Genomic DNA, 66,762 nt, shown 5'->3' with positions numbered 1-66,762 from the left:
GGAAAATGTGGGCGAGTCTTTGCTCATTTTCTAACGCAACGGGTCAGTCTACACACATACACAGACGAGCGCGTGAGCGCACTCTCGCCGTGTCTCCGCGTCTCCGCGCGCTCTTGTGCGCTTTTGCATGTAGGATTCAGTTCTACTAATTCTATCTTTTTTTAATATAAAGGTTCACAGACAACTATAACCTAAATCATAAAAGAAAATGTATTTGGGAAAAAATGTGCCATTTCCACATTGGAAAAAATTGTACAATATAGCCTATGCCATAGAATTTGTGGGGGGTGGGGGGGGGGGCACTAAATGCATTCACTAAACATAAACTGGAATTGTAAAATACCTAGAACCTTCTGTATGTCTTTCAAAGACAAGTCTGAACAGTGGTCAGCCAAGCAAGCCTAGGGAAGAGGATACCTGCAATCAGGGGCGTAGCACCAAATTTTGGGCCCTGGGTACAAACCATCTTGCTGGGCCACCGTACCAAATACCAAAGTGATACCAATGGGTGGGATATTTTGAAGAAAGTCGGTAACCAAACGACTGATGGACCCCATTGACTTCCATAGTAGGAAAAAAAATACTATGGAAGTAAATGAGGACCAGCAACTGTTTAATTGCTAACCTTCTTTAAATTATCTTCTTTTGTGTTTAGCAGGAGAAAGGAAATCATACAGGTTTGGAACAACTTGAGGGAGAGTAAATGATGACAGAATTTTCATTTTTGGGTGAACTGCCCCTTTAAAGTTTAAATGTGTACAATAACAATGTACCCATTTTGCTTATTTCCTCTTAACACTTAATTACTAAGTGTTAAAACAGGCAATTCCGCTAAAAGCTCACCTTGTCTCACTGTCACAGCTTTCACCTGGCCATGATGAGGGGCCTGCTGCTGCAGGGTCTGAAACTGAAATATATGGCTTCAAATGGTTGCTAAAATATCCTTTATTGTCATAATACCTTTTTTAAAGTGTAGCCTAAGTACAAATTAATTGCTGATTATTTGTCTGTTTAAAATAAATGCAGACTATAGAATCACAGGATACACTAACCACCAAACTAGACATTCAGTCTTTACGTTTTAAAATAAGTAATTTTCAATCATTAAGATGTGCATTAAACGGATAACAATCCTGAGTGTGCGCGAGCTAATTTGCATAACAATGCGGTAAAATAGGCGCTAACGATCTGTGTTTTCGCGGGTGTTAGATTTTGACAATGGAGGGAAATATACAGTGTTTTTATGTAAACTTCTGACTCTGGGGAGAACTCCTCCAAGAGTAGATATTTATGTTAAAACAATTTCAATGCTCGATTATGCATTTGGAGCTCACCTTTCTTTTCAAAAAACTGAGTGAGCAACTGCTTGCCCTCATTTGCCTTTCTCTCTTTAATCTTCGTTTCTTTTCGTTTTTGAGCCCCTGTTTTTCCTTTCTTAAGGAAAGACATGACTCTTCCCCTGTCTTCCTAGTTTATATCACGGCTAACTCCAGCTCCTGTCTTATTTTCCTGTCTATGCTCCTGTCTCATTAACTGATTCACAGCTGGTCCGCGGTTGAAGCGCCTGAACTGCGGGTCGTACCATTTACATTGATTCGAGAGGGGTGGTGGGGCCCTGCACAGAATGAAAATGACTTTGTTATACCAAACCAGTGCCTAACTACAAGTTTAGTTTTGCACAGGAACTTTTTTATTTGTACATAAATGCTATACAAATGTCAGTGCATGTATATGTATGTATAGAAAACTGACTTTTAAGGCCCCCCCCTCTGCCTCGGGCCCTGGGTACTCGGTACCCTTTACCCCCCCAGTCCGACGCCCCTGCCTGCAATTGAACATTAAAATCAGCTAGAATTCCTTCTGACATTCCCATGACATATCTAAGTCTAAGGGCCCTATTTTAACGATCTGAAACGCAAGTGTCAAAGCGCGAAGCGCAAGTAACTTTGTGGGCGGGTCTCGGCGCTGTTGCTATTTGCAGTGAAAGACAGAGAAGTTGTGTTTTATGGGGACGGGAGAATAATTAGCCTGAATAATTTGTAAGCTAGATTTATGCCTATTTTTTTCACATCTTCGTGGCACACCACAATGATTTCCGTCATCTCATTTGTTAATATTTTTTAGTGTAACAATTTATGATTTGCAAAAATAACTGTTGCATCTGTGTAGATTACATGAGCAAAGTGTATGCGCGTTGTGCACGCTATACATTATGGTCAAGCATGCGCCCTTAAAATAGCATAGCCTAATGAACAACGCGCCACTGACTTTAGACTAGGTTTTTTCTGGTCAGTGGCGCAATTGTTTAATGGAACAGCAAAATAGCACCAGGGATTGTTTGCGCCGGAACACGCCTCCTTTTTTGCGCTGAACCGCCCAGGGAACGCAAGTGCATTCACTAGTTTAGCGACGTGCTTCTGTGGAGGGAAAAGCGCGCTTTGCGCGGGTGCAAAATAGGAACGACACATGCGTCGGTGTACAAAGTCAATTGCGCTGGGTGCAAGATAGGGCCCTAAGTCTCTGTAATCCCCGCACACATGTAGCACTTCAAAACATATTTGATTCAATGCAAATCAGGCACCTTATTTCCCAAAACATATATTTGCATGTTAAAATGAACTCAAAATGCTTAGGTAACTCTTACCTTCAGACATAATTAATAATTTTGCATCACTTCCTATAGAAGCACAGTTGTGTCACCTAAGTCTCCTTTTTAATGGTGAATCCCTATTAATGTAACATACAAACAACCATAATGCAGTTTACAATTACAATGTTTTTTTTTAAATGTTCCATCTTATGATGGTCTCTCAGACAGTGCTATCAGTTATTCACCATTCAGCAGACGTTTGTCACCCAGAGGGATGTAGAGTACACTAATTGCAGAGTCAGTCTCCCTGGAGTAACAGCGGGTTAAGTGCACTGCTCAAGGGCAATGCCCCCGTTTGAACACACTATGATGTCCTTTTTGCTTCACTACTATTGATGTCCAAGTGCAAATTATCTTATTCCTCAAGTCTTATGCCTAGTCAAGGTCACGCTTTCAAAAATGTAAAATATAATAAACTCAAAAACAAAATACATCTGAATAGTGAAAGCAAAACAAACAGAGGGCTCTCTCTGTGTCTGATTATGGGTGAGAAAATGATTTATTAATTTATTCAAAATTTTTGGCACGACCCTACTAAATGTATACTTTCTTTACTGAAATAAACAGAGGTATAAACCAGTCTACTATAGACTGCTACAAATGCTTGTTAAAATGGACACATAAAAATGGACAGTTATTGCCCTCTAGTGGTTACACTCTCAGCTCTCAGCAAGATGACATCATAAAATATGTTAATGAAACAAAGTGCATGTGGCATTTGAAAGATTACCTCATAATCTGATAATATGTCAAATGCCATTTTACGTAAATAATTTTCTTAAACTGTTTAAACTCCAAGACTCTCATCAGTATTCAGCTTTCTTAACTAATATGGTTTCAGCTTTCAAAAAACATTCCCTTAAATCACCTTGTTTTAATAATGTTTACATCTTTCCTGATTTTTATTCTCATGTGATATCATATAACATATGATAACACTGAAGAAAATGATAAGTCTTTATTTTCCTCATCACTCTCATTTAAAACCCTCCATCACATGCTCTCGCCTATTTATCTGCCATCGTGTTCTGAAGAGAAGAATTACTTTGATTTATCTCTCTGTCTTCACACAGCATCCCTCTTTCTTGCTTTCTCTTTTTTATATCTCCCTCGATTTCTCTTTCTGTCTTGAGTGAGTGCCATGGTGTGCTCTGTTAGATTAGAGCTCAGTGGAGATGAATATGTGTAACATGGTATAAAAGCAGGGTTTTGCATTTTAATGTCAGTGATTTGACCTGCTAATTTTAACTTTAGATTCACTACTTACTTTTACATTTTTATTTATTTTTACATTTTTTCATCTAGGGTCTGTGGTACAGTATGTGCATACAAAATGATGATGTTTTCATTGCTAAATGCAACTTCACTGAACTGATATTAAAACTTTTTTAATGTATATTTTGTTATGTCATATTTTGTTTCTTAACAACAACTCTAAGAGTATTTATACATGTATATTTATGCTTTTGGCAGACAATTGTATCCAGAGAAACTGACACTGCATTGAAGCTGTGCATTTTTATCAGCTCATGCTCAGTCAGCTGGTAATTTGAGCCTATATGAATTTGATACTGCAAACAATGTTTGATCTTCAGAAAAAATGCAAACAACTTCTTTTTAAAATGTACTTTTTTTCAGGAATAAAAAAATATTTACAAAACTGTAAATAATATTCACACTAAAAAAAAAATCATATGTTCTCATGATTACTTTGTATTGTGTGAGAAGCTTTTGTTTTTTGTGTGTGGTAAATTTAGTAAGGGTAAAGACCCCAATAAGGGTCAGTTTGACACTGAGCATAACTGGGTTGCACATCTAGATATTGAACCTAATAAAACTGCTAACAGAAAGTATATTTGAATAATAAACTATGGACTTAATTGTGTGTATAAATCTGAGTAATGTGTTCTGTGTTTGTGTGTGTGTGTGTGTGTGTGTGTGTTTGTTTGTTCCCGTGTACAGTCCTGTACTAAAGGGTGCACTGGGATTGCGGTAAGCAGGCACTTCTGTACTAAAACTGAGTCATAGTCAGCACTTTCTTAGGTGCTTCATTGACTTTAACCCCCAGCCAAACACATACACAAGTGTAACACTGCAACAGGCATTCCATCATCCCATCTGTAATGAAGAGAATGTCTTGTTAATTGCCCCTTGTTGTTTATAATACAAAAGGGCTGTATAAAACACTCAGTTGTTTCTTTCAAAGCAGCTCGATGCAATTTTCTGTTAACTCTCGTTAATATCTTATAATGCATTTTATGAGGCAGTTGAACGTCTTGGAAAATGATCTAGCCAAAGATGATGTCTTGCTTGGGGTGGGTGGTGCTTGCGGGTTGCATGCGCTACTGGCACTGTATCCAAGATACCCACACAGTTTCCTTGGTAACCGGAGAGAGCACATGGATAAAGTGTGCGCATTAGTTAATGAAGCTTACGACACTTCTTCCCTTTTTCATCCAAAACATTGGTGTAATTTTTAAGATTACAGTAGTGTGTATGCTGGGGTTTAAAAGACAAGCGTCACACATATGTACTGTAACGTCACGGACCTTGCGATTGTCTTTAGTAAGAGTTTGCGCCGACGTCATAGCGAACCGTAAACAGTGAACGTATTCCGCTGATGTCAGCTGAAACGGACGCATTAGATCAGCAAGACGCTGCTGCAGCACGCAGACCACCGAGAGTGTCACCCACCTACAGGCTTATCGACGTACTGAGAGAGAAAAAAAAAAAAACAATAGCTACAGTCTGTTACAAATACAGCACTTTTATAAATGCAGTTACACATTTTCATTTTCCGGCAGTAAAGTTCCGTTTACATAGTTTCAAGGCTTTTTGCACTACAATATTTTTTTAATCAGATATGCTTAACTGTAAAAATTAAGTAAATATGCCAAATAATTGATAAACTGAATAGAAGCCTACATTTAAAATTACTTTTTAATTAGTTATCTTTAGTGATAGTTTAGGCTTTTTCTATTTAATTGTGATATTTAACTTTTAGAGCATTCCCAGAATTCCATGTGGGAACCACAGAATCTTATATATATATATATATATATATATATATATATATATATATATATATATATATATATATATATATTATGTGTGTCTTATGATATTTCGCTCATGTTTATAGTATGCATTTACGTTGCTATGCTTCAAACTAGAAATAAATGAATAAACAAACAAACAAAAATAAATAAATAAAAAATAAAATTGCAGTGCATAAACCCTTTTGCCTTTAACTGGCCAAAGGTTAAAAAAATAAAATAAACTCAAGTAAAAGTTTTATAACCCTGTGACCAAGAATAAAAATGCACAATTAGTGTTTGCTGTTTAACACTTCGTCCATTAATTTTCTTTGCACTTGTTGAAACTAAACGAACATTCAGATATTAGCACCAAAATGTCACCAAAATAAATAAATTTTAATACTCGCATTGTGTCTTTGATCAGAACGTTCGCATGCGTAATGAGAGGCACGCAGTCTTATTCATTATCAATTCAAATACATCTTGATTGAAGTATTTGGGTGAGGAGTCACGGCGCGTTCATGTATTCCCAGTCTCGCTCAGCGCTGTCCAATCACCTCCATCCATAGGCGGTCCGATCCGTCCCTGTTTCACACAGCGTTCCCTCCCCGTCCCTGCCTCCTCCTCCTCTCCTCCCCTCCGCTTGGCTGCCTTATCATCGCTTCCTTATTGCCAAACTGCAAAGACAGGGCTGTACTGAATGCAGCGTAATTTTGACCCATGTTCCATTAGCTGAGCGGCCCTGAGGGCACGAGCTTCCGCGCGGGGCTGTAATGCTACACTGTCCTCCCTCTCCGGCCAGTTCATCCTCAGCAGCCAGAGCTATGGACCTCAAACCGTAGTGCTCTTCCAACACGGCGTATCTGCAGTCACCTGCAACTCCAATAGGCAATCAATATTGATAGAGTATTTTTAAGGATTACAGCCATAAGGCAATACGTCGCGGGGGGAAGGCTGGAATTATGAAGGTATGTCACAGACCGCCGCATTATCGCTTGGCTGACCATCCTATACTACTGCCATATGCTTTTGTCCATTCATTTCTGTAGGTGTACCGCGCGAATTCTATTATGTCCTTGCGTGGCGACTGGTGCCAAGGGAGCCACTTTGCCTTTGCAGCATTTAACGCCGTGCGCGCTCCCCTTGTCAGCTGCTTTGTTTGTTTCAAATATATCCATCACATCTTCAACCGCGATTCGTTTCAAGTCGGCATGTGCTACTCGTTCCTGTCTTTAATAAAATATGTTCGCGTGAAAGCGCCTCTCAGACAACAATAGCAGTACATTAGCGCTAACGCGTTAGTGAACTGTTGGTCCACGTAGTAAAAAGAACGGCCTCACGCACTCCTGTTTGGAGACAACGTAACCCTGTCAGGATTAAATGAATATGGGTGTTTTTCTCTAAGTGTGTGAGAGACACAGAAAGTGTTGAGTGTGTAAAGCGAGAGTGAGCAGGTGCTGAGAAAATGTGTCAGACCAGTTGCGACTCGCCGTGCTGTGGGTTTGCAGTGATGTGAGATGAGATGTGGGATTCATAGTCCACTCTGCTGGTAAATAATGACCATTGCAGTCATTGGCTACAGCATGCAGCCCCTCTCGGCACCATCATAACCCTCCACAGCGTTTATGGCCACACTCATAGGCATATCAGTGTGTTTTATTAGGGTTGTGAGATCTCAAGGCATTTTATGAGAAGGAATGGAAGTTCCTTGTGTTTGTCCGCTGAGCATCTGTGAGGGAATTTGGCAGGGCATGTGTCATTCAGTAAACAATCCAATGTTAAACAGAATTAGGAGGAGATTTATTGCAAAGTATGTTTGCACACACTCACGCATAATGGTCTCGAAGCTTCCGATACATAGAAAAAAATAAAATAAAAATGAGTCAAATAACTTATGTAGACAATGTATTATTAGCTAGCAAATAATACATTGAGATACAATTATGCAAGGGAATGTGAATAAGGAAGGAACAGAATGTAAATATTTACAAAAAATGTACATCAATGTCTTGGATAATGATTAACGTAAAACTAAAAAAAACCTTTGTTACTTGAAATAAAATAAACATTAACTGAAATAAAATAAAAAATAGTAATACTTTCTTATTATATACAAAATATTTGATGTACTAAAATAACTCAAAATAAAAACAAAAATTATATAGAGATACGTAAAAAAACTAATAAATGACAAACACACAAAACAAAAATGACAATGAAAATAACAAAAATATTTAAAAACTACTGTGTAACTATAATAGTAACTATATGATAGTAAATGTTGCATAAAATAACATTGGTCCATAGATCAGTAGACTGCAGTCATCACATGCTTACTCAAATGTTTACACTGATAAAAGTATTAGTACATATATTCACATTATCACACGCATTAAGCACATTTTCATCATTTTGAATATGATAAAGTATGTTACAATGACAATCACTGACCATTTTGCCATGCTACTGCTGCAGAACTGCCTCCCTCTGTCACTCTTCTGTATCTCACTCTATCTTTCCCCCAGGCTACACCGTTTCATACCTCTCCTCTCCTGTCCTCTGCTATCCCCGTTACATTTACTTGTTACTATCATAAAGCTGCTAGCATGAAGGTTATGGACTTAAATCAACAGCCAATAGTGTCATTATGCAAATGAGCCTGTGCAGGTGTGGATTCTGGGATTTTATATGTATGAGCATGTGTTCATTTCTAGAATACATATTTGACTTGCATGTAACATTTCAATTTGGAGTGAAAAGACACTTTCAGTGGTTTAAAAGTGACGAGTAGCTGGAATTGTTCCATTTGATCTTGGGATTTGTAGTCCCAAACTAATGTGACTTGAATCATGTTGGAATTACGTCTAGTGTGACCTCTTTTAACTGAAGAGGTTGGTTCTGGGTTCCAGATTGTTTGTTTTTATTGAGGAGAAACCTTGACTGCTGATGTGGAGAAATGACAAACCCCATGGCTCTTCATCACCCATGATGCTTTAATGATTCAGCACATAACAGCAGACTGATGTACCTGGGGCTCTTTACACAGGAGCAAGATACCGCAGAGAGATTTTAAACATGTCTCTGAGTGATTCGATATTAGTTGGGTCTGATTTGTGGAAGTTAGAGTTTTATTTGGCTGTACTTCTTCCATCTAAAAGAACTTCTGTAGACATTTTCATCCTAGGTCAAGCCGGTCTTTCTAAAGGAATCCTGCTAAAACTGATTTGCTGGTTTTAGCTTAAGATGGCCAGACCAGATGTAAAGTGCTGCAAACCCATCTGAAACCAGGCAACAGACCAACCTGGAAGACTAAATAAGATGAGCAAACCAAGTGAGGCTTTATTCCAGAGCAGAAGTGGGTGATGATGTGTAGTCTTGTGTTTCTCTAATTTGGGAGCTCACGTTAATGTTCATTTCTACAGTACAATGAGATCAAGACATACCATAATGATTTGCTTCAGAGAGGGAACACGGGGGAGAAATCAAATTTCATTCTTCTCTGATCTTAAGCCTTGTTCCACAGCATGAACAGTAATTGACATTAAGAGTTGCTGCATTAGATGTCGACAAAATCTCAAACAGCAGTGGATCTGAGCTCCATCCACAAAACTTTGATTTACATCTCTCTTCTTGGCCCAGTGACATCTGGACCTTTAGTTTTCAATTAAACCTGTTCTCGATTTGAGCATGTTCATCAACTCACCTGAAGACCCAGCAGGAATGATCTTCTCTCTGCACTTCATCTTTGGAGGCACAGACTTCCTCAGAGTTAATGAGAAGATCCAATGTGTTTCAGGCAGGGTGAGAGCCCTAACCTTAGGTTTGAAGTCACATTTTGAAAACTGTAAGTGAGAAGTTTTCTATATTCCACTTTTGCTCTTGTGTATTAATCCAGCATTTACTTAAAACTTGCCATTATGTACTAGACATACTGTTGTTCATTTACACTACTAAACAAAAGTTTGGAATAATTAAAAATGCTTATGTTTCCTAAAGAAGTCTCTAATCCTCACCAAGGCTGCATTTATTTTTAACAAATTAGTAAAACTTCTCTTTTCAAATATATTTCATTCCTGTAATGGAAAATCAGAATTTTCAGCAGCCAGGCTTCATTGTCACTTGATCACTCAGAAAGCTTTTTAATATGATGATTTAGTGCTCAAAAACATTTCTTATTGTTAAAAATGTTGAAAAATGCTTATGCTGCAATACTTTTGTTTCTGACACATCTTTTGATCTAATAAATGCAGCCTCTCTGAATGTAAAATACTTTTTATTGCCAGTTAAGTTGCTTTGGATAAAAATATCTGCTAAATTAATAAATATAAGATAGTCATGTTGCATAATTGCTATATCAAATATTTCCTGATACTGTTCATGCAAATGTAGCTGGCTGGGACTTTGAAATGCATCCGTTGCATTAGAAGCATTATTTCTATGCAAGTCTGTCTTAAATGCTCTTGACTGGTATGAAAAATACAAACAGTTCTTTTGTTTGGGGTTATGAGTTTTTATTCATAAGTAGGATGGGGTGGCAGTTTTGGGCACCTTTCCAAAGTACTTAATCAATTATTCTCAACATCTCAGCAGCCCATGAAGACCCAGCATGCATATGTAATGCGGAGGATGCAAGCGGGATTTAATCAGAGAGGGAAAGGGCTTTAGATCTTGATAAAATACACAGATGTCACACAACTTGAAGAAACTTGCCTCGTATGGCAGTGTATGTCTGTGCCACATAAAACATCATCCCAGATGGATGCCAGAAACATAGCGAACAAAGTGGTAGACAAGATCCAGATGCATATTTAAAGCTAAGTTATATATTAATCCTGTATCCTAAGTGCGGAGTCTTATTTTACCTGCTTGAGAGGTTTTCAGACAAACTGTGCACTCTCTCATATCACATTCACACAGTACTGTGTGTGTGTGTGCTCAAGTGAGGTGCGAACACACTGCGGCAGGTTGGATGGACTTTGATACCGGGCATTTGAAGTGCTCACGCCACTGTTTGCTTTAAGTTTTTAAGGTGACTCGCTCTGCTATTTCTCCACAGCTCCAGGCAGAGTCTGTAAAACCTGGAGTTATAACTTTCTTTCTCTTTGTGAGGTAATGGAAAAGACCTGCAGCACCGGAATGCACGGTCTCCTCTCCTCCCCTCCTCGAGTTTACTGCAATGGTGTTGCTGTAACTATGTAACTCTGTTAGTATTGTCCATTTAAAGACTCAGTACCCCCACCCTCGCTGATGCATATCAGATGATGCATTAACTAATGTGTGATCTTTGCACTGCAGGCTTGTAATCAGAAACTCTGAAGTGTGTTATATAATTTTTAGATGATTTGTGTTTTATTTTTGCTTGTATTTTTGTGTCTTTAGCTTCTGATTCATGTCTATAGAGACTATATGAGTCGCTATATGGCTAAGCAACAGGGAGACACATGCGGAGAAAGAGAGAGAGGGCCTTCTGCAGCCAACCCTGATGCGTATTTGGCAGATCCTCTGAGATACTGATTCGTTATATATTTTTTCTACTTTACCATCTTTAGTGGAAAGCTTCAGATGATGTTGCTGGTAAAAATGTGTAAATTTGCAGTAGTAGAATCATTGACACCTGAAATAGATCGATGCATTTTTAATGAGCCCGTGTAAATTGTGTTTGTGGATGGAATCACCCCCCACTGCGTTTTGACCATCTGTTTGCTTGTTTTGTTTCAATTTGGAGACTCGTTTCATGTGTTTAGCTTGTGGAATACCACTGGGACTCGCATAAATGTGTTTGTGAAGGCCCCTGCCTCTCATTTTGTGCCTGTTAGAAGAGTTATGGGACATATATTCTCATTCTGTATGTTACTGACTCTGTGCTGTGTTTTATCTTTTTTGTTTTGGTTAAAGTGGAATATGTCTTCAAATCTACATGCAAGAAGACATATTCAGTTGTGTTTTGTTTACTTAATATACAGTTCGCTACCGCTCAAATGTTTGGGATTGGTTTGATTTTTAAAAGAAGTCTCTTGCTCATCAAGTCTGCATTTATTTATTACAGTAAAAACAAAAATATTGTAAATTATTATTACAATATTTAAATATTTAACTTTTCAATATATTTAAAAATGTTACTTTTTATTACTGTGATAGCAAAGCTGAATTTTCAGGAGTCATTACTTTCGTCTTCAGTGTCACCTGATCCTTTAGAAAATCATGAAAACTTTTTTTTTCCATTCTTGAATGAATTGAAAGTTCAAAAGAACAGTAGGGATGCACGATAATTATCAGCCGATATTTAATTTGCATCTTGTCAGTAATGCCAAACCGTGATCCTATTTCGTGCAGCTTGTCAGTGAACAACAGCTCTGTGTAGTAAATGCTGCTCCATGTTAAAAACACACGGCATTAATGACAAGATGCACATTAAATATCAGTCATGAAAATGAAACTTACATTTTAATATGGACCGTCAGGGAATTTGTCAAAGTTAGCATAAATTAATCAAATCAAATCTCTAAATATGGGCCAGTATCTGTAAATGTTTAGCTGCAGAAGTTGGTTGAAATATGAATCCTGCATGACAAGACTAATTGATACATTTACTGTCAGTAAGGTAGTTTAAATGCATATTTTAATATGATTTTCTGTCACTATAACCAATAAACCAATATCATTACATTCATTATATGACACACATTATATGAAAATTATCTGACATTATTCATGTTCAATTAACCTATTTTGAAAACCAAAATAGGTTGGTTACCCTGAATATTTTTTAAACAATATTTTTGTGTGAAGACTCTGATCTGTAGGCAACCCTATAGAAAAAAAACCCTAGTTTAAGGTGGTCTTCTGACCTGTCCAAACTTGTCTTCAGTTGGTTTAGTTGAGTGGTCAGCTGAAAAGTGCTTCAAATCAATCAATGCTGGGAAATCAGCTAAGCCCAACAAACCATCTAAGGCTTGTTTAATGTTTATTTTATTTTATTTTTTATTTTTAGCAGAGAAATCTCCTTTTAATTTTTGCAGACACAAATTGAACATGTTTTCCTCTTTCTTTTTCTTTCAGCGCGGTCAACATGTCTAAGGCCACTGTAAAGAAGCTGCACTGGCGCTCAAAAGTGCAGGAGAGCTTCGTCCCACTGGGCGGAGCCTCGGGAGAGCTTGGTGTGGCCATCGGAGGTGGTGCAGATTATGGAGAGTTCCCATTTGTCACAGCAGCACCTGGGGGTGGAGCCACTGTTGGTGACATCATCCTAGAAATCGGCGGTACACCTGTCCTGGGATTGACCTTGGGAGATGTGAGAGGGGTCCTAAACTCATGTCCACATCCAATTCGGATCAAAACCGTATCACCAGGTACTCTGTTTATCAATTAGAATAAATTGACTGGTGTATGATTAGGCACTATAAGTTATAAGTTATAAGAGAATAACAGCCTTGTGCACTGATCCAGCTCCTACTTTGCATGAGATAAGATAAGGTCCATGCAAAGAGAAGAATTCCTGAATAATCTTTTGAACAAGATCATCATTTCCTCACCATCATGTCATTTTAAACCTCAATGACTATCTTTTATGGAAAAGAAAAAAATTCTGAATGAATATTCTGACATTTTTTCTTTAATATAATAAAACTGAAAGGGGACTAAGGCTGTCAAACTACAAATTAAGAGAGAAAGATTCCAAAAAAATACTATAAAATTGGTCATTAACTTTGTGCGCTATATTCCTGCATGCGTGAGTCCAGTTCCTAAACAAATTCTAAACTGATTCAAAGGAAATGTCTGAAAAAAAAAAAAAAAAAATCATCAATCGAACATTGGTATTTTTCTCATGATCAAGGAGAGCTAGAACTGGTGTCAAGGTATCAGTCCATATTGACTTTAATTTCTATCTTAAAGCTTTTTTATTGGTCCAGAAAACTTGGAATGTAGTACAAAAGTGGTATGGACTACTTTTATGCTATTTTTAATGGTGAATTTTGTCATTTTGGACAACAATTGTGCTCTCAGTCTCTTTTTTTTCTTTTCATTATACTGGAAAGTGAGGTCAGGATATTCTTTAGAAGTTCACTTTTTGTTATCCACGGAAGAAAGAAAACTAAGTCTGAGCGTGAGTAAATGTTGACAGAATGTTCTTTTTAGGTGAACTATGCTATCTCATTGGAGGTCCTCTGACCCACTGTGAGCTCTCTGAAGATATCAGTAATTTTCTGGTTCATGGGTCACCTCCGCCTGGGGTTAAACCTGTGACCCTTATGGTTCTAGCCCAGGCCTTTCCTGCCAAAGCTGCTACACACCATATCATGTTATTTTGGGAGGTTTTGTCTGCATTTTGTGGCACTTCTTAAATTAATACTTGGGTTGTGTGAGAGCTTTATATCTGCTGACAACATATGGCCCTGAGTAGGTCACAGTGTTGACATGTCACCCGCTAGTGTCATTCTGCCTGAGGATTGTATTATCCTAATCTAACCTGCCTGAATACGTCACTTCAAGATGCTCCATGGGGATTTGATTTCCTATATTCATATCTATCTTCTACACAAGAAAGTGTTAAGAATTCTAAGTTGCTCTTGACACCATAAATTAATGCTTAATTAAGGCATTTCAGTCTCTCAGATTTGTCAGCACAATGTTGCGAACAACTGTAACAGGAATGTCAAATAATGCTTTCTTATGTGAGGAAAAAAGCTTAAAGCATCTAAAAGCTTTTGTATGAATTAAATTACACAACAAAACTATCACTGATGGTTTTTAAGGATTGCATGGTTGAGCATAGCAACTTAGCTGTTTGGTTTAGTAACTAGAATTTTTGGAAGTAGAATAGGCCTAGTTATTTATGGAAATAACAAAAGTAGAAACTGGCTGAAATAGAATACTACTTTAAAAATGTTTTTGTAAAATACATCTGCTGAATTAATGATACACTACCTTTCAAAGGTTTAGGGTCAGTAAGAATTTAAGAATTAAGTTACACAGGATTTCTAATAAATGTTCTTTTGAGTATTTATATTAATCTAAATCTTTAATTTTTATTAATAATAAGACATATTAGACATTATTGTAAGGGATCATGTCACACTGAAGACCAGAGTAATGGCTGCTTACTCATCTTTGCCATCAAATAAAAAGTTAAATTTTAACATTTTAATATACATTAAAACAGTTATTGTAATAACTCACAATATTACTGTTTTTGATCAAATAATTGAAGCCTGCATAGAGTACAGTATAGAGACCTTCAAAAGCATTAAAATGTTTTAATGACCCCAAGTTTTGAATATTTTTGCACATTTACACCATGTTTGTACACACATTTACAAATTACAACCAGGTGCAAGGCAACAATTTCCAACTAAGTGATTATTTATTTATTTATTTTGACTCTGTCCACCACCACTTAGAAGTGGAAATGCTGTGTGATGTTACATATCTCAGCCAATCAGAAAAGTTGATGAATAAGAAGCATAAAACGCATACCACATAATGTAGCTTTATAATATCTGTTTTGTTCCTTCAGTTGGCATCATTTTTATCTTTCCTCATTGAACTTCAGGGGTCTATCCAATGTTTCGGAACCTGTATAATGTTTACCTCATTGGCTCTTGGTCCAGTGAGTTTCTGATGACATAAAAATTACTGACAAAATGTAGTATTGCTTGTTGCTGTTGTGATTAGTTCAGACAGAAACTCATATTATTCTAACTCTCTTGAATTAAACAGTATTGTTCTTAATACAGTAACATCATGTATAAGATCCTGATAAGCAATACAGTACCTACGCCAGGTCTCCACCTTCCCACAGTTCAGTGTCAGACATTAAGTGGATGTGATATCCTGCACTCTATTACTTAACCTCTCCGGAACTCTGCCCTGGTCGGCCCGATTGATCGCTGTCAGCTTGGGGTGGGTGGAGCCCCGTTTTGGCGCGTAACGGGGCGGGCAATCCCCATCCACAATGTATTAAGATCATCAATATCCAGCGTGAAAGGAAGCTGGCTATCATCTAAGGTCATAACGCACTTTAAAAAATGAATAAATCAGTGGGAAATGACTCATGCTACCTTTCCCACGAGTCCTTGAGGAGTCCATGTGTTGAGATTGTGTGCGGAAAGGACCACCGAATTATATTAAGTGCAAAAATCAATACAGAGAAGCCGAGCGGGGAGGATAGGTCCTCGTTAGGTGCTCCGCAGTGCTTGTTTGTGACAACAGCGCACTGACCTTAGAGACTCCTGCAGTTGCAGTGCAGTCTCCGCGTGCGTGTGTGAGGTCTGAGGTGCTACTGTGGTAACCCGGGGTGTGTGGTATTAGGATTGAAATCAGGGCGAGAGACTGTTTTACCCATAGCATTTTTTAAGGTGCATTTTAGCTTGTTTATTTTCAGAACAGCGTCTTCGACCGTTTCACTTTGCCAGTGTACCTTTTTTCTTATATTTCCATGGTGACAGCAGTGTTCCGTTTGTGAGTTTGGCAACAGTGGTTTCAAATCTCTCCGTCTCATTCTTGCTCATGTGTTCTGTTTGTAATCTGTAGGCTCGACTCTCTGTAAGGATCTGAGACTTTACCTGAGCAAGTGTTTTACACCTGGATCCATGGACAGCCAACTCCAACAGGTCATACGAGAGAACCTCTACCTGCGCGCCGTGCCCTGTGAGTGACACACACCTGTAATTCAGTAATACACGGGTCTTTAACACAAGATGTCAAACTAACTTTGGAGAAAAAAAGATGAAAATGTGAGTTAAATGTCCAGTTGTTAAAGGTATTATGCTTATTTGCTGACTGTCAAGACAAAAGTACTCACTTCATCTGGTAAACTCTAATCTCAGTTTACACAATTTTGGGAATAAAGGCAAAAGCATTTTTTTAATCATGATCAAAGTCATGCTTACACGTGCTTTCGAGGATAATATAATCACTGGATTTGTCCATGTTTGTCATTAAAGGTGCACAATGGATTTATTCAGGCTTCACGGAAAATCCGATTTTCTTTTTCTTTTAATAAATGTTTTTATACTGTCTGTTTAAACTGTAACTAACAGTTACTGACTTGCGTACTGTAGGTTCACCATGCATGATACTTTAGAGGTACAGTAGATGCTGTGTCATATTAAGTTTAGCACTACAGACAACTGCATAAAATACATTATTTTAATCTGATTTCAACTGCTTAAATAAGTGGTTTTGATTAGGTTTATACAAATACTATTTGAGTTTTTTGTGTTTCGTCTTGTAGTTCAAGAAATAAAAGAGTGAAATTAATGGATGAGATTTGTTTGAACTTTTTGCATTCATTTTTGCACATACGAAACTCAAATTTTTAAGAAATGTTTCTATTATTGTCCATAAAACTCTTCATAGACGCCCAATCCATTATTTAACAAAATGCATATGGACCAGACCTCTTGCTTTTTAGTCATACAGTAGGTTTGGCTACACCAGATTATACAATATGTAAAATGACTCCCTGCTGCTTCTTTCTGTCCACCAGAAAAAGGTTGAAGACCCTGCAGTAAAACAACTGCATTGAAAAAAACATGAAAAAGATGCTAAAATACATCAGCCAGCAAAAGCATGCATGCAATCTCATGCTTTGATGCTCTAAGAGACTGTAAACAAATCCAGTTTACAATCATGTCAAGCCTCATGTGGAGTCAAAGGTTCAGTCACTTTGAGGCAATGTAATGCACTTTAACCATTGCCATGGCAACTGTCATCAAATGTCACAGCAGTGCGCTCATTGTGAATGGCAGTGTTCCATATTTTGCCTCGGCAACAAAACTGCAACTATTTTCAGAAATGATTGCATGTTTTATTAATGTATAGCTCCTGCTGGCCCCTTTAAAACATCAGGCACCCGTTCACCATAACAGCTGATGAATTTAATCTGACTTGCATGATTCAAATTTCACCTATTTCCTGCTCTTGAATCCCAAAGCTGCACATTTGTCTTTGTCTCCAGCCTGAGGTACCCTGCTGTGCCTTTCAGTGCTCCTGTGCATGCATATACGCATAAATGCGTCAGCACCCAAACACAGACCCATTCTGGCATGCTTGTGAATGTAGACATAAGCACACTCATATCTGTGCACCCATTCACACTGTAGGTTCAGTTACATAGCCTGTCTACTCGAAAAAAGACACGTTTATTCATCCCATCATTATTTTGACATTATAAAGCAGCTCATTTTACTGTCACTTCTCTGAAGAGATTGCAGGCAATTAGAAGACTGTAAGATGCTCCTCTTATCTGTTCTTTTAGGATAAAATAGCACAGGTGTGTCAGTATAAATGTACACTGCTATGTTTAACCAGGTGCTGAACGTCATGCTAAATAGTTAGCATGAGGTAGCATTGGGGCTTTTAGAGTCAACATGAAGTCGGCATGATTTACTTTTCTAAAACACGTTCCTGGTCTTATTTTGTGTAATTCATCAGTACAGTACATGTTATTCCCAAAGAAAAAGAAAACGTTTCTTCATAATCTTTCATCAAGAGGGAATAACTTGCTCAGCTGTCCTTTCCAGCTGACATCACAGATCGCTATATTTCAACCCCAACCACCTGGCTCTGTTAGGAAAATTTACGCCTGCTTTTCACAATCTAATCGGTTTCTGATGGATAAATTTTTTCGCTGCCTAATATCCAGACTCAGAAATGTCATGTTACGAATGTAAAAAACCCTCAATGTCAAAATCCTTAATGTCTCATTCTACACATAAATTAGTGATTCATTTCAGAGTGAATGTATAGGTTCAAGTTTGTTGCATTAAAATGGCATTATTTCAAAAGAAAAAAACCCTCTCATATGCTTTTTGCATGGGCTGTCAGTACGATTAATGCAATACAGGCACTGTGATGTCATATATGGGCTTGGGACAATGCAGTGTTTTGTTATTAATGGATGATTTATTGTATATAGTGGCTGAAGGCTTTTAAGTCATTACAGTCCTGCTTGATGTTGAGTAACTATGCGTTGTATTCATGCGATATGTGCGCTACCTCATTAACCACGTACCTTTTCTCTACCTGAAGTCTTTTGCTTCAGAGCCATTTGTTATGTTGGCAAGGTCGATTGATCAAAGTGTGCAGGTTTGTATCTCTACTGTATCTCTTCCGCAACGCCGGAGAGTTGAAGTGATCAGTTTAGCCTAAATCGGGATGCACTGCTAATCTACCTCAGGAAAATCACCTTTTCTCAACTTTCATTTGAGATGGAAAACTGAGAGGGAGTTGTATAATCTCATCACTGTGGGATTATAGAGCAAGTCTGAAGTGTTTGAAATCATAAACAGGTGCTGCCTCAAGCCAACAAAGTCATGCAAACAGACGCACAGACAGTTTGTTTAATATATAGTATATAGCATAAACGCGGTTATGTAACTAACTTTAACTTCACTTGACATTAAACTCTTAATGCCTGTTTTCCATATCAATGCCAATCAACTAGTATGTGGGTGTGTGAGACAGCTGTGTTTCTGTTTTCTGTAGATCCAAACATCAAATGCATAAAAGCTGACTTGCCCCCTGGTGATGTCATCAGGATGTGTGTTTTATTTATTTATTTATTTTAAAAAAATGCATTAGATTTTTAGCAAAGGGAAGATGCAAGTTATGAAAAAATAATGATCTTTTAAAATGCGTTATGTGTTTGCAGTGCTACTGGCCTTTCTATTTTTGCAGTATCCATTTTTGTCTTTTGTAGGCTTGTCGTCTACTTCTAACAGATTCATACATGTTTTTTGCTAAGGTCAGCAAAAAACAAAAACATTGTTTTTTTTGTTGTTGTTCTAATTACATTCTTATGTTTGCTCTCCCTGCTTTGACCCAGGTACGACCAGGCAACCACGGGATGGAGAGATCTCCGGGGTGGATTATAACTTTGTGTCCATTGAGGAATTCTTCTCCCTGGAAGAGTCAGGAGCCCTGCTGGAAAGTGGGAAGTTCAAAGGTCAGAATCATTATTGTTTCTTAAACAGGGGGTTCCATGGGGGACTCAACGTGACTTAAAATAAGACAAAAATGAGATAAACAACGAAACAGCCAGATATTGTTTATTTTAATTTCAGGATTCCCACATTCTTGTAAAACCTGAGAAAGTTCAATTTTAAAACTATGAGTGCCCATGTAATAAAATAGGTTTAAAAAAAAATGAGGGCTTGGTGGGGGGGGGGGGGGGGGTGTTGACTGGGGGCTTTTAAAATTGTTGTGGACAGTGGAGGGCTTTTGAGTCAAAAGGTTGAGAAGCACTGATCTAAACAGTTATCTCATTGCTTATCAAACAATTATATTTTCTCTCAAATAACAAATTAAAATATCAAATGTTAAAAAATTTGAAAATACTTACTTACTTACACAAAAACTGCAACTGTAGAACCCAGACCACCATTCACTAAGTTTGTATTTGTTTATTAAATATTTAGGCTGATTTTATCGTATTTTCAGCTACCAGTATGTGTGTTTTACACATTTGATCTTGTTTAAATCCATTCTGTTCCACAGACTTAACCCACAAAACTCTTCATTCAGACAAATTCATATGCAAACGTATGGAACAGACAGGCCTTGTTTTGGATATAATAGTTATTTACTGTTCTACTGAGCTTGTGTGTGCATACATTTTGAGTTTGTGTGTGCTCGTGAACATGTGGTGAGGGTCAGGGCGTCTCGCCAGAGCTCCAAATACCCAAGCCAATCAGAATCAAGAGAAGCACCCTCCAGACTGCGGCGAAAAGTGCCGTGCTGGCTCGGTTCTGTCCTCCAACCTTATCAGCAGAAAGAGCTGAAAAAGAGTCCTAATGGAGAGAGAACAAGCGTGTAACGCAGACTGATGTCTGAGCCTGCTGATGTCTCTGTTAAGGGTCTCACACACAGCTGCAGATTCACACTATGACATCCTTCAAAGTTGCAGCTCTTGGATTTATGAATATGTTTCCGCTGACTCGTGTTTTTGATGCCGCTGCGCCACTTTCCTTTGTCTTTGAAAAGTAAGAAAGATATTGTTCACTTATTATGTATATCTCAATAGTTTTGTCGTTTTTATGCAAACCTGCTGTTACTCATGGTCCAATCACTGACGGTGTCACTATCAACAATAGGGACTTCTTTTTGTTTTTTTTATTTAGTTTTTAATTCTCCTGCCAAAATCTCCACTCTATATACACAACTGTTCAAATTAATGGGGCTTTTGAAAGACTTTTATGCTCACCCAAGGCTTTATTTGATCAAAAATACAATACAAAACAATAATATTGCAATAATATTACAAAGCTGAATTAGCATTTTTTACTCCAGTGTCACATGATCCTTTTAGAAATCATTCTAATATGCTGATTTAGTGACCAAGAAACATTTCTCTTTATTATCAATACTGAAATCAGTTGTGCCGCTTAATATTTTTGTTGAACACATGATGCATTTTCCCCAGGATTCTTTGATGAATAAAAACTTTAAAAGAACAGCATTTGAAAAAGAAATGGAAATATAACTTCTAACTATATAAATGCCTTTACTGTCACTTCTGATAAATTTAATTCATCGTTGCTGAATAAAAGCACTAATTTCTTAATACAACCTTAATGACCCTTTAGAAACTTTAGAAAAGTGAGGTATGGTACATTTTAATATGTCTATAATTAATAACAAATGTGTTTTTAACACCTGAGCAGTGATGCCCTGCAGCTCATGAGTCATCTCTCCAGTCAGAAACCACACCACACTTCTACTTTTCTATCACTCTGTACAGGAGAAAAGAGGCTTTTCTCTGTAATCCCTATTTCAGTTTCTCTGTCTCCGATCACCCCTCCAGCCCCATTCCCTCTCTCCTTCTCTCTCTCTGTTTATTTATTTTTTCTCCAGTTGTAAATAAGCTGCAGCGAGGGAGTTATGCTGCAGTTAAATATCACTGGAAGTGCCAAACATGTAAACTCTCTGAACTGCGAAGGATTGTGCGCCCCTAGTGGTCATATACTGTAAATAGTGTTTTTTCACCTGAGCATTTATACTGTATGTTGTGTGCTTTTACTTTAGCTTTTTAGAGTAGCTATTCAGAGGTGCATTAATCTCATGTTTTCACCATTGATCTGGTTGCTAAAAGAGCTCTGAAACATCCTGTCAGTTTATTAGTTTCATAACAGCTGTGATTAAGGGTTTTAAAGAGACTGTGATCTAGGGCAGCAGCAGCCAGGAGCAGGAAAACATTCTCTTTTGATAAAATGTACAACTAGAACTGTATCATTTAAACTGGTGACACAAGACGTTCTACTTTGAAAGATACATCGGGGTCACATGAACCAATTGGAAATGGCTTTTAATTGTAAGATTATTTTTAAATGAGTAAATCATAGGATTTTTAACATTTTGAAATTAAGAAATATTATGATATAAAATTAATTCTGAACTCTTTCTGTTTCACTGATCAAGTAAGCAAATTTATGACACTGTTCATGTGTTGTCTTTGGTACAAAATGTCAGATTTTCTTGCTTCCATTGAAGCACAAGATGATCTATTGGAACATCCGCTCAAATCATGCAGGATAACATGGATCATCAGATTTTGTGCAGCTCTTGCCAAACTTGTGGAGTTAATGTACGTTTGAGTACATGTTGTTACTACAGGAATAAGGGGCTCATGTTAATTCATGTTCATTTTAACATTTCACAATTGTCATGCTGGCTTAATGTAATGAAAAAAATAGTTAAAATAGATACATTTACTAGTGGTTTTATATGTTTGTTTGTATGTTAGGTAATTGTAAATTTACATTTTTTTTCAATGTCAGTGTTGTACTCATAGGGTTTGTATTTTGCTGGATTAATAGCTATTTGTTTTTGAAAATGGAGATCCAGAGGTTTCTGTCTCGAGCTCTTTTGATTATCCTGTTCAGGTCCACAATTCTAGAAATGGCTCTCTGGCTGCCTCAAAAAATGGACTCGAGGAACAATAGTTTTTAGGTTGAAAATGGATGATCTTGTCAAGGACTGTTTCAGTTAGCGCATGTAAAGCATTGTGTCTAAAGGCCATTGTTTTTTTATTTTGCTGATTGGATTTTTTTTTTCGATTGTGGCTTTATAGAGGCCATTTCTAAAAAAAATCTCCATCATCACAGGGAACTATTATGGCACACCTCGGCCAATCCACATCGGTCCTGATAGCCCCCCCATTACATACCAGGAACATCGAAATCTCCTGAGGAACTTCCGTACCCGTAGCAAATCACTCAGCAACCTGGAAAAGGCAGTGGAGGAAGGGGACAACAGCGAGGAAGACTCTGGTCTTTCAGGTATTCAGCTATTGGGTCCACCTTTTATTTTGAAATTAGTTGTTTTTATTTCTTAAACAAGCACTTTTAAATGAAAGCAACTTCCATTTCATTATTTCATTGTAAAGTAATATATTTAAGAATCATATTCTGTTGAGATTGGGAACTTCTCTTTTATTTATTAGGATCTATAACTTATGGTGTACCCCAAGACACAAGTTTAGGTCCTTTTATATTTTCTCCTCTATAAAGTCAGTGCACCCCTTAAGTAAATTGGTTTCCAAAACTAAGTATCTCCTTCCACTGTTACACAGACAATACAATACATTTATTTTCTAAAAGCCATTGTTAAAACTAACATAAAACTTAAAGCTTAACATTAAGAAAAAGCCAATGAGAAGTTACTTTGTTGTTGCTTTAATATTGTGTGCAGTATACAGTATGTTGAGTTTTTGTGGCATGTAGAATCTTCCAGCATCTCTGGATTTGATTGAAGTTTTTAACCATTTTGCATTTTAAACCCACAGTTTTTGAAGCCTCAACCATGACATGCTTACATTTTTATGTTTTTGACATTAAAAACTATGCAATTGTATTTAGGACTGATGCCTTTCTCATATTAGAGCTGGCAAGAGGAGAGTACCATGAACTGAGTGACCTCTCGCTGGCCTGAGTTTGCCTAAGATTATATAAGACGGCTGCATCTCATGTCATGTTCACTGTACTTTGTTTCCCAGCGGGGTCTGCAGGAGCCAGCAGTGCCCCTCCCACCACCATTGTCTCACCTAATCAGACTTGGGATTTAGGCGGTGGGCGGGATGGAGGGGTTGCCATGGAGAATGGAGCACGTGGAGGGGCATTGCCTGAAAACTGGGAGCTGGCGTTCAGTGACACGGGCGAACCCTATTACATCAAGTGAGTCAGCAGGGGGAGAAGGAAAATATAAGACGGTATAGTGAGACAGAAAGTCATTTGCTTCCTCCAGTAATCAAAGGTTATAGTCAAAGTTGAAAAGATGCCTTTTTATGTCACAATGGTCTTTTGACATACGAAGGCGACACTTGAACTTTAAGATGTGCATCAATAAGAAATGTTTAATTCAGCAGGGGCGTACAATTATGATGTTGGAAGTAAATGTGATTATTTTGTATTTTTGATGCAGAAAGGATGACATTTGAACTCTAAGATACACGTCAATGAAAAATCCAGAATCTTTGCCTTACCCTATGAAAATTATTTTCACTTAATGGGGTTATTTTGTATTTTTGATTCAATTTTGTGTACAATAAAGAGAGACATTTGAACTTCAAAAAGCACGTCAATAAAAAATGGATAATCTTTGCCTACATCTATGAAAATTAAGTCAGCTAATGTGGTTATTCTGTATTTTTGATGCACTTTTGTGTAAAATAAGCACAACATTTGAACTTTGAGCTGCGCATCAGGGAAAAATGCATAATCTTTGTCTTTATCTGTGAAAATTAAGTCCTCTTAATATTTATTGCTCTCAGAACTGCAGTTGTATTTCATCTTAAAGTTGCTGATGAAACCTTGTGAGTGGAAAAAAGTCTCTCTGATTTCTCTCATTTTTCAGCCATAACTCAAAGACCACAAGCTGGCTGGACCCAAGGACTCAGGGCAAAGAGATTGTCAGCAAGACAGAGTGTGAGTGTATATGTGTGCATGTGTGTGTGAGCTTGGCTCCGCTCCAATTCTTGCCCCCAAACATACTCTAGCTCTCTGCAGTCTTCACACAAAGATTAATGACAAACCTTCCTGGAGCCATTTAGTCTTTCTCTCACGCCTTCATCTTATCGCTTGTTTCCTTTGCCTTTCAAACCTTATTCACGATCGCCTCGTCTTTCCCTATTCGCCCACTCGCTTTCCATCTGTCTTTTTCCTTTAATGTTATCTATCACTCAAAGCACGCTCTCTTAGATTTGAGAAGGTCATGTCTGCTATCACTTCTTAGCTGAGTGATCTCCTGAAGTCATTTTGTCTGTCACTTTGCACATATGTGTAGGAAGCCAATGTGTGCAAACACATTTATGTGCATAAATATCTGAAATTTAATTTAACCATGAGGAAAAAAGTTTTAGAAGTTTGGAAAACAAATAGTGTGTAGAATAGATTGTATACTGCCTGCTGTTGTGTAATCATATACATTTTGCAGGTTTGAGATGGCAGTATACTGTATTGTCACATGACCTCCTTACATGGCATGTTTAATTCAGCGGTTTGGAGTCCACTTATCATGCTGGAAATAAATGTGGTTACTTTTAATTTTTTGACGCAATTTTGAGGAACAAAATGTAATGTTCAAACGGCAGTCTGTTCAAATAATGAATCAAACAAAATGAAAGAAAAAGGTTTAAAAAGTGCTCTGTTGTATGCTGCATGGATTTTACCAGTACTGCACATTTTACTGCAGAATATAAAAAGTGTGTAATTGAACATTTTATACAGAGTATAACCAGTACAGCCCACATCCCAGCAGATGGCACTGTTGTTTAGCTATCAACTCCATCCTGAAACAATGTAGAGTAGGCGGTTTGACCTAAAGGCATTGCTAAAACTCTGTAGACTTAGCATGTCTTGTATAGAGACTTACTTTTATGTTTGTTTGTTGTGTGTGTGTGTGTGTGTGTGTGAATTAGTACCTGCATTCACAGACCAACCAACTGACCTGAAGGGCTATTCCATACACACCCGCCTGTCGAAAGGGCCTCGTGGGTTTGGCTTTAACATTGTGGGTGGCAGTAGACCTCGAGAGTTCCTGCAGGTGTACAGTGTCACCCCTGGAGGCCCGTCTGCACTCAAAACAGGTGCGTTTTAACCCTGTGTCCTTTAAAAAACATAACACAGATGCAGGTGAAACTGTATTGCAGACTCTACCACACAAAAAGCTAAGAGCAAATTACAGCAGGGATTAAGATCTAAAATATAAATGGCACAATGTTCCAATAGTTGGTGAATTTAGGCATGAATATTTCTTAATAATCATGTAAAATGACTACTGTATTATTATTATTATTATTATTATTCAGTAAAGCAGTTTTTGTTATTTCAAAGAAAAATGAAAAGGCAGTCATTTTATTTTAAATTGCTAATTTCTTTCCTCGAGATATATTCAGGAATGTTATGATGATGATGATTATTCTTATTTTTCAGTAAAGCTGTTTCTGTTATTTAAAAGGAAAAATGGCATGAATCAGTCTTTTTTTAAATGTTAAATAACTTGTTTTTCCTCAATATGACACTTTGCACAAACACATTCACAGAGGCATCAACTGTAATGTTTAATGTTTTAATCCGGCTACTTTTAGTCTAATTTCACAATGAGAACAATTAAAATTGTAAATAGGAATTTGGTGGAAAAAGAATCTGCATGCGTGCCACATATTACCCTGGCAACACAAGTATTTTCTTTTGGAAACTGCTGGAAAGTGGCTTCTGCTTTTTGCTGCTTCTGTAAAAATCTGCAGTAGAGGAGATGGCACTTCAACGGTCAGTTCTTTAAATATTTATAGATTTATGACAGACATAATAATTTAATAACACACACAGATTTGTGCAGGGGGCTCTTAAAGACATTGTGAATCATATGTGATGTAATGGTACTGCTGACTTTAACATCCTCTTTTATGCTTAGAAGACAAAAAGCCCAATAGATCTGGATTTAAGTCAGATCATTTATAGATGGCAGAAAAACCAGGGGAGAGAAAAGGATCTGATGGATAAAAGATAGATTTTACCGCATGAGCTGTTAGCTTTTCTGCTCTCCCTATCCTTTAATCTGTCCCTCCAATCCTCACTTTTATTTTAGGCAGGAAATCCCTTGACATTCTTTCTCTCTCTCTGGATTAGATTAGTGTGTGTGTGCATGTGTGTATTTGGTGATTTGGATGGTCTCATGGTTTGAATCTGCTCATCTGTTCTTAATCCAGATGGGCCTGTAGGTTTTAATCTGTTTGCCTCTTACACACAACACTGTCCACTCACGTGTACTAACAAAACCAAACACACACACACACACACTTATCTTTATCCTTAAAGGGGTCAAATTCTACCTTAATAAAATTTCTTTGAGGTTTCTCTCTCTCTCTCTCTCTCTCTCTCTCTTTCTTTCTTAAATTTACAAAATGAAGGACATTTTGATTACTCGTTATACTGACTGGTTATGATTTTCCACATGTGTATATGCAAATGTTTCTCTCTCTCTCCCAGCGGACATCCTAGTGTACATCAATGACTCATGTGTGCTGGGTCTGTCCCACAAAGAGGTTGTAGAAATGCTGAAATCCGTCCCCATGGGTCACAGTGTGGACGTGGTTCTCCGTCGAGGTTACCCAATGCTCTACAACCCTGATGGCTGCCCCAAAACCAGCCTCTCTTCCCCTTCTGACCCAACCAGCACCAACCCTACAGCCCCCGGGTCTGCTCAATCCCAGGTCCAACATCCCGATGGACACCAGCCTGGATTGGTGAACCTCAACCGCTCCATGTCCCACCACAACAACTTCTACCCCCGCATGCAGAAAGAGTCCTTGGATGCTAATGGAAACACAGCACCCCAGCTTTCATACGCAATGGCCAATGGAAATGGAGTGGGAGGGACTATAGGGATGGGGGCGGTGACTTCTTCAAATGCCCCTCCTCCATCAGAGCGGATGAGCTCCAGTCATAGTGATACGGAGGTCTGCTCTGTTGTCACGCGCAGGTAAACAGGATGACTTTGAAGACTGATTGTATTCATTTATTAGTAAATAACTAATAATATTAGAGAAAACATGTATCCTTTGAACATGATTATAATATTATTGTTGTTATTATTATTATAACCATGTTTATTAATGTTAATCAGTATTATTAATAAAAATAAATATCATTAATGAGCATGGTTAATAGTAATGATGATAATAATAACAATAATAATAATAATAATTATAATAATATCATAACCATGTTCAATAGGGAAGATGAAGAATATGATGATACAAAATTACTACCATAATACCATTAATACCATAACACTAATAATTAATAATAATAATTATAATTATTATTTTTATTATTAAAGAACATGGTTAATATTAGGGATAGTAAATAGTATAATTATAAAATACTATTCAGAAACATTGTAATAATAATAATGATGTGTTAAAATATTATTCTTAAAAACAATGATAATTAATAAGAACAAAATTATTATTATTATTATTATTATTATTATTATTATTATTATTATTATTATTATTATAACCATGTTTATACATGAATGTTATTAATAAACCTGTTTATATTAGTTATAATAAATATTAGCACTATTTTAAATAAAATAAATAATAATAATATCATGACCATGTTCATTAATGATTATTATTACAGTGCTATTGTAATTACTAATATTATATCGTTGTTGATGCTGTTCTTTTTACACAATCAATTATTTTCTTCCACACTCCATCTAGAGCTTCCCTTGTCCGAAGCTACAACAACAACTCTCTTCCAGCTCCTTCTCACGCCCATCACAGTTCGAAGTCTTCCGAGAGCGAGCTCTCTTCTGCTGTGCTCCCGCTGCCCCAGCCTGAGGTGGGTCCTACCGCCCCGCCAGGAGCGCCCAGCACCCAGCGGCCTCCAGTGCCCCAAACATCTCTTGGTGTTGCACCCCCAAACGAGCACCCACCCTGTGGTTTCAACGGGTGTCCAGCCAACAATCCCCCGCGACCTCTTCCGGGTGGCCTAGGGTCCCCCGGAGCCCCAGGTGGGGTAGGCAGCGGTGGAGAGGGTGAGCTGGTACCTGTGGCCTTGGGAAGGAGTGAGGGAGGTGGTATGGGTTTCAGTGTGACGGCTGGGGGGCAGGGAGGGCAGCTGGCGGTGGTGAAGAGAGTTTGGGACAGACGACAATGCCACTCCCTACAGCCAGGGGATGCCATTATTAAAATCAACGGCGCTGATGTGCAGAGTCTCAGCTTCGCACAGGTAATTCATTAACTCTTCGGGTCTGTTTCTGAAGCTCTTCCCTCATCAATCTTACATACTTGAATCCTTGCAAATGCTCTTTTTTTATACTATGAACAGGTGCAGCGAGTGCTGCAAGAACATACCAAACAGGGTGAGGTGGTCTTACTGGTTTACAGAGGAGGTGAGTGTTCTCCACACTGTCTACGAATAAATCGTTTATAATATTCCAAAAAGAAAATTGTCCATTTTTAATTCATGGTCACTTTTAAAATGTTGTATTATTTAATATAAATAAATGACAAATAAATTACAGAAAACTTTATAAAGTGAAAAGTGACGTGACATTTAGACAAGTACAGTATGGTGACCCAAACTCAAAATTCATGCTCTGCATTTAACCCATCCAAAGTGCACACACAAAGCAGTGAACACACACCCAGAGCAGTGAGCAACATAGAAATTATATTTCAGATTTAGTATTTTTATATTTATTATGATTTCTTTATAATAGAAAAACATCATATCAAGAAAAATCTGTGTGACATTCATACAACTACACAGAAAACCTACACATCACTATCCTGTTCTCTCTCAGGTCCTCTTTGTTCCCCAGGCTCCCCAAATGCCTATAAGAGGCCCCCTCCCTCCCTGGGCACCCCTGATCTGATCTCGCCCTCCTCCGATGGTGCTGTGCCCAGCCAGAGCACCCTCTCTCCCTCCTCACCTTGCGGTGACCTCCCCAACCTGGTCCAAAGCACCAGCTTCCTGGACTCAGTGCCCGTGACCCTGACCCTAGAGCCCCGGGACTGGATAGGAGTCGAGGACGGACCTGCTCAGTGGAGCCGTACTGCTCCCTCTAATCTTGGCGCAGTGTCCAAAAGCCATGTAGACACGAGGGGAGCAATCTCTTCCAGAGCGATGGAGGTGGAGTTGAGACGGAGACCAGGAGAAGGATTCGGGTTTGTCATCGCATCCCAGGACGTAATGAATGGAAGTAAGTACAGGCTGCATTTATGATTTCTGGCAAGTTGATGTGACCTTGTGACCTTTGTTTTATTTCTGATTATTCTGGTATTTGGAATCAAAAAGAAAACATTTACTACATTAATACAATGTTATATAAAAAATTGGGGTTCTGGAAAAATATCCTACTTTCTGTCTCCATAAATTAATTCTCACAAAGGGAGAGAGTATATAATCCTGCTTTGCTCCATGTTTGGAGGCCAGGTGAATTGTGAAAAAAAAAATATATATATATATATATTTTTTCAAAAAAAAGGGCATTTTACCCCTCTAAGCATGTTGGTCATCTGAGTCATGCCATTATGCAATAAGCATGTGCACAAAAATCCCTAATTAGCAGACTAATTATGATTTCTTTCACTTGATTTGAGGCTTTGCTGATTTGAGGCTTTTGCTCTTTACAGTCGTTTTTAATTAGTCATAAATGTACATGTATGATTTGTAGCTCACTGCTGTGATGTTGAGGATGAAAACGACATACAATTGTAGGATAAGTTAAAGTCCAAATGAGGTCAAGGTTTGTGTCCAGCAGTTCTTGTATTTGAGAAACGACAAATGGAACAGTTTCCTGAGTGCACGGTTTTTCCTGTTTTCTTTGTTTTTTCTTGTGCATTGTCCTTTGTTCAGATGCTTAGTAGTTCAGTACTTGTTCACTGTTATTTGCGCTTTATGTTGTTTCTTCTGTAACACAGAGATTTGCAAGAAAGAACCATTGATCTTTGTCTTTTTTGGATGTTTATGGTTTTGTTACATTTACATAAGTTTTTGTATCTACTGTACTTCATAGAACCAAATATTTACATAAAGTGTTCGGTACCTGTGCATCTGACATAAAAATTCAATGCATTTAATATGTAATATAGTAAACCATGGTATTTAGTATAACACTATAATATTACTTTATCCAAAATGCCCTTTATATTCATATTTTATCACTTGTAACATCCAAATGTCCAATATACTTAAGTTGTAGAAACATTTGTGCCTTCAGCACAATGATATATATATATATAATTTAGCAATAGACCAAAGGAGTATCAGCCAAATTTCTATGATTGATAATATTTATTAATGATTTGGAATTAAATCTAATATGTACACCCATAAAAAAAAAAAAGGCAAAAGTTTGGGAATTTATTTGAAACCAAAATATTTTGTAACATTTTGTAACTTTGTAATATTATGCCTTTACCGTCACTTTAGATCAATTTAATGCATCCTTGCTGAATACAAGTATTAATTTATATATGGGAAAAAACAATTCTTAGACCAAACTTTTTAACAGTATTTTGTGTGTGTGTGTTTGTGTTGTTAGACATCCCAATATAGGGTTTTAAACATCACCCACTTTCCTTCTCATGATGCTTCTTTTATGAGAGGATTCAGTGTAGTATTAGATTGCTCTTATTTGCTTTCACCCTCCCTCCCTCTCTCTCTTTCTCTCTCTGCACTCTTTCACCCTCTCCCCCTCTCTCTTGTCCTCCGTTCAGTTTTGTCAGTGCAAGCGTTCCTCAGTGTCTCTGCTCAAAGGGAAAAACACCTGAACAGTCCTTCATTTCCTCACTGTTTTGTAATATTAAATGTAGATTAATGTCTCAGCATCAGGAATGATCTGGATTTGAAGCTGGATTTAGAAACTCAATCGGGACAACATGCTGGAAAGGCTTCAGTCTGCCCTGAAAACGGTGAAGGACACGAAACGTAAATACTATTTTATCTCTTATGGACTCTTTAGTATATCTGTATTCTGCTGAATTGTTGACCTTGGTTCTGCTTACTTTACAAACAAATGAATTATCTGCTGCTGTATCAAGTAAGTTTAATGGTGATTTAGTGGATTTGAATTTTTTCCTGGAACGTATGTTTCCTAAAGCTTTGTGATTTGTTTGTTTGAACTGAGATGGGGTGTATTCAGGTAACAGTTTGTTCATGGGAGAGAGAACAAGGATGCATGTGTTGCATTGTATCCGTAGTTTTTGAGCTCTCCAGAATAGTTCTCCTGAAGTGCTCCCCTTCTGATTACATCTCGGTACTTTTCATACTTCAGAGTGTCCTGGAGCTGGGGTTCACCTGGGCTCTCACATGCCTGAAATATTTCCACTTGCAGTTCCAATGAAAGACTTAATTCTTCTGTGATGTGTTGGACCAGTGAACAAAGAATCACCCACTCTGTAGAAGGGTCCAATTTTCTGCTTACAGACTTCAATAGCAATGAACAGAAAAAAAACCTTGAAGCATAGTGTACTCTAAAGTATTTATATGGAACTCAGGGGTAGTTTCAAGAATACCATTGTATGTCCATGGTACAAGTCAAACAGGTCCCTTGGTAACACAGTGCATGGTATATTCAAAATACTGTTGTAGTTTTGGGACTGTTTTTTAAGTTTTAGATATGGTGCATTGATATTCATCAGATATGGTATTGTGTGGTTTATTCATTACAAAAAAGAACTGTGGTAGTACCATGGTACAGTGATAATATCACATCGCAACACTATAGTATTTTAAATTTACCAAGGTACTACAATTCATGGTAACACATTAAGGTCCTTGTTACATGTACTTACTTTTATAATAACAATAAATTATGCATAATCACATGCAAGTAACCCTAAACCAAACCCTAATCCTAAACCTTACCCTATGGTAAGTACATTTACAGTAAATTAATGTTACTCAGTACTTAAATGCATAATTACACTGTAACAAGGTCACCTTAAAATAAAGTATAACCCAATTGTGTCATGGCACAAATCCAAAAAAGCCCATGGCACAATGGTATTACTAGTTTTAAGTATTGTTTGGCCATGGTGCCATATTTTTTTTCAGTCTACCGTGGTATTCTTTCAAATCTGTTGAAGTATCATACCAGAACACAAGAATATGGTATCTGTACGTTTTCTTATATTTTCTGTCTCTCAGTTAAATTATTACTGTTATGAGCTGCACACCCTGAATATCTTATCGTGTGTGTGAGATCATCTACATGAGGTCATTTGTAGGGAATGTGCAGTGTGTGTGTGTGTGTGTGTGTGTGTGGAACAGAGATAGTGAGAAACACTGCATGCTCGTTCCAGCTGTGCTCAATATAACATTGTCTGTATCTTATCTGTATCCTCACTATGTGCAATATCCTCAAGGCGTTGTCTTGTGCCTGTTTCCATTTTTCAGAGGAACGAGTTGTTCTAGGGTCAGCTGATAGTGTTTCGTGAAGCTTAGCCGTGTTAACAGACATCGTGAGTTCTGGATCATTGATTGAGCATATTTTCTCAATGTCATGTGAGGTTTTGCACTGTTCATTTTAGTGCATATTTACATGCAAGGACTAATAAGCTGGATAAGATTAAATATTAAACAGATGGTTGGCTTTGCATCTTTATCCCCAAAGGGATGCAAGCATGCTTGTATGTGGATGTTTGAATGTTTATGATGCATTTTGTTTTGTTGGACATGTGTTATGGATCTCTTTAGATAGAATGTGTGAAATCAGTTCGTTCAGTGCTGGACACTCTAAGGCTGTCTCTGATACAAAGTTTCACTGCAGAATCAGATACCTGATCATTTGCTGTTGTTTACAGCAGTGTTGGGATTGTTTGTTTCTGCAGGGTCAGCCTGATGTAAATGGAGCGTTTGGGTCTGAGGATCAGTCACCATTAGCTTTAATGCTGTGATCTGCATCTCTCTGTTTCAGCTCTATAATGTTTACTTGTGTGTGAATATTTTTTTAATTTGTTTTTGCTCAGTGTTTTTAAAGATAGAAAAGTATTAATACACACTTGGTCCCTTATTGAGTAAATTATTGAGTTTTTTTTTTAATGAAATTTTCAACAAATATTCACACTGAGAATATTGTACTTTTGTAAAATATCATTTGAGACCTGCATTGCAAATTTAATCCAGACACGTGACAAATTGTGCTCTATTATTGTTGCTTTTTATTCACTCACTGGTCATGTACTCACTGAATCATTTACTCACTGATCACTGAAAAGGCGTTGTTAGTGCATTAAGTTTACAAATGTTAGAGAATGAGGGATTCATTGTAATTTTGAGCTTAAGGACCTTAGTTTGTTAAGCAGTGGTTCCATAAACTGGATAAAGTTTTTACTTTCTTAACTGAACTTAATATTGGGGTTATTTTGTTATAATTAAAACTAAAACTGAAGTGTATCATTTCAAATGTAATGACAAAAAATTTACACCTATTTTCTGAAATATTTCCCCTCTTTGCCATTTGCTGGCTGATCAGATAGCCACGCCCCAACTAACGCTATTGGTTGAAAGGTCAGGCTGGTTAGAACATTGTTTTGAAAACATATTTTGGGAAATCAACCTAGTAATTCCTTAGTTATTCTCCAGTAAGTTTACTTGAAGCTGAAGTGTGTCATTTCAAATGGAATTGAAAAAATACTGTTTTTGATTTCCTCAAATACTTCCAATCGCTGCCATTGGCTCATCTGATAGCCCCCCTCCAAACCTACGCTATTGGTTGAAATGTTGTCGGCTGGTTGGAATGTTCAAACAAGCAAAACAATGTTTTTAAAGGATTCTTCTGTATATGCATTTGCATAAGAAACTGGAATAGGAGAAAGTATATTAACATAAACACTCTTCAGCTAATAACAATAACAACAGAAGCCCACAGGAGTGCACATGTTTTTCTGACTTGTGATAAAAGGTCATAATCTCAGCATGAGTCCTTCTGTTCTGTTCTCGACTCTGCATGAGGAGTTTTGTTAGAGCGCTGCAGCCATCCACTCTCGACCCCTGTTTGAACTCGACTTCCACAACACGCAAAACCTCTGTTCTTCCCGCCGAAACCCTGTGGTGTGTGCAAAAACTAGGCCCACATATGGCTCATTGGCTCGCAGTTCAGGGGAAATCTCCCAGACGTGAAAAAACAGAGGCTCATGAATAGTGGAGGTGAACAGAAACAAGGTGTTGTGTAAAAGTTTCGAAGCGTGACCCAGTTATTCCACACGTTTAAAGAGTAGTTAAAGTTTCACCCGTACTTTCATTGTGCACCTGACCAAGTCAGTGTTGAATTGCTGATGTATTAGAATTATTGAAAGTCTCCTTTTTTGTTGTTCAAAATAAGTATATAATAATTTTGTGCTCTATTACTTAGGCATTTTGTATCAGTTTTGTACAGAAAATCTCCACTTTCTACTGAATTTATATATATATATATATATATATACACACACACACACACACACACACACACACACACACTATATACAGAAAATCTCAATTTTTCTGTACAAAACTGATACAAAATGCCTATTTCAGGACTATACTGTGTTATAAGCTTTAGAAGGCATGCATGTCTTTCTGTGTCATTCATAACAGTGTGGATTTATAGGATTATGCGAAGTGTCTGATAACAGTTATGTAACAAACACCATATACTTTCAGTAACTACAAATCCCAAAGAGCTTTTCTCTTTCTTTCAGACAGCTGGGTCAGAAACAGCTGCACCCCTCTATTCTTTATCATGAGGGACACTTTTATGAAATTACATAAACCCCCTGTGCTGTGTTTATTAAATGTATCCCGCCATAAATACATAAATAACCATTTTAATGTTTTGTGTCTGTATGTCCACTTCTATAAATAACCCAGAGAACAATATGCTCATTAACAGAGATGTTTTACACGCTATGAATAATGCATGAATGTCAATGAGTTATGAATAATAGACAAACTCATGAATAATGTAGATTTGGTAATAATTGGCAGCACTTAACGACGTGGTACGTGGGAGAACATTCTCGTCCAGCACAACACGCTTCAAATGACACTTAACACACTCTCACCTTGGCTCTACTGATTTTCTGCACACAGGATTATCTCATTTAACAAAAGATAACAATTTATTTAGTAAACCATATTCTCATTTTCGACTTTGTGGATCTGTTACTGTGACCATGGCCAGAGACGGACCACTTGTAGAAAAATTAAAGGGAGAGATTTTAACATTCAGCTGCTTAAGGACATTACCAACTTAAATGACTTCTCTTAAATGAATAGTTCAGCCCTACATATGTACATATTACTTTCTTCAAAGCTACAAAAAATAGCTTTGTGTCAGGAAAGACCAACATTTCAGTTATTCTTTGAAAATCACTATAGTAACTTAAAGTTTAGCCTGTACATCTATACAGTACACCTTTGTGGTTCTGCAGTTCCCTCAACAGAGTCCGAGGCTGAAATGCACAGAATCCCAGTTCACATATGTTGAAGTACAAAAAGTTTGTTCAGTTTCAAGCCTGTATACTCGAAATGGTGCTCTGTCACCTTTGACATACAGTAGATTGCATATGGGACCATTTAAAAATGGCTAACAGAAACACTTCAAGGTCTGTTGTCGTTTTTACATGTTCTGCGATGTTGGTTGTGGCAGTGCTAAGAACATGTTTAGGAATGTCTCTGTCTCTAAATATGCAAATTCCCTGTTAAACAGTATGCCACAGGAGCTGAAGAGCTATTAGATTAGGAAATGCTGCCACATACAGCTGTGAGCCATGTACACCATGGCTATATTTATTTGATCAAAAAATACAGTAAAAAAAAAAAAACAACACTAATATTGTGAAAATTTTATAATATTTTGAATAAAATAAAAAACATTTTAGATGTAATATGTGGCAAAACTGAATTTTCAAGAGCCATTACCTCCCGTCTTCAGTGTCATAATCCTTCAGAAATCATTATAATATGTAACCTAGATCTGGTGCTCAAGAAACATTTCTTCTTACTTCGATCAATGTTGAAAACGGCTGTTTAATATTTTTTGCTGCTTAATATTTTTGTGAAAAGGATGACACGTTTTTCAGGGCTTTTTGCTGAATACAGTATTTGTTTGTAGTATGCATCTTGTGTACGTCATAGCTTCATCGCAGTTCTCACAATTTCATATTCATACTTATCTGTTTTTTTTCATTTGTTTATTTAATAATCTTGGGCATTATTCATTAAACACTAGCAAAACATTTCATTTAAATCTTACATAAATGGTCATAATCAGGATAATTTAAGGAACATTTGTAATAATTGCTCTTTTCTGTGGAAAAACATGCTCCTGTTTTTTCATTCTTAATCATATCCTTTAGCCTCTTTCTGTCTTTCTGTTTTTGGGGTGGTTGCGTCTCTCTTTTATGAAAACTTGCATGCCAGTCTAAATTTGGTGTATTTGTGTGCCTTTCATTCGCACATCACTTGCAGAAACACATCTCAACAAAGACGCATATGGAGCAGAATGCTTTAGGCAACACAGCAGTATTTCAGTCTGATGTTTTATGTCTCGCTCTTCTTTCTTTAATTGACTGTCTCTGTGTAACATGATGGCGAGTGCTCACAGTAGTTGTACACAGGTCTTTGAGATTACAGTCTTGGCAACCAACCTCTTGTTTGGCCAAGAGTGAAAGGCTGAATAATGTGGACAGACGAGGTTGGAACAGAACACATCATACTCAAAGCGCCTTTGACAAACAATAAGCTACACAGGGTGAGGACAGGGAAACTTGGGACCAGTAAGGTCACAGAACTGTCCCATGGTTATGTAAACGTGAACGTTTAAGTGAGGAATTTGTTCAGTGTTCTGTCAGCTGTATAATCTTCTTTTGATTCAGTGATTCATGCAGTTCATTTAGAAATGTGCCCCTTTGTATCGTCACATCATGCTTTACCAGATGGAAAAAAATATTTAGTGACCCATTCTAAAGTAGAAAGAATTGAGTTTCATTTACATGGAAGAGAGGATGAATATCTTTCTTTCTGTCTCTTTTTCCTCTTTAGCCTCGTCTCTAGTGTCTCACAGGTTTGTGACGGTGCGACGGGGGAGCCCAGCAGCACGCAGTGGTCAGATCCAGCCAGGGGATCAGCTGGAGGCCGTGGAGGGCAGATCCGTGGTCACGCTGCCCCACAGAGACCTCGCACAGATACTGCGCAGAGCCGGCAACACACTCAGACTCACCATTGTACCACGCTCTCACACTAGTAAGCACACCACACTCATAGAAAGTTCCTAATTAAATGATATTGAATGTTTTTAAATGGTGACATGTTTGTTCCTAACACTACTGTTCAAAAGTTTGGGTTGAATAGGATTTATTTTAAAATTTGCTTATCAAGGCTGAAATTATTTGATCGAAAATACAAAATTAAATATTAAATAAAAATTAATCATATTGTAGTCTTACAATTTAAAATAAGTTTTTTGTTTTGTTTTTTACATTTAAATTTTTTTTTTTTTTTTTTTTTATTCCTGTGATGGCAAACCTGGATTGTTCAGCAGCCATTACTCCAGTCTTCACATGATTCTTCGGAAATCACCCTCAATAGTGAATCAGTATATATGATTCAAATATCCACAGATGCATTTGGTCAGGATTCTTTGATTACTGGAGAGCTCAAAAAGAACAACATTTATTTGGTATAGAAATGGAAGTCTTCACTTGTCAGTAATAACAAGGTGTGTGTCTAAACTCACGATTGCCTATTTTTTCATCAGACAATAATCTACCTGAGTACCCTGACTTTGATGCTGAGAGTCGGTTAAGAAAAGGGCATCGGGCTAAGCAAAAGGTGAGACTACATACACGCATTACAGAAATACACATACAGTACATATTTATTTGAGTTGTGGAGGCATTTGGTTCCATAGAACTTTTTTTTTTTTTTACTTTCAGTTTTCAACTTTTGGTTGAACTGGGTAGTGAAAGTGCATCTCTGTAACTGGCCACAATTTCTGAACGCCTTATTTATTTTAAACGCTTCTACAGTGTGATAGTATTGTATAGTAATTATAGAAGAATTACCATGCTCTTTAAACTAGTTAGCACGTAATCTGCAACTTTCCATTATTTCATAACCTACACCACATAAAGTTGCTTAAAAATCTCTCTCCTCTCTCTCTCTCTCTCTGTCCCCCTCTCCAGGATTCCCAGTATTACAGCGTTGATCTTGAAAGGGGCCCAACAGGGTTTGGTTTTAGTTTGCGAGGTGGAAGCGAGTATAACATGGGTCTGTATGTGCTCGGTCTAATGGAGGGCGGACCGGCCTCGCGCAGTCAGAAAATGCAGGTTAGTTTCACACACAGTCAATTTTACTGGGATACAATACAAAACCTTTCACTTGATTCTGTCAGGGATGTTTGAATGTGTGACTGAAGCACTAGGAGCAGCACTGAGTCATGTTGTGAAGATTATGCTGAGGCATGCTGGGATTGGGTTCTGTTGTTGACATTATGCTGAGTCACAGAGGGTTTTGCTGACTCATATTGCAGGTGAGTGATCAGCTCGTGGAGATTAACGGAGACAGCACAGCTGAGATGACACACAGCCAGGCCGTGGAGCAGATCCGAAAGGGAGGAGCCCGGATACATCTCATACTGAAGAAAGGCAATGGATACGTACCAGATTATGGTGAGGGGAGAAAGTCTAATGTATAGGAATAGAGGGTTTGAGAAATTTAGGTTCATGTAAGGGTAACGATCAACCGATGGCCAAAAGATTTGACAAAATGTTGCTTCCCTCTGATAGTTAGCAGGTTCACATCTGTAGATCAGATTCTTCTAGTCAGGGCCATAGGCAGGTAAGAGGATATTTGGAGCTCATATGTTGAAATGATACTTGGTGATGACAGACATTCAGGACTTTTCCAAAAGCATTCAGGATACAAGTTCAATCCTCTAGCTTCTTACCTGTACTTTTTGCAACTCTGCATTGGATTTTTCCTCTTGATTGACTTCTTTCTCTTCCTGTCTTTCACAACTGCATACTTTCGCTCTCTTTCTCTCTCTTGAACTCTCCTCCAGTGGAGCTTTCCAGCTTATCTCTTTGTATGACTAACTCGAAGCAGGGCGAGCCTTGCTTCTATGTCATCGGCCGGACAGAAAACACGCGGTTGGTAACCGTTCCTCGTTCCTGTTGGTTGTCATTTTGTCTTTCTTAATGTTCACTTCGTGATCTCACAGTTCTCATACTCCCTTCTTCATTCTGCCTTTTCTGTTTCTTATAACTAGGGTGTCATGTTATTTTATATATATACATATATATACACATACATACATGCATACAGTGGGATAAAATAAGTATTGAACTCATCACTATTTTTCTCAGTAAATATATTTCTAAAGGTGCTGCTGACATTAAATCTTCACCTGATGTCAGTAACAAACCAAGTAAACCATACATACAAACAAAACAAAATGAATAAATTCAGAAAGTAAGTTATGTGTAATAAAATTGAATGACACAGGGAAAAGTATTGAGCACCTGAAGAAAAGGAGATGCAAAATGGCATGGATAGCCAATCAGTAATTAGAAAGCAATCCTGCCCCTTGTCAGTGGAAATTAAGATTAGCTGGTTCAGTCCCAGCACCTACCACGAGGATGAAGATGAAATTATTAATGCCAAATAAAGCCAAGGAAACTCTCAGTTGGTTTCAGAGAAAGAAAATAAAGCTGCTAGAATGGCCCAGCCAATCATCTGACTTGAATCTTATAGAAAATCAATAGAAAGAACTAAAGATCAGAGTTGATTGAAGAGGTCCACAGAACCTTCGATATTTGTAGCTGTCATTACCAAAAAGGCTTTTGTACAAAGTATTAAATCAATTTTAGAAAGCGTGTTCAATACTTTTCTCTGAGTTATTCCATTTTATTAAACATAACATATAACAAAACAAAAAAAAATTAGTTTAGGAATTATGTATGGATTACCTGGTTTGTTACCGACATCTGGTTGAAATGTCATGTCAACAGCACAATTAAAAATATATTTACTGAGAAAAATAGTGACGTGTTCAATACTTTTTTTGTGTGTGTGTGTGTGTGTGTGTGTGTGTATATATATATATATATATATATATATATATATATATATATATATATATATATATATGTATAAATATAAATATATATATATATATATATATATATATATATATATATATATATATATATATATATATAATTTAAAATCTTATGGTTACATTAATGCTCAACAATTTTGCATTTATTTAATCAATAATAAAGTACAACAGTGATGTTGCAAAATATTTTTACAATTTTAAAATAGCTTTTTAAACTTAAAATATTTTTCAATGTAATTTATTTTTTATAATGGCAGGTTGTTTGTGGAATAATTTTTATTAAATACTTAATATTTTTCTTTAAACTGTGATGCATATTTTCATATATGATAAATAGATTCAGATATGATAAAAAAATTTTGTTTACACTTTTGAAGAACTTCAAAGAATGCATTCTTTTTGCTGAATAAGTAAAACATCTTACTGACCCCACACTTAAGAAGTGTATATAATCATAATAATAATAATAATTTATTTATTCATAAGTGTATTAAAAATTCATGGTAACACTTCAGTGTAAGACCAATTCTCACTATTAGTTGCTTATTAAAATGCCTATTATTAAGATATTGGCTGTTTATAACTACTTAAAAAAGCACATGTTCTACAAGACCATATTCTACATCCCTAATCCTACCTAACACCTAACCTTACCTGCCTAATACTAACTATTAATACGCAGCAAATTTGGAGTTCATTGAGGCAAAAGTCAAGAGTTAATGGTTTGTTAAAAAAAAGTGTGAGAAAAGTGTAATATTCTCTGTTTAAATGGGCATGGCGCTTTTGGTTTAACTGCTGCCCATTTTTTGTTAAATGATAGCCTTTGATAAAGAAGCATAATTGCAGATATTCCTAAAGTCTTCCAAATATTGTTTTGAGATGTGCTTCTAGGTCCAAAAAAAATAAAAAAATGTAATGCAACAAAACGCTAATGCCATCGTTTTACCAACAGTGTAGTTTACTCAACCATTCAGACACTTTTCTCTCCCATTGCCTCCATCACAGACCTTTACTCAGGCTGAGATTGCAGGGAATAACTCCTTACTGATCTCAGAACAGTCATTGGTACATCACATGGTTGTGCTGTCACCCCCCCCCCACTTCTCCATCATCTAACCCTTATCCGACACCTTCTTCTGTAGATAATGTTTTATCATTCAACTCTCGCTCTCCTCCTCAGACCATGAAGCTGGAGCTGCTTCCCCCTCCTCCATCTTTTCCGAAGAGCCGCGTATGGCTACAGTGGATCGCTCCCCTTCGAGGAGCAGCAGATGGGTGGATGACAGTGGACGAGAGAGGAGAGAGAGGAGGGGGAAGGAAAGGAGGGAATCAGGGGGAAGGAGCAGAGGAAGAGAAGCGGAGGAAGGCAGCTCCCGGTCGGCAGAAAGAAGGAGAGAGCAACAGATGCGTTCACAGAGTTTACCCGGCACGCTGAGGAGCCGAGAGGGGAGACGGAGAGAAGAGAAAGATGACGACACACTGGGAGAAAGAAAGGGAGAAGAGGAACGACACCGGGGAAGGCAAAAAAGTAATAGCATTGGAGAGCGAAGGCGAAAAGTGAAGGATGCTAGTTCAGAGAGAGAGAACGGTCTCCTAACAGACCGAGAGAAAGAGAGAGGGATTGTCAGAAGAGAAAAGAGGGATCACAACAGAACCAGCAAAACGGAGGTCACACAGCGCACACCTTTCTCCTTCCTCATGCCTTTGGACAATGACGATGATGCAGAATCGGCTCACAGCTTCTCTGAAGTCAGTGTGTCTGCAGCCAGCATCGCATTCTCGGGGACTCAGTGGCCCCTGGATGGCATCAGCCCTCTACAGGCTCCTGGATCTCCGACAACAACCCCGGGACCCTGGCTAGTCCCCAGCCCTCACAAACTCTCTCAGGTTTTAGAGGGGAAAAGGCTGAGCCAGAATAAGGGAGAACTGTGGTCCTAATGCTATTTCTAATGCTAAGGGATAGTTCACCTAAAATCTTAACCTCATGACGTTCCAATTCAGTATGACTATTTATTATTTATGACACTTTCACACTTTTCACTTTCACGCCACTTTATGGGAATTTACTTAATTGTGCTAGTTGCACATTTTCACGTGAATGAATGGGTACTGAAGCACCAACAATGTTTCATATGACTGCTAAACTATATTCCAAGTCTTGTGAAGTCGTATTATAGCTGTTTGTGAGAAACATACAAACTGGTTCAGGCCAATTCGATTTTTGTAAATGTAGTCAACTGATTAAAAAAATGAATGATTTATGAATCTTCGCTTCTTCTCATAGAGAGCTAGAGCAGATTTCAGTGAATAAAGGTGCTGTTGAGTGAATTTTCACTGTTGAAATCCAGTCATTTTAATAGGAATCCACACCATCTGTAATTTAATGGGAGGCTAAAAGAATTCCCTTTTGTGTATTTTGCATCGACTTCAGCTGGTCATGCAAATTTGAAACCTGCTTGGTTTGAACGTGAATTTTGTGTGAGTGGTGTTTCATACAAAGGTACACCTTTGAAATATACAATATACCTTTTTTGCATGCAAAATTTTCAATAGTGTGATTATGTGAATGCACCTTAAAATGATAGTCCATAGGATAGCCACCCCCCCCCATCATGTCATTCCAAATCTGACCTGCTTTACTTCCATTGTATAAACAAAAATTATTAAAAGAGGGAATAGGACCCGAAACTCTTTGGTTACAAGCCGAAGAAAGAAATGTATCCAGGTTTGGAATGACATAAGGGTGAGTAAATGATGACAGTTTTCATTTTTGAGTGGATTGTCCTTAAAAAATGAGATCTCGGTCTGTTTCTATCACGTGTCATATTGACTTTTTAATATAACATTTAATGTAATTTAGTTCTCAATTCAAATGATTGCCTTTTATGATTCATATTCACTTCGATGATCCTTTTTGAAGCTTGTCTTCAAAATTTCTCCTTTTGTGTTTCATGGAAGAAAATAGTCATACAGCTTTGGAACGACTTGGGTGTTACTAAATTATTATTTTTGTACTTTTAGTGGAGGTAAACTATCTCTTTAACTTTCTCTTCTCTTCTGTCTCTTTCACTCTCTCTCTCTCTCTCACACACACACTATCTCTCTCATCCAGCTTCTCCAGCTCTGTCTCTATATATGTGGTTTTCAGTACACCAACACCACCCCATCTGTTTCTCTGATGTCTCAAATCCATTATCTATAAAGTACTAGAATTGTGGTATTGGTATCATCCAGACACTCCACTCTGGCCAACCAATCCTTGACTTTATCCCCATCCAGTGGCCAAGGAGAGAAAATGATCAAATGCTGCCATTATGATGTGGCTAGCATGATAGTAACAGCAAGGTATGCGTCTATGATTCATGATGTCCTTCATAGCATATGTTTTTTTTTTCTTCATATCATTGGCATTTTTATTTAGTATATTTTCCATTTATTTTCATAAGAATGCAACAAAAATTCTATTATAAAAAGGAAGATTTATTTAAGACACGGTTGCTCGGTCAGGCCCCTGAAGAGCTACATTTCTGAAAGTAAACTAGATCAAAAACTGATCTTCAGGAGCAGGACTAAGCGATTAAAGATATTTTATTAGCTGCTTGCTGTTTGTGACTGGACTGTAACCCCTCCCCTGCTGTGTGCGCGGTGGTCTTGCTGTTAAAAGAGGGGGGAAGGAAGATAACAGAACTAAAGATAGGTTTTATTATAAGGCCAGTGAGCCGTATCAAACCTCTCCAGGTGCCTTCTGCTTCTTTAGCCAGTGTTTACCAAAAAAGAGAAACAAATACAAGTAAAAGAACATAAGACGTAGCATAGTAGAAAGTGTGCAACACTATACTGTTCTGCCTCTTTAACATCTATATCTTTGCAAGACTTGGTTCACGAGTTGGGGGAAAATATTCTGCACACGCTCTGCGAAACTTCAGCTAAGTGAGTCAAAGTGAAAGAGAGCCATTACAAGTGCCTCATGCGATATTCCTTTATACGAGACATAGACTTCCCTCAAGCTGAAAATCAGGACCCAAAGTTTTGATTTATTATTTTTTTCCCATTGTGATGTTTGTATGCTTTCCGATTCAATATTTCAGACCCATTTCATTGCCCTCAGCATTTCTGAAAAATCGCAAAAACGAGAAAACGAAGGCCTGATGGGTCCTCGTCCTAAGCCCTCCACCAATCAGCATCGAGCATCATGCGGAATCTTCATTTCAGGAATCAAAAAACAAACAATTAAAAGAAAAAAAGAAGAAAAAAAACAAGAAGAAAAAAGGGCATTTTGATACAGGTCTTCTATGCATTTTGTAAGACTTACTGATCAAAAATTGCGGTAGGATTTTTCTACCTAAGATATGAGATTCATAATTTTGTGTACTGTTAAAATACACAGGCAGGTTGGTGAATCGAAACCGAAAATTTCAAGGAGATCCGGTGATAATCAGACATGCTGTACCACCAGCTTATGCATTGATCTTTACCTCAGAACTGTCTGAGCAATAAGTGCTATCTCTTTCTGTTCTGTGTCACACCAAGCAAAGCTCAAAGCAAGCTCATCTAAAAGCTGAGTAATAGAATTATGCACAGTAAAATCATCTGTGATAAATTAATTTGAATAAAATGCATCCCTATATACAAACACTTGATTAAAAAAAAAAAAAATCGCTATAATATTTTGAGTATTTGAATTTCATTATTCTAAAGACAGAATTAATCCTGCAGATTTTAAAAATAGAATACAATGTGTTTTAATTTATCACTGGAGGTCTTTACTGTGCTGTACCATATCCATAAATGCTTACTTGGAAGATCACACGCAAGTTCTGTTGCCATACCTGTAAGCATTTAGTAAATTGCAATTCGATCGATCTTAAGTGTTAAGACTTTAAATCAGGGCTTATACATGAGTATTACACAGCGCTCAGCTGTACATCCGAGGTGTCATCTGAAGTTCACAGCTCTCAGAATCCTCAACCAGCCTGGGTATTGATATTGACTTTGTACCTGATTATCGCATTGGCATCAGCACGTACTGTACAGAAACTTGGATGAGCCTTGTAAATGTTTAGTTTGGGTTTATTTTTGTGAGGGGGAGATTTTTTTCCAAAAGGTTCTTATTGTAGCATTTCCCTTACTGTAGCAGATCTTACGAGAAAACAAGCTTATTGTATATAATTATAGACCCTGGACTTTATTATTATTATTATTATTATTATAATTTGTGTTCTCAATTCCCCCAATGTCTCACATATCAGAAATATAGAGCACTGTCGAGTTATCCTGAGACATGTGCAGCATTTTAAACCGAGGTGCCCACTGGCTTGATGAGAAGCTTGATATATAAAATGATTCTTATAATTCAATCTTGCATGTCAGTAGTGAGTATAATAGTTTTAATAGCACTGGCCCTTACAATGAAATTAAATGTCCCCATGGCATGATACTGTATTCCACAGCCCATGAGGCCAATTGCAATGTTTTATAGAACATCTGTTGCCAGGTTTAAATTATTCAAATTGTTGAATCTGATCTGACAGCTTGATTGCCCCCTAGTGCCCACTGTGGTATTTGCACACTGTGGCCCTCTTTTTTATATTCCTCTTCATGACGTCTTCAACAGCATATCAAAATCCAGATTTAGAGACACAAGGACCACAAGTGTGTAGTCCTCAAAAATAAGAATTAGCATGCCCACCGAACATTTGTCCTGCTCCATATAGGTTTCCTTGTACTGGAGACCCTTAGATGTTCAGTAGTCAGAGATGTAGTCTCAAGGACGATCCAAACTCTGAGCCAACCAATATGCAGTGATGCAATGTTTTTTTTTAAATATTATAATGTCTGCAAGGTTCCTATCAGTGCAAATGTGCCATTTAAATGCTAATCAATGATGTCATACTCTTTCCCTCTACCAAGAGAAATCCAGATGTGCGTGTGGCGCTTTTAAAATGTCAAATCACAAACCGAGTGTTTCAGCTTTGAATTTTCAACTTGAATTTGCTATATTGGCCTTGTAAGGAGTCAGCCATTGTACAGAACAAGAACACTTTTATTTGTAAAAAGGAAAGAAAAGGAGATGTTTTTATATCTATATTCTAGAAATATAGGATAGAAGGCAGCAGGGGTGTAAAGTGCTTGAGCGAGCGTACTTCATTACTAGAATTATTATTTGAAACTATAAATGTATAAAATTACATTTGTATGAAAAAAACCCCTCCTTTTTTTATTACGTTGTAAAATTAATTTGTATCTTTTAAAAAAGTGTATATTTCCCTGACCACCATGACGAAAACCTGAAAGTTAAAATAGGTCATGTAAAATGTATTTGGCCATAATTATGGTCTAATTTATATGAAATGCATTGTTGAAGACTAATATGACTGAAGCGACAAAACAGTTGGTGATGAGTTTATAAACCAGTGTTGATGTTAGAAACTAAAACTATTAAAAATCTTTTCCTTAATTGAAATGTTGTCTTGGAAACTAATCCAAATAAAAAATTTAAATACTAAAGTTACTAAAACAAATATAAACTATATAATAATAATAAAAATTATTACAATTTTGTTTTATTCTAACAAGTTTTAAATTCTAGATTGTTTGAAGTTTGTACAACAAACTTACTTAAATCGTGATTTAATCTCGTCTATTTCTAAAACTAAGAAGTTTACTTTTACTAAGTACAATGTGCAAACTTTTGTACTTGAGGACGTTTTTGACTAGATACTGTAAACCTTTGACACCGTACCCATACTTCAGTGTCATTTCTCAATGCTTTTCACACCCCTGTGTGCCAGACTGCTCGGCCCACGATAATGAAAGCAGAGGACATTCTGTTGTATAAAGGAAGTATTGAACCTCTCTGAGGCAGCCGCCCAGTCTGAATTCTTGCATCTCTTTTTCTCCATCGGTGCTGATCCTCCAACTGGCTGGCTGCAGTCACTTTTTTGCTTTCCCCCATTCAGTGCATACGGAGGTCACCACTTACAAGCCAGCGGAAAGCAGATACAGCTGTTTCAAGTGTTCAGATGGGGCTAGAAAAAAAAAACATTTATGTCAGCTCCTTTATAAAGGTTGTACTTCCTTTATAGCATAAGCGTCCTCTCCTTCATTTTGACTTAGCATAGACCGGACTCTCAAATATAGAGAATGAGGAAGCAGGCAGCAGTGTGTTGCAGATTTTTACCTGCCGGGTCTGAAGCGAGACCTCGAGTAGCCGTTATTTTAGTGGCGTCCTCTGCAGGGAAGATGCTGAGTGTGTAAATAACAGTCCGTGAGGGGACACCTTGAACACAGATGTACAGGTTTTTAATTGTTGCTCTTGATATGTATGAAGATACTGTATTGTTTTTGAATGCATCAACAGGGAGTTTTGAATTATGAATAATGACTTGCAGTTACAGAATTAAACTGAATAAAACTGAAAAAAAGAGGTTGTGTTCACTCATTTCAAATCTCTGTAGCCTGGTTCCAAAGCCTAGAGAGCTACATAGGCCACAGTTTATTTTTGTTGTGTTAGCATGTTGCTAAACCAATAGTGATGCTCATGATAAGTATAAAGTACAAAAGAAAAATCCTAAAATCTCTCTCTGAGCAGCTCATTAGGTTTTAGAATAAGGCAGATGAGTGTTATATATATTAGTATTATTAGATATGGTTACTGATGATAATTTGATTTTAATGCTAGTGTCCAATAATTATCTTTAGATTCTCAGTGGTGTTTCAACATGTCGGTTTGACTCATTAATCTGCAATATATTTTCTTTTAAATTGCTATGGAAAGTACCTATCTGAAAAAAAGCTGTCAAGCTGCTTTTTTTTACAATTTTTTTTTAGCGTGAAATAATTAACGAAGTGTGTGCCCTCGGAATTTCAAGGCTCTGCATTTCAACAGTACTCGCACACATCACTAAACTGCTTGGGAATAAACTCCTACACATCCAATATCCAGCATCCTACATATTTACCATCTAGTGCAGAAGAAAAATACCAAACTTATCTCTCAATATCACACAACACTGGGTCCTACAATAAACAAACGCAGAGGCCTAAGATCTGTTTCAGAGCATAACGTGTATTTACTCTATGTAATCAAATATACGTAGCTACATTACTATAAGGGACTGTTCACACAGAATTCTAAGTTCATGAAACGCATGATGCAGGACTGTCGCGCAGAATGCATTTTTGCATTTAAAAATGCAAGATGATGGGCAGTGAAATGAAGAGAAAAAAAAATGTTCTTACCGTTTAAATTATTTTAACTTTAGTTGCATGTTTTTAGAACACTGTGTCATCTCTAAGATACTGCAAAAGATTTAAACGCAGTGGTCAAACACAACCAACTAACACATTAATGTTATGTGTTACGAGTAAACGACCCCTCGCACAACACCCTAACAAATTAAACTGTGATTTGGAACACACACATAGTGCTCCTCACATGAAGAACAAAGCTCTCAACTAGACCCAAGTTTGGTATTAGATTGTGTTGCTAAGCTAACACCGTCCCTTAAAATATCACAGAAATAATGTATTTAATCAGATGGAACAATGTTTATTTCTATCATCCACCATCTTAAGACATTTTTCTTATCTCACTGCAAACTAAAATGATCTAATCCCTGAAGGATACATCCAATAATGCCTTGGAAATAAGGTATCTTATTAAACAGTCTGCATATGTTGCGTAAAATGCATGGGTACCACACCACACCTCTGTGTTCATTAATTCACAATGCAAATTTTATGTTACATTTCTCAGTGTAACTGCATGAATTGGAGGACAATCCAATTCAAAGAAAGTCCAAGACTCTACTGAGTCTTGCTCCAAAAGCACATACTAGCTTTCATCAAAATACATTTGAAACTTTGATTATCACACTTTTCACTTCAGAGTGCGAGCAGGCCTGTGGGAATAACAGTAGAAGGCTTCTCTCTGCCTCTCTCTCTATTCTAATTGCTCTCACTAATTATACGCTATATGCCCTACACCATGTTAACTATGAAACGGGAGGATGAACAGAGGCTTCTGTGCCTCATATTTTGCCCCAGCATATAGGGCTCAAAACTCAGATAACATTAACAATTTGGCCATTTTTGAAAAGCAGATTTTTTTGAATCCCTTGATTTCAGCATCTCTCAGCTGATTAGGAGTCAATATCTGTGAGATCACATCTATTTTTAGCCTGGGAGTGCACGACAATGTACGCCTGAGAAACCGACACGTTGTTGAGGCGTGCATCTGTGCTGTTCGGGGAAGCAGAAGGGGGCTGGATGTTGAGCACCAGGGAAATGTCATGTTGACCTTTTTAATCAGCAAGCTACAGGCTGCTTCAGTTGAGACGTGGAGGGGTTTTGTCACTCACATATGAAGTATTATCAGCGATAAGTGCGAGTCGTGTACACAATATTACAGCGTCTCTGATATGTTGCATTATGCAGTTGGCCTGGATATTGTATGTGTGTCAGTGGCAGGTGGTGGACCTAAGAAATGAGGATGTTTGTAAATTCATGTCCTATTTCCAATTGCTATTTACAATTTCCAGGTTAAAGAGTTGGCTAGCATGGTTAGTATGCTTATTTCAGGTCCTGATTAGAAATACATTTGTAGTCATAATCCTAAAAAATATATTTTAAATATATATAGCACATTACATTAGAGGCTTAAATGGTCAAATTAGTACATTATTTAGCAAGGTAACAGCTTAGCCTAAAAAAATTAGCACATGTGCTTAATGTGCCTCATCCAAAATTGCATTTCTGAGTAGGCATTTATTTTGTATTGTGAAAGTGCTTTGCGACTATTACTGTACTAGCCTACAGTACATCTGTCATATTGTCATTGTCGTATAACCTACAGCGTCAATTATGTTGCTTCACTGCTTTTCACAGCTCCTCTCCCGCAGCCTCATGGGATAGTATAATGCGTCCACTCAATTTGCACTTGAGAATCTCACAGGAAGTCGCAATAGATTACCGGTGTACTTTTTGCTTACTGTTTTATGAATACTTTGAATAGGGACTTTTCACGTATATTAAGTATGCATATTAGTATGCAGCCAGGCTCTTTTTTAATTATCCAGAATAAAATGTCATCATTGTATGCTTTTGATCAGGTATTGAGGAAGGCAGATATCAATTCGGTCTGGATCTAAAAGTTTCTTTGTTCATTAATGTCTCGCAATTTGCTGTGTATTCTGACAAAATTAAATTTTTACCATTTTTCTCCATTACCAATTACCATTTTACCATTACCAATCTGTTAAGCAGTTCAACTTTTATTTGACTTCTATTGATATTATACTTCTATTACAGTACGTGTTCTACCAGTGCCTGAGCTCATTTCCTGTTCAGCAATGTCACAGCAGCTCAGGATTGAAGTGAAGTGCTTGATCAAAACTGTGCGTTATCATGCCATCAACCTTGAAGAAATCGCACTTGTCCTCTCATCTCTTTCCATCCAGACATTAATGACAGCCTTTAGTTCAAGTTTACTAATTTACATTTGTAGTTTTGGCAGGCATGGGGTGATGGAATGTGACTTTATTAGTTTTACAACCTAACTATTGGTCCATATTGAATCCTCCCTCCTGCCCTTTGTTTAATGGAGCACTGCCATTGCTTTCTAAGCGCTAATGTCACTGTCAGAACCAGACCACATAAAGCCAACACAGCTCTACAGAGCAAATATCAGAACAACTGCAAAACCGATGTGACATGTTGATGAAGCTCCTTATATAACATGCTTCTTGTGAATGAATAGTTATAGAATAGGAAATGTTCCTAAAGCATTAAAGAGGGAATCGAAGGCTCAGTGTGAGAGAACAAACGCTGTGGTTGCCCTGTGGGGAGAGAGAGAGGAAGAGATGGGGAGGGTTGAAAACATGACAGTAGTTTTGAAGCTCAGATCTTCACAATGTTCTCCAGCTTTTTTATGACTGGTGTCAGAGACATAAAAGAGCACAAGAGAGATGAAAAACAGGAACGAAAGATATATAAGGGGATGAAATGAAAAGGAATAGTGAAAAAGAGGATGAAATAATAGGATGGATGGATGGATGGATGGATGGATAGAAAGATGTACATATAAAGTGAAAGACAATATAGATAGATAGAAAGATAGATAGATAGATAATGTGCATATATAAAGTGAAAGACAATAGATAGATAGATAGATAGATAGATAGATAGATAGATAGATAGATAGATAGATAGATAGATAGATAGATAGATAGATAGATAGATAGATAGATAGATAGATCACAGTGCACATAGAATTATGCAGTTGAATAATTAAGGCTTCTGTGTGGGAGAGTAAGAAGTTAAATGGATTTCTCTCCATACATGGTTTTTTTTTTCCCCTCTGCAACTCTTTTCTCCTCCGCATGCACCTCTTACATAAACAGTGGATATGCTCTATATGAGCGAAGCGTGCCCAATTCGCCCGTGCTGAGCACAGACTCTCACGCGTGAACACGTTTTTCATGAACTCTCAGAAGAGGGCACCTGGAGTGAGCCAGTGACGCAGAATTCTGAGGTAAAGATTCATCCTGGACCAGGAGGTCAGCATGGAGTGGCTTTTGTTTCAAAAACCAGTGACCTGCCAACCTAGACAGCATTTTTGAGCATTATACTTACAACTTTTTTGTAGCAATGTATCACTGGGATGTCTTTGAAATAACTGCCTCCCTAGAAAGCTGATTGAGACTGGTTGTACAACACAGCAGGCACGAGATTATAATGTGTCACACTGCATTGTATCGGTGAATTAAACTGGGAAACTGTTGACAGAAGCATAATTCTACCCTTAACGTGGAATCGTACTGCCATTAATAGACAAATTAAGCCCTAATGATAAAGCAAACCACAGCATAGTGGTCTCCTTATCCTGCATGTGCTTACCACATCCCTTTCACTCATAAACAGTTCAGCTGTGACTAAGACACAGAGAGAGAAAGAGAGGGCAGGACGTGTGGGTGGAAGGAAGAAAAAAATGGATGGTTTAATGTGGGTGCTGAAAGCAGAGAGCATGAGAGTGATTCAGCACATGGAACATCCTAAAATTGCTGTAAAAGCCAAAAGCTACTTATCCCTGTTTTTTGCTGCAGCAGAAATTATAACATCAAATAAAATATTCATACTAGGCACTTACATCATCTTAAGCTCGCATTAACCGTGCAAAGCCTGTTTTTATATTAATGTAGGCTACCTGTTGCTGGCTTAAATTTACATTTGGACTGCAGTGAATGAACAATTGCTTCAATGTGTAAAATAAATCTATGCTGGCTTGCTTTTTCTGCAGATTAAATGCATCACACAGCCTTCGGTTTGAGTCTTGAGGTACGTGTGTGTGTAGGAGGGAGAGAGCGAGAGAGAGAAACTGCACTCATTTTGGCTCAGCGCAAAGAGCAACTCTCCCGTCGAAATGAATGTTACCGCGTTCCAAAATGGCCGACCACGGGGATACAGTTTCCCCGGCATGTTCCTCTAGCGCTACACGGTCCTACTAACGTCAGAGCTTCGATTGAAAAGAAAAATATATTCTCTCTGACTCACTCAAATGAATTTAACCCCTTCATCACCCTTTACCACGGCAAGAGGCGCTGAGCATCATCGACATGCTGCGAAAATAGCGATCGAGACACATGTGGCCACTGCGGTGAAACCAAATGGCGGCGAGGGGCGGCAGGTGCAGGGCTGTCCAGGGAGCATCAGGAGGGAATGCATGCCTGTTCAACATGTGAGCAATTCATTCATGAACGAATATCTTTAGTTACTGGCATCAACACGTCTTGACATCTGTCATATTGGCTACTGGAAGACACAACCATTCGGGGTAGTTTAATTAGTTGTCATGCAACGCAGTCTCCATAAATTGGTTTAAAAAATGATAATGAAAGCTGTGCTCCATCAACATGGGTGTTATTTAATGATCTCGCGCGCACTGTCTTGACACTGTGTGGACGAGCACGCGGACGCTGTATTGCGCGTCTCAGCTGTTTCGGGACCTGAGCGCCTTTGCGCTGATTGATACACAAAGCGAAATAAAACTCGACAGGCAGTGGACATCCTGCCGCAAGGATTGTATTTCCTCTCAATTCTGTTTTAGGTGATCGGGAGGAACGCGTTGCCATCAACCGCAACAGAAGATCAATAATTTGTGCGGTTTAAACTCATAAACCTTTTGCGTTGGAACGTCGAATTTGGAGATTTAACCGACTTTGGTGCTATCGCTTTGGGACGCATTCTACACATCGCCTCATTATCGCGCAGCTGTACGCGTTGGAGATGCGCGATTGTCTTCAAGGACTGGCTGGGCAATAAGTGTGAAACCGCTCGTGAGTAAACGACAAATGCGTGCATGAAACATTAATGATAGATGTAATTATTATACATTGAGAGATTAGTCTTCAGAAATAATGGAATGAAGGCGCAAAGAAGTAGTGTGTTATGAAAAAACAAAATATTGTGTTGAACGGACTTTGCAATGAGTTGAAATGCATCATGCATGGGAAATTTAATTCCATGTCTTACGATGCATAATGATGAGCAATATTAATGGCTTGAATGAAGAAATCTTGGTTTTGTAATGAGGGTGCGAAGAAGAGAGAAGGGGGAACTGGGTTGTTCTGAAAGACATGCGCACACCTCCCAGAAGCTAATTTAGTATTGCAGTGGATTTATCAGAAGAACTTTGGTCTCTCTCTCTCTCTCTCTCCGTCTCCCTCTCTCTCTACCGCTCTCTCTCTCTACCTTTCCATCTCAGTCGCCTCTGGAATAGAATGACTCCTGACGAAAATGTCTCCCAAACACTTCAGTCTGAAATATGAGTCATGAATAGACGGCCAGAAAACAGCTGCAGTACTTCAACTCCACATTTGAAAGAGAAACGGAAGAGGATGCACGCCAGAGAAATGGACGAAAAGGAAATCGGCTTTTCCTGTGTAATGGATATTTGCTGACTTGGCTTTTTGCGGTGCATCCTTACCTTGGATTTGAGGTGCTGGGAATGTTCTATAATGTCTCTGTCAAATAATCTTTTGTTCACTTGCATTAACTAATGAGATTAATGAATGGCTAAATGACTGAAGTTCATTTCCGCAAACTGGCTTTGATCTCGATTCCATGATTCCTTGGTGGCAGTGGAAAAATTGCACATTTGACAGAAGAGTAGCAATGCACACATAAACACTCACACACTCACACCAATCGTAAACAAACAAACAAATCCAATTGTTAACATTGTCATCATCTCTTGAATGTGAATACAAATTCCCAATATGGAATTTCCTCATCGCTTTCCAGTACTGTGATCTCCAAAGCTGAATTTAACTTTGGGGAATCTCCGATTAAAACCACTGACTATTTTACTCTGGTAACTCAACTCTAACTCGCAACACATTTCCATCTCTCCCCCCACCCGCTCCACGTGGGGGGGAGAGCTTCCTCTTTTGGGGTGATCCCAGAAGCTTGTCCCGGCTGACGGTGACTGTCACACAAGTGTCCATCAGCATGGATGCTGGGCAGGGCAGCCCAGAGAGCCCTAACCGGGCAGTGGAGTACCTACTGGAGCTTAACAACATCATCGAGAGCCAACAGAAGCTTCTGGAAACTCAACGGCGGCGCATTGAGGAGCTTGAAGTGCAGCTGGACCGGCTCAGCCAGGAGAACAAAGATCTGAGGTTGGACCGTAAGCCCTGCCCGCCCCCACCTCCACCTCCCATCCACCCGGTCCAGCCACCCACTTCCAACGCTGCAACCTCCACCAACATATACGCCAATCTGAGCCACAACAGCAGGCCCATCCCGATACCCATCCCGGCCCCGGCTCCCCCACCCCCACCTCCACCCGTGCCACCACGGGACCGGCGCGTCAATGCCAACACGCACACAAGGCTCGGCCAAAGCCTGTCAGCTGGAGCCAATGCCACGGAGCGAGAGAGGGACCGAGACAGGGAACGAGAAAAAGACGGTGTCGGTACCAGTTTGGGAAGCTCTCTGCAGAGACAGTAAGTACAGGCCTGAGGGCTCTTTTACTGCATAACTGAGGATCTACTAGAAAACAGTTAGAGTCCACAGCCTCAATGCTGGCTGTTTAGAAAACTGTCAATTTTAAACACTGTTTTAAAGACTGTATGTTGGTGTGTTTGCTAACTAAATAGACTATGGTTTATGTTAAAGGAATGGTTCACTTAAAAATAAAAAGTTCTGTCATTTATGTACTGTCATGGTGTTCCAAAATTCTGGTGTTCTTTTGGTCCCCACTGACTTTCATTGCATGGACAGTTGAAACATAATTCAAATTATCTTTAGTGTCCCACAGAAGAAAGTTTGTACAGGATTGGAACAACATGAGGATGTGTAGATTCTGACAGAATTTAAGTGAACTGTCCTTTAAAGCAAGTATGAGTGAACAACTGTGTGCACTGTAATATTCACTGAAACTGGACATCAATTTGAACTACACATACTTGTGGATGTTTGTACAGAGTTTTAGTTGTTTTACATCACACACACTAGTATTTTTACAGCATTTACATTACACTAGTAATATTGGTGCAGAACTAAGTATAACAATGTTGGACTTAGGACCCAAAGAACAGAAAACACCTTTCAGAGGGTATCCCCTGTTTGCACTCTGTCTGTCTTGCAAAACTGAAATTGAGTGCAACAGTCTGTCACAATAGGACCCTTTCCAGGCCATCGGACAGGCAGCTGGCTGTGCCATCGAGCCTGAGCATTACATAAGCCGACATACTCCTGTCTGGACAGAGTCGTGCTGCTGGGCCTCTGGCAGAGTGACAGGCTAATGTCATGAGAACCTGGGATTGAATTACAGTAGCATGCTAAATCTGTCACAAATGTAATATCTTTTTTGATTTTGAGTGAGATTGGACTATGCCAGTGAAGTTTTCTGTAGAACAAGGAAGCTCAAGCAAGTTTAGTTTTGTTTTACTGTAAACTAAGCTTTTAGCTAAGATTCAGATAAGCTATTTGAAGTGCACAAACAGTATATTGATATATCTCCTTCAAACAAGACTTTGTCTAACAGACATTCAAAGATAGTCTTGCCTTTCTACATAAATTACAGTCAGATTCATTTTTTTTTTAATTTCGATTTCAGATTACATCATTTTTACTACATTTTGGAATCAATTGCAGTTTAAACTGTTAAACCAATTCATTTGTGAATGGTGTGCAACTCTGTTGGGTTTGGAATGACGTTTTTAAACTGATGCTATTGATGTCTTGTATGGTTTTAAAACGTTTTAGAGGAAAAGAAATCTGAAAAGATTTCCACAGTGAGCAAAGCTGTCAGTAGCCTCAAGACTGTCAATATCCTTCCCAGCATGTGCTGCGTCAACATGCTCCATACAGATCCAGAGAGAGAGATGGCACCGAAGTGAAGTGGGCCACTCCTTGTGCTGCTGACAGTTAAGTTGTTTGTCTCCCTCCCTGCATTGCTGAGGAATCGACCTATCCATTGCACCTCTGATCGCTACCGCGTATAGTGTGCACTTGAGCCTGCCTCATCACAGCACACGATGCATACTGATGTGTGCTTGAGCGTGTGGAGATTAACATTTGGTGGATTGGATCAGTGTTGAGCACTGCAGTACAGCATCTCCTGTAGTTTTTAAGGCAGGCGGCTGGTGTGGTGTGGAGATTCGGTTTGTGTGTATGATCGGGCCACTGTGTAGGAGAGGTTGTGATTAAAATTCAGCGCAGAGTCAGATTGTGGATCAACTTGTGTGGGAGAGCGAAGCATAGAGTCAGAGAGAGAGAGAGAGAGCAGAAGAGGCTGCAGAATGCACTGCACCCTTTTAGTGTTGCTCACTTTCTCTATTTTGTTTCTCCAATATGCACACCTCTTATTTGTTTCTCTTGCCTTCCTTTCCAGTGGAGAGCAAACTGAATGTCCTCCATTTGCTGAGATAAATCGAGTGCTTTCTTTCTCATCTGAGATTTATTTCTTCTTTTCCTTGAGTGTAGATACCGTACTTGGCTTCTTGCATAGTAATTCTGGTTTAACTGTAGTTATGCATGGCAATTTTGATTTATACCATTGATTTGAATCTTTTGCTTCTTTTCAAAAAAGATTCGTTCAATGATTCGATCAGTCGCTATTTGCTGAGACAAAATTACATTTTGTTTTTGCTGAATAAATGCACTTATACAACTTTGTGCACAATATGGTCTTTTTGTAGTTTTAATAGAAAAAACTTAACATGATTTGAAATTAATATTAGAGAATTTCACTGTTCCTTTTGAGAGCTTTTTGGAGAAGCTTTTAGAGGGCTTACAAATTTTCTTAGTGCAGAGAGTTTTAGTGTACATGAATATAATAAATCAGGAAGCTACTGTAGGTAAACCAAAACCTACATTTTATTTTTTTTTTTTTTTTTCATGTCTACAGATCTAATAGATGTGACAAATATGGTTTTAACACCTCCTAGCATTTTTCTCCATAAATGGGGGGGGGGGGCAGATCTAAGTGTTTTTTTTCACTCCGTTTTCAGCTTCTAGGTTTGACTTTTATCAAGCTATGGAAAATAACAGTATTAAATTTTTTTTATTTATTTATTTTTTTTACTTTTTTTTTTTTTTTTTTGTCTTTTCAGTAATTTTTTACATTCTTATATTAAGTTTGTCCTTGTTAAAGAAGGGAAAAAAGATTCCGGTGTCACACAGAATGATCAACATGCCCTTTTGGTTGAGTTATTGTCAGTCAGTAAATCCTCATTCCACACCTTGTTTGCTCATTTTGTTCACAATTAAAATATGTTTGTTTAGTTCATTTATGAGATTCTGTCTGGAGTCTTGTTCTGACTCGAACATTATGACAATCTTTGCTGGTTGTGTTAAATCTTTGGTTGTTGTTGTTGGTGTGTGTGTATGTGTATATAATGTGAAGTATTTTCAACTTGTCTGCCTTGGTGTCATCTGCTGTGCCATCAGATGATTCACATGAACTCACTAGCAGTCACATAAACAGCATCTGGTAGATGTGGCCATGTGTTTACTTTACACCTGAGTAACTTTAGGGCTGCTAGCTTTCGCTTAGCATCAACTTCACCTGAAACAATGAAGTCACATGACACTGCGAGGGCAGATGGCTTGTTTTACTGATAGATTTTGGTGTTTTACAGACTTTTTTGCCATCATTTGACTGTTTTTGAATCTACTTCAGCCATATCCATCCTTTTTATTCTCTTTCTGTCTCTCTTTTTCTCTTTAGACTATTGCCAAATTTTCCAATGCCTCGTTCACCCCCTCACCAGCCCTCCCTTGGTGTTGAGCAGATGGCACACCAACATGTCATTTGCCATTTTCTTTAGGGTCTCCTCTTCTCTTTTCAACCACAAGGGTCGTTTACAGTGCCGCCTTTTTCATGTGAGCTCTTTTTTGGTTTAGATCCGTGTATCTGCTTCTATCCCATCAGACAGATGCCTGCGAATCCAAATGACCCAACTTGGGTGATCACATTCTTGCTCTCTCTCTGGTGTAATGCTTTCGGCTAATGAACAAGTGTAACTACTGCTGTGGGGGAGCTATTGAGGTGGGATTGTTTCTCAGAATAATTAGCATGGCCGGTGTTAATTACATTTGTCCATTGAAGGTGGCAATTACTGTCGTAGACGTGAGTCTGTGAGTAATACACTGGGTGTTGGAGGACTGACTGATAGACTTTATACAATTATGATTGAATAATTGAATGTCTATGGAGAAGCCCACGTCAGTCAAACCCATCACCTGCTGCTTTGAAAAGATAGTCTATTTTATTAGTTGTAATCAATATTGTTATTAATTCTAACCTAGTTTAAATTAAGAGTGTTTTGCCATGCACTGGTGTCAAAAAGCACAAAAGGCAGCATAATAGAAGACGTCATGTGACCTTTTCAATATTGATAACCCAGAGTAATTCCTAACAATAATATTTAGCACTGCACATTTGTAAACCCTGGATAAATTTTCTTATTTAAATATTTCTTGGGTTGATTGGTTTCTGTGCTGGGTAGCTCTGCCACTGTGAAATCTCATTGGTTTGAAGCAGAGGTCGACTGATCAGCATCGATAGTTGATTGGAGCTATCGTCAAAAATTCCAAACTCCCGCTCGAGTTGAATCCTGTGTGTTTTGATTAGGCTGGCCGCCTGCCAGACTGTTTTAAGGCTGTTTTAATTTAATTTGCATCCCTGAACAATCTCTATGGTGTGGTGTCATTATGATTATTTAACTGCTCCCGATTGAGACGGAGCGTCCCCAAACTCAAATCGTAAATATAAACTCTTATGTGATACCCCCGATAGCCAATGAGAGCAAGCAAGCGTCACCTGCCAGATGTTGCGTGCTTCTATAGCTGAAACTTGGCAGCCACCAACATGCCATGAAAGCAGAGAACATCACCCATATTACTTTTTATACTTTGTTTTTCACTGTGAAATAGAAGGTGCACCAGGGGTAGCCAGCTGACAATGTTGATTGTCTTCTATTAGTTTTCTTCTCTAGGCACGTTTGATCTTGCGAGTCTCCGTGAGAACATGTCACTGTGAAATTGTTCCTACAATCCTCAAGTGTGTGGTCTCGTGGTCTGGTTGAATCGTCTAGTGTGTGCATTCTGAGGATTATTAGGTTAAAAATTGGTTGAATTGTCTTCTTGTCTGTGGTCTCCCAGGGTTTTAAAATCGGTTAATATTTGAAGATCATATATTGTGCAGCCAGCTTTAGATAATCAAGTATTCTAAAATAGAATAAAAATTAGTATGCATACAATATTCATATTTATGTGATTTTTCTATGTATGGCTTTTGTGTGAATATTTAAAGATAGACATCTTTAAGCATGACTTTTGTAAATATAAGATGAAAAGCTTATGAAAGCTGTAGAAGTATTGTTAATTTCAACATTTACCATTACTAAAACATTTTACATTTGAAAGGTTCTTCTGTTAACATTAGTTAATCAACTAGGAACTAACTTAAATAACAAAGCATATTTAACTTTCATTAAGTATCCATTTTAACCAGTGTGATCCAACCTAGGTATTGTTATCGGCAAAATCCACTATCCAAAAATTCTGTTCCACTTTTGTTTTAAACTGTTGTTTGTCCTGTCACTTCTATTTATGACTGGCATGAATTTGTAAATGAGAAAAAAAAAGTCTTTGATCAGGATTTCAAGTGGTTTAAAAAAAAAAAAGTTGATTTGTAATCATTCAAATTAGGGTTAGGCGATGTCTTCAGATTTGGCATCGGACAATGTCTACAGTGAAACATCGCGATGGACGATGACATCGGTGGGGGGATTGGGGGAGATGTTGGCGCAACATTGTGATATCTATCAGCCATCAGCGATGGCATCGTCTATCGTCCCAACCCTAATTCAAATCATTTCTCTGCACAAGATCAACTTGTATTTGTATTTGCTCCATTGATTTCTATGTATTCCTTACTGTATGTGTTCAAAATATAACATTACTGACACTTCCACTTTCTGTGTATCTCCATTTTTGTTTGTCTGTCTGTCTGTCACTCTTTCTTCCACTGGATCCACCACAGGCCAAAAGGAGACCCTTCCAACAAAGACAGGTCTGTGTTCACTCTTTCATTCAATCTCCATTTCTTCTCCTGTTCCTCTTCCACCTCCACAGTGCACACTTTGACTCCTGTAGTAGCTCACGCTCCATCGAATGACAGAGGCCTGTTCTATATAGGGCAGCTTGAATGCATGTGGGACATGCCATTGCTTCTAATGACTTATTGCTTCCCCGTATGAATGAGCTCTTGCATCTGGGGCAGTTTTAGCAGAAGAACGGCACCGTGAGCAAAGTGTTAGAACATGATGGCTGAAAAGCATTTGGAAATCGAGAATTAGCATCACTTGGCTGCAAGACTCCATGTTAGCCGTTGCCATAGTGACCAGTATGCTCAGTGTGAGTATGTTAATGGGGATTGATATGCATGTCGTTTGCATTCGTTCCCATATAAGTGAATGCCAACATGGGCATCAGTGGTTAGTCAGAAGTTACATGAGCAATAGCCCAGCTGTGTGCGTGCATTTTGCGTGTGGGAGTGTTAGTGGGTGCAGGGAAAAAGGTCAAATGGCAAGAATGTGCTGGATTTTGATATGTTGGGAATATTTTTTTTGCTACAACAAAGCCGTTTTGATGCTGCGGTGGCGTTATGACGATTCCTCTCCATGGGCACGAGCCGGAGCTCTGAAGGATAAATGATTTGGTTGTCATGGCAACACCTGTGGATGAACTGGATTGCCGAAAAAGTTGCTTGTGTAATACATAACCCGTTTCTAGTGTGTGGGTGTGCGTGTAATTGTGCACCCTACACACAGCAGAAGGACACAGACAAACGGTGCTTGAGGACAAGGCCGCGGCTGTCACGTTTGACTATAATTACTCTCCGGATGCTTTTGTCCTCTGTTCATGAGTCGCTCCCCCAATGCGGATGTGAATTTAATTGTTCCTGCATTGTTAAATTGCAGTTATACGTTCTCATAAATGTGACATTGTTTATGCGTTGGGCTATGAATCATGCTTGTTTTTGTTTGTCACCGCAACATTAATGCAAGGTTGCAATAATTAATGAAAGCGCTTTGGTATTTCTGCTCAGTCTGATTTCCTGAGCCGGCGGAGGTGTCACGTGAGCATGTGCTGTTGTTCCCTGCTGCGCTGAGCATGGAAATAACTCTCAGCAGAGGTTTGCTGCGGGGCTGCCATGAGCTTCTCTCCCACCCCAGCAGCCCCTGCAGTCCGCAGTCAGCAGCAATGCATCACTCGGCCCCTGAGGGCATCAGCCGCTGCTTTCAACCATGAGCCCTAGAGCTGCGCTGCATTTTAACCGGACTTGTGATGTAATACTTTCACACTTTCTTTCGTACAGAGCATGTGAACCAGTGTATTCCAGCAGATATTCTGTTTCAATATGGAAACAAATTTTATTTAGCTATATGTATATATATATATATATATGTATGTGTGTGTATGTGTGTGTATGTATGTGTCTTTCTGTTAGAAAACATTTTCAATACTTAATTTATTAAGTCTCATTTTAGTGCAATTTTTTTTTTCAGTCACCTCTGTAAAAAAAACAACAACAAAGCTATCCGGAAAAAAAACAAATAAAATACAAAAAATGAAACTGAAAAAAAAATAAGAATATAAATAAATTATATATATATATATATATATATATATATATATATATATATATATATATATATATATATATATTATTTATTCTTATATTTTTTTTTATAAATTAAGTATTGAAAATGTTTTCTAGCTTTTATACAGAAAGACACATTGTTTTTGCCATTATGAACTTAACACAGTTAAATAGTTGTATTTTATTATTTTCATTCAGTGTTTGCTTTTCCTCACTGCTTTCTCAGTGGGAAAATATCTGCATTGCCATGTGTCTAATGTAGTTTGGATTGCTACGCAATTGGGAGCATAATCAAATGAGCCAAAGTACTGAATAAATGAACATGCGAAGGGTGTGAGAGATGCTGTGCTCTTATTCCATGAAAATCCCTGGAGCTTTTCTTAAAGCAGACTATATGTAGACGTGCTGTTTACAATTCATCCATATATCTGAAGTTTAGTTTCTGAGTGTCTCTGAGGGGTAGAATTATATTACAGCTCTTTTCTTAGTAAATAAGCGCTCTCAGGGATTATGTTTCTTGGAACAGTTATATAGTGTATAATAGATCTGCTTCTATTGTAGAGTGACAAAACAGTTTTTTCATGAGGGTTGCTGCTGATGCTTTGTTTTGGACCAAAATGTCAACTTGTGTGTTTGTGGATTCAGCACATGATTTTTATTGTTTGTGCAAAATGTATTATCAAACATTCAGCAGAATGCAGGGCCATCTCCGAGTGGAACAGCTGGGAACACTGTCCCAGGGACATGTTGGTGAGGGCAGACCATTGTACAAAGTCTGTAATTTTGTCATAGTCTCATTGAATTCAAACAACGACCCAGAAGAAAAGCCCCAAGCTGCCAAATGTCATCATGTGTGTGAATTGACTTTAACTTGACATCTGTATGTTCAGTGCAGACTTCTTTGGATTACTGGGTTTGTAAATGTGCGAAGGATGGAAGGATGGGCTCTCATACAAGATTACATTTACATGCCAATAGTCTTTGTTAAACTTGATGTCTAAATCAGGTCAGATAAACATGGCAACTTGAGCGCATTGAAACAGGATAATTATTTTGAAACCCAACACCATTTGGTGGCGTTAATATACATCTACAGCCTCCAGCTGAACAGATATTCATGCAGCTATGAATTTAATATGCACTTTCATGCCTTCAACATCTTAGCACTCTATCAGGTCGATTACACTTTAACTGACAGACATATTTCCCATATGAATACTGAATGAACTGAAGAAATCGACAGAAATGCAACATCAGGAAATTAAGATGGATGTTTTTTGTTCATGACTAAACTATGCCAGAGTAAAACTGACAGCCCACCTGAACAGTTATGACATTTTCCACCAGCTCAAACGGAGTGTCTAGGCGATAAAAGGAAGCGGGTGCGCCAGTGAAATTGCATTGACAAGGCTGTGCAGGCATGGTGGGGCTGCCTTCCCTGACCTTAGCTAATGTGATAGCCCTCAGCTTCAGCACTGTGAGTTCACAGTCAATAGACCTTAGTCAGGTTTAATTTTACACAGAAGGAAACAAGGCTGTGAGGGACTGAAGAACACCCTCTATGACATGTCCTACTGTACAGTACCGTTCAAACGGTTGGGGTCAGATATTTTCTTAATGTTCATGAAAGAAGTCTCTTATTGACACCAAGGCTTCCTTTTTTTAATCACACATCCAGTAAAAAGTTACACTTTGTTTTTTAAAATACTTAAAAATATATTCTGTCGAATTTCCATTAGCCATTATTTCAGAAACATCACTTACACTCTAAAAAATGCTGGGTTACTTGGGTTATTTGGCAACCCAGCGCTGCTTAATAGACAATTGAGCAGAACACATGCTGGTTATTTAGACCCAGCTAGTTAGGATAAATATTCTTACCTTAACATGTTGGGTTGTTTTAAGTAAACCGTTGTTTAAAAACTACTACTGTATATTGTGGCTTAAAATATGCTGGAAATTAAAAGCCACACACACACGGTATTACCAGTGGCAACGGCAATAATCAAAAGATAAACCTTTATTATTCATCAAGAACACCCATTGACATTAAGAATTGAATTCTTTGGTTGAATATGGTATAGTTTACAATGTTACAGATGCTTCTCAAATAAATTAGAATGTTGTGAAAAGTTAATTTCAGTAATTTAACTCAAATGTGAAACTCATGTATTAAATAAATTCAATTCACACAGACTGAAGTAGGTTAAGTCTTTGGTTCTTTTAATTGTGATGATTTTGGGTCACATTGTAACATCTCAAATTAGAATACTTCGTAACATAAATAAAAAAATACTTTTTTAGTAACTGTGACTTTGGTTTTCAAAAAACACAATGGACCAACACCAGCAGATCATGAAATCATCACAGACTTTGGGAACTTAACTCTGAACTTCAAGCAACTTGGGCTATGAGCTTCTCCAACCTTCCTCCAGACTCTAGGACCTTGGTTTCCAAATGAAATAACAAAACTTGCTCCCATCTGAAAAGAAGACTTTGGACCAATGGCAATAGTCCAGTTCTTCTTCTTAGCCCAGGTAAGACGCCTCTGACGTAGTCTGTGGTTCAGCAAATTCCTTGACACGTCTGTGTGTGGTGGCTCTTGATGCTTTTTCTTTTTCCTTCCTCTCAACTTTCTGTTAACATGCTTGGATACAGCACTCTGTGAACCGCCAGCTTCTTTGGCAATGAATGTTTTTGGCTTACCCTCCTTGTTAAAGGGTGTCAATGATCATCTTCTGGACAACTGTCAGATCAGCAGTCTTCCCCATGATTGTGTAGCCTAGTGAACCAAACTGAGAGACCATTTTGAAGGCTCAGGAAACCTTTGCAGGTGTTTTGAGTTGATTAGCTGATTGGCTATTTAAACATATTTGTCACCATATTTTAATTTGTTGATATTGTGGAATTGGTAGGTTTTTGTTAAATGTGAGCCAAAATCATCACAATTAAAATAATCAAAGACTTAAACTGCTTCAGTTTGTGTGCGTTTAATTTATTTAACACAGGAGTTTCACAATTTGAGTTGAATTAATTAAATAAATGTACTTTTCCACAACATTCTAATTTACTGAGATGCACCTGAAGGCCGAGAAGAGAAGTGTTCCATGAACTGAGATACTTTGAAGGACCTATCTGATAGGTAAGACTCAAACCACTGTAGTGCGGTTGCTGAGATATCCTTTGCCGATAGGGTTAGCAGGAGTATTTGGTGGTTAACGGTGTGAAACGCAGTGGACAGATCAAGCAAGATGAGTGTTGATGATTTGGAATCCGCTCTTGCCAGTCTAACGGCTATATATATATATATATATGTATACAATATATATATATTATATATATATATTTATATATATAATATATATATATATATATATATATGTGTGTGTGTGTGTGTGTGTGTACTGCATATATTTGTGTTTTTTTAAAGACCATGTCATGTATTAATTTATATTCATATAATTTTATATTATATATAAATAATATTTAATATATAGCATCACTTTTTCTTAAATATATACATGTGTATGTATTAATATAAACATGTTAAATCTATACAGTACACTCACATTATGTTCACAAAAACATTTATTTTGGATGTGATTAATTCCGTATTATAATGAATAAAATCAGTATACGCATGCAAGGCAAAAGGTGTTTCCATCAGGTGAAATGACCTCTTCTGATACAGTTGGTACATCTCTTCCTTGTAGATGTGTTGTGTAAAAATAATATAATTTACAGCATAGTAAAGACTTTATAAATGAAATAAA

At 37.9% G+C, this 66,762-nt stretch overlaps 2 protein-coding genes across 2 annotated transcripts; both read left to right on the top strand.

The window, feature by feature from the left end:
* Positions 1 to 6,511: 6,511 nt before the first annotated feature.
* LOC113084142 (membrane-associated guanylate kinase, WW and PDZ domain-containing protein 1-like) lies at positions 6,512 to 48,239 on the top strand. The gene is made up of 17 exons (XM_026254790.1): positions 6,512 to 6,656; positions 12,748 to 13,037; positions 16,219 to 16,335; positions 19,517 to 19,636; positions 22,794 to 22,967; positions 23,684 to 23,861; positions 24,541 to 24,611; positions 25,604 to 25,771; positions 27,174 to 27,666; positions 28,418 to 28,928; positions 29,028 to 29,091; positions 29,506 to 29,904; positions 37,734 to 37,934; positions 38,449 to 38,522; positions 38,876 to 39,019; positions 39,223 to 39,361; positions 41,993 to 48,239. Exons 2-17 carry the CDS (start codon positions 12,758 to 12,760, stop codon positions 42,748 to 42,750), a joined length of 3,891 nt encoding a protein of 1,296 aa, XP_026110575.1. The 5' UTR covers positions 6,512 to 6,656; positions 12,748 to 12,757; the 3' UTR covers positions 42,751 to 48,239.
* A 6,988-nt stretch (positions 48,240 to 55,227) lies between these two features.
* Positions 55,228 to 61,624, top strand: LOC113084138 (IQ motif and SEC7 domain-containing protein 3-like). The gene is made up of 2 exons (XM_026254787.1): positions 55,228 to 55,817; positions 61,367 to 61,624. Exons 1-2 carry the CDS (start codon positions 55,321 to 55,323, stop codon positions 61,581 to 61,583), a joined length of 714 nt encoding a protein of 237 aa, XP_026110572.1. The 5' UTR covers positions 55,228 to 55,320; the 3' UTR covers positions 61,584 to 61,624.
* Positions 61,625 to 66,762: the final 5,138 nt, after the last annotated feature.

This window comes from Carassius auratus, unplaced genomic scaffold (genome assembly GCF_003368295.1).
Source record: "Carassius auratus strain Wakin unplaced genomic scaffold, ASM336829v1 scaf_tig00039765, whole genome shotgun sequence".
Lineage (NCBI taxonomy): Eukaryota > Metazoa > Chordata > Actinopteri > Cypriniformes > Cyprinidae > Carassius > Carassius auratus.
The sequence above is the reverse complement of the archived record's forward strand: the minus strand, read 5'-3'. Positions and strand labels throughout refer to the sequence as shown.

What these genes read in the sequence shown, in the direction of transcription:
- LOC113084138 (XM_026254787.1), top strand. Translation starts at nt 55,321, where the DNA reads ATGGATGCTGGGCAGGGCAGCCCAGAGAGCCCTAACCGGGCAGTGGAG. An exon ending in GGAAGCTCTCTGCAGAGACA is followed by an intron (nt 55,818 to 61,366) that starts GTAAGTACAGGC and finishes GATCCACCACAG; the next exon opens with GCCAAAAGGAGACCCTTCCA.
- LOC113084142 (XM_026254790.1), top strand. Translation starts at nt 12,758, where the DNA reads ATGTCTAAGGCCACTGTAAAGAAGCTGCACTGGCGCTCAAAAGTGCAG. An exon ending in GGCGAACCCTATTACATCAA is followed by an intron (nt 23,862 to 24,540) that starts GTGAGTCAGCAG and finishes CTCATTTTTCAG; the next exon opens with CCATAACTCAAAGACCACAA. An exon ending in GATTGTCAGCAAGACAGAGT is followed by an intron (nt 24,612 to 25,603) that starts GTGAGTGTATAT and finishes TGTGTGAATTAG; the next exon opens with TACCTGCATTCACAGACCAA.